At 43.6% G+C, this 72,089-nt stretch overlaps 1 protein-coding gene across 1 annotated transcript; it reads left to right on the top strand.

The window, feature by feature from the left end:
* The first annotated feature begins 32,158 nt into the window (after window positions 1-32,158).
* On the top strand, window positions 32,159-54,572 carry LOC115107105 (myotrophin). The gene is made up of 5 exons (XM_029630490.2): window positions 32,159-32,398; window positions 32,530-32,630; window positions 39,395-39,508; window positions 42,389-42,472; window positions 53,283-54,572. Exons 2-5 carry the CDS (start codon window positions 32,562-32,564, stop codon window positions 53,367-53,369), a joined length of 354 nt encoding a protein of 117 aa, XP_029486350.1. The 5' UTR covers window positions 32,159-32,398; window positions 32,530-32,561; the 3' UTR covers window positions 53,370-54,572.
* Window positions 54,573-72,089: the final 17,517 nt, after the last annotated feature.

Below are 72,089 nucleotides of genomic sequence, written 5' to 3'. Positions count from 1 at the left end.
TCAGTTGTTTATTGTGCACTATTGGCACTATTTTTGTATTCTTTAATTAGGAATGGGTTAGCTTCGGAGTCAAAACTAAGAGGCTTGTTGTGTGTGTGCGTAAGAGTGTGTGTGTGCGTGTGGCTGTGGAATATAGGATGAGTGTTTTAATTACGATGCAGAGGCCTGCGTGTCTTCCGTCTGATTTATGACGGCAACAGAGAGGAGACACTAGATTGTTTTCATCTTGTTTCCTCCGACCAGGGAGGAGGGAGAGTCGGTTGCTCTTTTGATTAATTTCTTCTTCTGAATTTCCTACATGTGGGGAGAGAAGACTGTGTAGGACATGCACCAGTGAGTCTGGAGAGAAGAGAGAGATGAAGAGAGAGAAAGCGAGAGAGATATGTATTTTATAATGGAGAGAAGAGAGAAAAAATAGGGAATGAGAGAGAGAGAGAGAGAGAAAGAGAGAGGACATTGAGTTTGGTGGAATCAGCTAAATTTAAAAAAATGTTGATTTCAACTCGTCCTTGGTCCATATTTATTTAGCGTCAGAGGGCTCGATAGATATACTGTTGTTATAGCTAATTTAATTGATTTGATTGTCAGCTGTGTTTTTTTTTTCAAGTGGAATAGACAGAAGAATTAACATGCACATTACAGTATAGACTATATTTATTTTTTACTAGTGTCTTTGCACTTAATATATGCAGGGAGAAGCAGAGATGTCTCTACTACTCTCTGCTGAGCCAAATACTGAGCTGAGATTACAGGACCAATGGCAGACAGGAATGATTACGGAGGTTAAATGACCTCATATTATCCCAAAGACTCTTTTTCTACTTCCCTTTCTGAGGAGAACCATCACCTCTACTTAGTTTATCCTTGGGGTAGAGCATTGTGTGGGCTAGCTGCCACTTGCCTGGTCTTAATCAGTGGGCCTCTGCCTGCAGTGGCTGTGAAAAATGGTTGTGCCTCTGCAGGTATTGTGATTGGAAAAAGGCAGCCATTTTGTGCTCCTGGGGAAGGAGGACCTGAGGTCATAGGTTGCTCCTCTCTCTATGAGGAAATTAATAAAACACTCCTCTGTATTTAAAGATGTGGAGAAAATAGTTTTTCCTTTTTTTATGAAACCAAGTTCAAGCAAGATTTACGAAGACTCAACGGTTAACAAATTATTTCTGACTGACTGTGGAGGAACACAATGTAATTCAAGTGGCAGTACCATGATATTGGAATGTCTCCCTATTTCTCTGCTAGATATTTCAGCAGTACCACAGCTGCCACACCAGCCATGAAATGAAGTGGTTGATTCAGAAAATAATTCTGGCCTTTTGGTTTATTTCTTTTTTCTTCAATGAATTTCCTCTGCCTCTGTAGACGGAGAGAGTGCCCTTTCACTCATCGGAGGAGTGCAGATGACCCTCATCCATTATTACCCCGGCGACGCGGCCAGCTGCTGAAGTCTGTAGCTCGTCTCAACTCCCCCCTAACTCTCCCTTTGTTTGTTGCTATTTTATTCATGTCCCCTTTGCTTATCCCTCCAGTGACAAAGCCATTTCTTTTATCCAAAGCAATTTGGGGTTTTATTGCAGTGTGTTTGTGGCACAGTGAGGTGCTGTCGGAGCACCGATAAATGTAGAGGACGCTGACAGCCGGTACTCCCACCCATCCTGCCAGCCACCCACCCACAGTCAGGGTAGTCCAGACACCATCTTACCCCTCCCTTATGGCCTTCCTGTGTTGTGTAATGTACACAGAGAATTTGAACTGTCAAATAAATACAACAAACACAATGCAAACATTCTAACAGGAAATGATGAGGAAAATAGAGTCCATTGCATTCATTGCAGGTGTCCTGCACCCGACACAGAGGAGTTCTTGCAGTGTAAGCATTTGAGTGTTATATTCTCTTCAGTGGCACAATTCATTCTTTTTCTCTCTAGCTTTTCCTCTTGTCTAAAATATAGGGCTCTTTTCCTCTCGTAAGGAGGAGATTGCAGCCATCAATATTGATTTCGCTCAGCTCAATTGCAGATGATTGCGTACATTTCCATTTCAGATGTGCATAGATAATGATCTCTGCCAGTTAATCGAACGTTATCACCCACCCCCAGAAAATGTTAATGGTTGGTTCCTGACAGAGGCTTTAAGTAGATCAGTAGACATATTACTGAAAACGCCTGGGTCTCCTTAAAAAGTTTCGAGCCTCTTAAAACATTGATGGGCTAATGTCTGTTGAGGGAAGAAAATTAAATATGAATTGAAATCTTTAATTTCACTGTTGATGTGTCACAGCCAGTGTTGGGGAGTTACAGTAATAATATTACTTTTGGCGGTAACGAGTAATATAATGGAGTACTGTTCAGATTTGAGTAATAATATTACTTTTGGCGGTAACGAGTAATATGACGGAGTAGTGTTCTAATTTGAGTAATAATATTACAGTTACTGATCAGATAGGTCTCCGTTACTTCTTTACTTTTATTATCATTTCCTTCCTATTACAGTTATAGATCCAAATAAATATTTGTGATGGTTATTATTCCCTCTGTGGACGCAATATTAAATCCCCCCGCCCCAGATTCTAATTGTTTTTGTCCTTAGTCCTTTCACCAAGTTCCTGTTTACATACACGCTATTACTACGAACAGTTTTAGTGAAAAATGTGTCTAAGTGTCTAAAACATTGAGTTTCTCAGAAGTACTTCCATTACTTTGATTTGGTAGAAGGACAACATTACAAGAATAGAACTGTAGAATGTAAACTGTGTCCAGGAAAGAAACATCTCTCCACTGCTAGAAACACAACTTCCAATCTCTTGAAGAACCTGCAAAGCAACACGCCAAGACAAAACTCAAAGTGAAAGACCCCGGAGGCCTGACCACTGCTGCTGTAGGCCTACCTCAACCAAACAACCAAGGCTTGATTTAATCTTTCAGGAGGACAGGCTGGGAGAGCTGAACAAACTTGTAGCTGGTAATTAGGCTACTTGTATAGGCCTACATACTGTAACGCGTAGCTGAATGTACTATATCCAGTAGTGTAACTAATTATTTTTCCCAGGGAGTGACAAGTAATTTGCTACTTTTGAATGAAGTAACAATTAATTGGAAATATATTACTTTTTTGAGTAGCAACCCCAACACTGGTCACAGCTACTGTAATGTTGATGACCAATACAGATCCCTCAAATACACTATTAGCCTTCTCAAAATCCCATTCTTGCTGAAACATGACATTTTACTAACATTAAATCAGCTTAAAATCCAATATTCTGATTACGCGGTGCACGCCATGTTTCTATCTACCTATTGCTCAATAATAAGTAGTGACCATTCGCTCACAGAGTTGCATCAGAATCTCTAACTTTAACTTTCAACTCAATCTTAACTTTCAACTCAATCTTAACTTTCAAGATATGTTGGTGCAACCGGCATACTATACATTCAAGCAGAACCAGTATGAGATCTCCTTATAGTAAGGATCTGTGGGTCCTCATCACCCTTCCTCATATGCACATTCTATGCACAGCTTTAACAGGGTCAGAAGACATTATTTCTGGGGTGAGTGGAGTTTGCCTGATGAAATGTTGACTCAGCCTTACTGGTAGAAATGTGTTATTTATGATCCGCAATATAATATAAAGTCATTTGAGACCAAATCAGAGCGATTATGGTTAAGGAAATCATAACCATAATCATTCTTCAGCAAAATCATTGTCAGTGTTGTTGTCCTTTATTTAGTGATCGTTGTCGTCTTTATCATCATCATTATCATGCTCGTCGTCATCATCATCATTATCATCATCATCATCATCGCTGTCATCACCAAGGCATAAGCATAATGTAAAATACAAGTCCCCTTTTCCCCAACCTAATACAATTGTGGTCACAGACATATAGGACGTCCTCACCTCGAAAACAACACCCAGATTACACATAAATACAACATGGATACCACTGTGGCCCATCTACAGCTCATAGACCCAAGTACATTGAGTCGGAAGTTTACATACACTTAGGTTGGAATCATTAAAACTCGTTTTTAAACCACTCCACAAATTTCTTGTTAACAAACTATAGTTTTCGCAAGTCGGTTAGGACATCTACTTTGTGCATAACACAAGTAATTTTTCAACAATTGTTTAGACAGATTATTTCACGTATAATTCACTGTATCACAATTCCAGTGGGTCAGAGGTTTACATACACTAGCTTGACTGTGTCTTCATACAGCTTGGAAAATTCCAGAAAATTATGTCATGGCTTTAGAAGCTTCTGATTGGCTAATTGGCATAATTTGAGTCAATTGGAGGTGTACCTGTGGATGTATTTCAAGCCTACTTTTAAACTAAGTGCCTCTCCTTGACATCATGGGAAAATCAAAAGAAATTAGCCAAGACCTCAGAAAAAAACTGTAGACCTCCACAAGTCTGGTTCATCCTTGGGAGCAATTTCCAAAAGCCTGAAGGTACCATGTTCATCTGTATATACAATAGTACGCAAGTATAAACACCTTGGGACCAAGCAGCCATCATGCCGCTCAGGAAGAAGACGCGTTCAGTCATCTAGAGATAAATGTACTTTAGTGCGAAAAGTTATGTTTGGAGGAAAAAGAGGGAGCCTTGCAAGCCAAAGAACACCATTCCATCCGTGAAGCACGGGGGTGGAAGCATCATTTTGTGGGGGTGCTTTGCTGCAGAAGGAACTGGTGCACTTCACAAAATAGATGGCATCATGAGGTAGGAAATTATGTGGATATATTGAAGCAACATCTCAAGACATCAATCAGGAAGTTAAAGCTTGGTCGCAAATGGGTCTTCCAAATGGACAATGACCCCAAGCAAACTTCCAAAGTTGTGGCAAAATGGCTTAAGGACAACAAAGTCAAGGTATTGGAGTGGCCATCACAAAGCTCTGACTTCAATCAAATAGAACATTTGTGGGCAGAACTGAAAAAGCATGTGCGAGCAAGGAGGCCTACAAACCTGACTCAATTATACCAGCTCTGTCAGGAGGAATGGGCCAAAATTCACCCAACTTATTGTGGGAAGCTTGTGGAAGGATACCCGAAACATTTGACCCAAGTTAAACAATTTAAAGGCAATGCTACCAAATACTAATTGAGTGTATGTAAAGTTCTGACCCACTGGGAATGTGATGAAAGAAATACACTGAAATAAATAATTCTCTCTACTATTTTTCTGACATTTCACATTCTTAAAATAAAGTGGTGAACCTAACTGACCTAAGACAGAGAATTTTTATTAAGATTAAATGTCAGGAATATGAAAAACTGAGTTTAAATGTATTTGGCTAAGGTGTATGTGAACTTCCAACTTCAACTGTATGCATTTATTCTTAGACGGAGAAAGACCCTTTAAACTACACAATCATGTACCACATCCCATAATGTAAAAACAAATGTTGTAAGCTTTACAGTAATGTACTGTTAAAACAAAGTTTGTTTGGAATGTATGGTAACATACTGTACTTTTTCTTTTTTCTACAGTATCTGCCTGTAAGTATTATTTTTTTTTACATTGCAGTAGTTCACTCTCATTCAGGTGAAAAATGTCTTAATATGCAAGGTAGGGTCTTATCTGTCTCCTTAGTGACCTGCACTCACCCTCCAACCTCAATATGCAGACCAGCCTCCTCCTTCCCACCCCTACCTGCTCAATATCACCTAACCCTCACAGGGAGAGCTAGTAGGTTGAACATTGTCAGTACACATAGGAGTTCAGGAGATCTCTGAATGCTCTTTGGGTTTTACAGGCTAAGCCCTGTCTTTATCATTTCTATGGTATTGTGATTGCATACAAACAGAGATTGCTACAGTAGCCAGTTATGAAGTATACTGTCCTTCCCTTCATGGTGGAGGTTGGCCTAGCCATTCTACTAATGATGCCAAACCAGTAGTGTGTGATGTGAGTTAATTTATATTCCCTATATCCACATGTCTACCCCTCAGAGAAAAGCCAGTCATTGTGTGCTAAGTCTGGACTGTGTAATCATGCAGTAAGCATGTACAATTGTGATCAACAGAACTATTGATCAAGTGTGTTGTGAGGTTGCAATTCCTTGGGACTGTGGTTTGACATTTGCAGGGAACTTGCCGTTGTTCAGCCTGAAGACTCGTGTCCTCTGCAGCAGGGCCTCGGGGCCTCAGGGCTTACTGCTTCCTGGAGAGAGGCGCTCGAGACCCCAACAGATCCACAAACTGGTAAACCGACACAGAGGGGCGCATGCAGTCATAGAGTATAGAGCGTACACACTGCACTGTCCTCTGGAATATAACGGTATATAAATCAACGTAACTGGAGGAGAGAGACAGTCAGATCCCTTTTACATGAAGGAAACCTCGTGGGGATATCACTGATGAACAAAACAGAGGATGACAATGCTTTGAAGATTGCAGTTCAGCAGTCATGGATTATTATTATTTGTATGCATGATGAAATGACCCGAGGTACTTTTTAAAAATGTTATATATATATATATATTTTTTTACCTTTATTTAACTAGGCAAGTCAGTTAAAAACAAATTCTTATTTTCAACGATGGCCTAGGAACAGTGGGTTAACTTCTTATTCAGGGGCAGAACGACAGATTTGTACCTTGTCAGCTCGGGGATTTGAATTTGCAACCTTTCGTTTACTAGTCCAATGCTCTAACCACTAGGCTACCCTGCCGCACTTTTGCAGATTATAAGAATTAAAGTTGGGATGGGATTTGCAGGATAATAACAAAGATTTGAATTTGTATTGCATGAAGAGAAAAAATACATGTCTGTCCGTATGAATTTAATCTGTTTGTATCTGCTTTTTCAAACCTATTTATTCTAGTGATGTTATTGTGCTGAGTATGATGCCTAGCATGTTGACATTGTTGTTTTATATCCTGACCTAGTGGTCTCTCCTGATAATCAACAGACCTCACCACACATGAAACAGAGAGATGCCCAGAGAGTGATGAGAGAGGTGGCACCCTGGTTCAATCCCTGGGAGACAAAGAAAGGGAAGTGACAGATGTGTTTCTGCCTGAGCAGCAGAGGACAAGGTTCATATCAATGGTGAAACTAGTTTTCAGGGTCCAACTCTTGTTTTTTTCTGCGATCTGGTTCGTTGTCCCCTGGGCGCCTGTGGCTGACAGTCTGTTCCAGACATGTTTTTGCATCGCTCTGCACCTGGACAGTGACATACCGCAGGCCAGAGGGGGGAGCTGCAACCCTGTGATCCAAATCTGTGAGCTCTAGGGGCCTGCGGCTCAAATTCTGCATTAGGTGTGACAGTGTGTCTTTCAGGGGCATAGTAAACACTAAACACTTCTTCTTCAGTTGTCTAAACCCAAATGTATGTTTCATGCTATTCAGAAGAATTATGTTAAACCCCAACTCCCTTGTGACAAATCACAAATGCCATTTATTTAGCAACATTTTATTTATGATGATTCCTAAACATTACTGTCTCAGGTTGATGGGAATCATTGACCTGAATGACCTCAGATCACATTCTACTGTAGTATTGATCTGATGATTAAAAAATAAAATAAGATAAGGTCATTGCTGATGGTGTATCACTGCATTGTATGGGGCACAAACCAAATTAATACAAGGTGGAGGGGGGAGGGTGTTCACCATTCTGGGTTTAATCAATCACCCCCGCAGGAATCAGGGGCGGGAGGAGGAGGATCAGGTGGAGGAGGGGTTGGGATGTGGGATGTTGGCTGGGGAAGGAAGGAATTCCCCTTCAGGGGCTGGTGTGGAACCGGACTGTTTTTCAACACTCTAGGCGCGGCTCATTCATTCATTAGGCAGCGAGACAGGGGTGTTACGGTGGTGGGTCTGCCACGCTGGCGCTGCCTCATTACTATCCCAAGGTTGGCAGGAGTGTACCACGTTGTGGAATATCTAACACCCCCCCACTATCCCCAACCCTGCCAGGGAGTGATGTGAGCTCAACATGTTGGAGTGTCTGATCATTATTGTAGTATCATCATAACTCAGCCAAGGACGTTGTGTGTGGAGGAGAACGGGATAAGTGACGTAGAGCTAGGGAGGGGTTTCAAATCCCCGCGAAGGGACATGGGAGGTATTTCTCTGATTGAGATACTAATAGCATTGGAAGATAGAAACCTCCTCTCTCTCTCTCTGTCTCGCTCTCTCTTTTAACTGCCTGTCATAACCTATGGCTTAAAGATTATTCTTCCCTCCAAGTGCATCTAAAATTTTTTTAAATCCAACATTTGATTTAGCTTTGTACCTATTAAGAGCTTATTTTTAAGGCTTTGTCCCAAATGGCACCCTAGACAGAATGGGGCTCTGCACTAAATGGGGAATAGGGAAGAAGGTGCCATTTAGGAGGCACCCAGTGCTGTTGAATGTAATCACCCCGTATTGATCAGAGAGGACAAAGGCCAGGTTATTACTGGTCTATGAGTGTGTCAAAGCTCCTACCCATTTGACTGTGATGCATTAGTTCCATTTACATGGCTGAAATGTCCCCAGCAGAAACACCTCGCCTTCACCTAATTACTGTCATTTCCCTTGTTTGAAGCCAGCCTCCATTTGGAGCCAGGCAATTATTCCACTTCCTTGTATCTTTCACTTTGGATTACAATAATTTCCCCTGCTTTGCACGGTTTCGAAGGATACCTGCAGCCACACCACAGAACGACCCACTGTCGTTGTGTTATTAACGGTTGCATGTGCACACCTTGAAGTGCCTCAAAAAATGGTCAAAGACTCCAGCCACCCTAGTCATAGACTATTCTCCCTGCTACCCCACGGCAAGCGGTACCAGAGTGCCAAGTCTAGGTCCAAGAGGCTCCTAAACAGCTTCTACCCCCAAGCCATAAGACTCCTGAACAGCTAATCAAATGGCTACCCAGACTATTTGCATTGCACCCCCCCCCCCCCCCCCCACGCTGCTGCTACTATCTGTTTATTATCTATGCATAGTCACTTTAATAACTATATCTACATGTACATATTACCTCAATTACCTCGACAGCGGTGCCCCCCGCACATTGACACATTGACTCTGTACCGGTACCCCCTGTATTATAGACCCGCTATTGTTATTTTCTGCTGCTCTTTAATTATTTGTTATTCTTATCTCTTACTTTTTTTACGGATTTTCTTAAAACTGCATTGTTGGTTAAGGGCTTGTAAGTAAGCATTTCACTGTAAGGTTGTATTCAATGCATGTGACAAATAAAATGTGATTTGATGTGATTTAATAATAAAATAGGACTATTTCTCCTTCACTTTAGAAACTGCAGTACAGGATTGCTTCAATCTCACTGTATCCGAAGCCACAATAGTTGTTTTATCTGTGCACAATTTATACGAACACAAATGACTTATAACATTCTTATCCCGAGTTGTTCTCTACTCTCCCCAATGGGAACTTCAGGGTTTGTTTTCTTTCCAGCTTTTCTTGGTGATGGGTACAGTATGCCTTCTCTGGCAGCCTGTAGAGACCAGACTGTGATGGGTGCAGATGTTGGAGATGAGGGGCGATGAGGGGAGATGAGGAGGAGGAGGAGGTGCAGCGTGGTGCTGGAGGATCATGTGTTGATAGCTGCCATGTCTATTTTCCTATCAGATGGGGAGAGCCGAGGCCCTATGCCTCCCTCGGGGGAATTCTGGGCTGTTTCCATCTCACACATTTCTTCTGGCTCTCACTCTCTTCCTCACACACACACACACACAACACACACAACACACACAAACACTGTATCATCCCAGATGCAAGAGCCAGATTTACTTATTTCATGATGGGCTTTTTATCCCGCATTATCAAGCGATTTCAAGGAAATTTTATCCCCCACCAACGCAGTTGTGATTTATCTGCTGGAGCCACAGTGATAAATGTTCTTGAGAGTAAAAACATTATTTGTGTAGTTGGATCATTCTTCGTCCCGCTCCCCATAACTCCTCTGTCTGTTCCTTGGTAGAGTTATGAGCGCTCATGGCAGGTAATGTATTTCATTATACGCTAGCCTAGTTTTAAATATAGAAAATGGGTGGGATGGGACCAGTCCAGCCTGAGGCCATTTTCTCGGCTGGTCCCTGAAGGTGCATCCAATATTGATTGCTATGGAGCGGAGTGTTATATCCCCACAGAGCAGGATGTGGAGGCAGCAGGAGAGACGCTGCTGCTTGTTTCCTGGACAGATTTAGACTGCCAAGCAACACTAGCGATGACAGACTACTGGCGGAGGTGCCATGGATCCACAGTGAGCTGCAGCTTCACAGCTTGAGCTGCTAAAGCACCCCACGCTGTCTGCAGAGCAGAGAGGCACAAGTCAAAACAGAGACTAGGCACACACTATCTTTCCCTCTCTTTCTCATCATGTCAACACGTGAGCATTGATTAAGGCTGAGAAGATGTATGCACCCTACCCCTATTTCCCTTGTTGACAAGGGGGAGGAGAGAGTAAAGGAAATGCTAGAATGTTCTGTGTTTACCACCTGTTATGCAAGTAGGTTGTGTTTCCATCTACTGTGGGATAGGAACACAACATCCATGATAGGACAGGATTGTCTCCAAGAAAGTACAGAATTCAGAACAGCAAATATCTGTCACTGAAATCCTGCTGCCTAAGGAATGAATTTCCATTCAGATTGTGACCAGAAAAACACGGGTATTTATTCCGGGCTCTAACTCGCTGGACGATGAAGAAGTTTTGCCCAGTGGTCTTCTTGCCTAGATTTACGTCAAAAGTATCCTTCTTTGCATTCTGGGTAGAAGGTCTGGCTTCATCTGACTTTAACTTTGAGCTCTGATGAATCTGCTGAACAGTTTTTCTCCCTATAAAGGGACGTCTGATTCTCAGAGCAGTGGTGGTTTGGCAGCCCAAGTATGATTCATCGTCATAATCTCCTTTGCACAGCGAGCGATTTTTGTAATCAACACATTTCAATTGAAAAAGATGTGAATCATTCTCTCTCATATGTGCCTAATCAAGAGGGGAAAGCAGCAAATGAAACAAGCTGGTTAGGACTGCTTGGCTCATTAGACAGCTCAGGGCGTGGTGTGAGAATATGGGTGTACATAATGGGAAAGTTAGGCCTCTACTTAGTATAGAATATCGTTTCTCAAGCAGTTATTTCTCCCAAGCCTTGATTTGTGGAAATTATGATTATTTGAATATGGTGTGTTATTGCTGGGCTAGAGACAGGAAGGGATGAAGTGGGACTGTCCCCTCCCGTTGAAATCTGTCCACAAACACAGCGATAAGCAGAACACCTGCCTTCCCGCCTTTGAGACGACTCCCATTGTTAGGGTGGAGACTAGACCATTTCATCATTATATACAGTATGTCTGGCGTCCACCAGGAATGGAATGGGATTGTTACATGACAAAAAACACTCAAAAACACTGCATGTGTCTAACCCTGGTAAATGTTTTTACCTGGAACTAATCATCAATGCTGACAGAGGAGCAACAATGTGCACAAAGGGTTTTTTCAGGTGAAGTGCTACACTACACAGATTCCGAAGCTGACCCAAGCGTAATGCATCAAAGTAAGGAACTGTTTGGTCAGCAAGAATAAAACGGCTCTAATTTTCTGCATTATTTTTCCACCCCTTGTCTCTCAGGGCTGTAAAGCTGGTGCTGAAGTCTCTGAGGTGTTGACGCGGGGCAATTTCAGTTATTCACCACGAGGAGCGAGGAGGACGGGAGGAATACCAACCTCATCTGATACTCACCTGGGGCATGAGTCTGACTGCATTCCACACAAGTAATTACAATTATGCTAATCAATTGCACCATTAGGCCCGGAACAAACACACACACCTTCTATATAAACACACACCACATATACAGACACGCCCACTTGCACTCACACATGGTTTGGTATGTCACTCTCTAAATCCGTTACAGTTAATAGTTATCTTTCCAAAATTGTAATCAGTAAAGTAACTTTTAGATTAACCAAACTCAGTAACGTAATCTGATTACTTTGTTACTTTTGGAGTACTTTCCCCTTAAGAGGCATTAGAAGAAGACAAAAAGGATCCATCAAACGCTTTTGGTGTGTCATCATAGTAGTCACTGACTTGTGGTCAGACTCGCTCAGGTGGAACACATTTAAAATTGCGCCTTTTTTCAATGTTTAATTGAATTGTATTCATAAAGCAGAAAAGTGTCTTTTTTTTTTTCTTCTAGCAAACATAATTTCTATATTGTAATATTGTAATAAATATTGTAAGTAATCCAAGAAGTAATCATCTTGTTTTTCTAACGTATCTGTAATCTGATTACAATATTTTTGCTGGTAACGTAACTCAGGATTTCCCAAACTCAGTCCTGGGTCCCCTGTGCACATTTAATTTTTGCCCTAGCACTACACAGCTGATTCAAATAAACAACTGTTGTTGGACCGAGTTGGACCAAGTTTGGGAAACCCTGAGTTACGTTAAAAAAATCGGATGACATGTAATCAGTTATTCCCCAAATCACACACACACACACCATCAATCTTATCATCATCATATGCAACTGATGAAATGAACAAGTGGTTAAAAATACTAGGCTATACATCTAGCACACAAGGACATACGCGGGCAAATCATGGCCACTCTAAAGGAGAAAGCTGAAAGTAGCTGCAATCTTCTCTCTTGTTTCTGATTTGGTTTCCTAGATTGGCTTGGGAAGGAGATTGAAACATGCAACTGGGTGGGAGGATGGGGGAGGTAATAGGTTTTGGACCAGGGCCTTATGAGACACAGGACAGGTGATGAATTGAGAACTCTCAAGGGGATTTGAGTGTGCACAGGAGGCAGTGGAGGACCATGTCAGTAAGGCACCTCTGGATAGGGCAAAATAGCACAGGACTCAACATTAACCAGAACTATACAACATTTCATTTAGCATCTATGCCTAGTGATTTATGAGTGTAGTTACAGTACAAGTGGAGAAACAGATTGACAGCAGCCCTTGATGAAGTTTAAATCAATGTATTATATACTTTGATGCAGCAACATTTCCATAAGCAATCACTGTCCCTGCTGCATAGTGATGCTTGTTGCAGGCCAGGACTGGTATGGCTCACAGCCTACAGCCTATAGTTTATAGCCTACAGCTTAATTTACAACCTACAGCCAATACAACCTACACCCTATGCAGCCTAAAGACAGCAATGGCCAGCCCTACATATTCCCTCCTGCCTCCCGGAGCAACAGAGCGAGTGCTAATGAGGCCATCTTCCATTCATTTAATTTAGCATGGCCCATCCACGGGGCTCTACCTCCTTCTGTCATGCGGCTCCCAGCTGCTGGGTGATTAACCTGGGAGGAACTCTAAAGGATTATATGGTGAATACCACTGCCTGCATGGTCCATTACTGTGGAGGGCTGCCCAGGCACCCGCCCACCATTAGCCTCACTCAGCCAGCCTCTACGGCGGAACAACATTCAGCTGTGGCTCTCCTGTCTCACTCACACACACACACACACACACACACACACACACACACACACACACACACACACACACACACACACACACACACACACACAATGTGCTTTTGCAGACCACATCACACACCACATACGCACAGACACACTCACATCTGGACTTCAGTAATGAACTTCTGTGGTGGATCTGGGCGTTCCTTTATCTCCATTCTAATTGGACGGGGGGAATGTGTGTGAAAAAGTGCTATCACTCACCTCTGATTAATTTATTTCTCATATCACTCTGACGGTATCTCATGATGATCATTCTTATTGCTGACGTGCTTTCAGCTCTAGTTGAACTATGCATTGATACATCACTGAGTCAGCATAGAGAGCAGTTCCTTTTCCTTAAAAGACAGTCCACTGGTTGAATCAACTTGAATCAATCAATTTTTTCCATGTCATTTCAACCCAAAATTAAATGTGATGTGGTTGAATCAATGTGGAAAACTGATCATCAATGTAAGAGAATATCATTTTTTTTCACCCAACCTAAATCCAATGGCAGGGTGAAATTTTTGGTTGATTTCACTTTGAATTCATGTTAGTTGACAACTCAACCAAATGTAAATCAAAAAGGCGATAGACAGCTGCCTCTGATTGGGAACCATACCAGGCCAACATAGAAAATACAACATAGATTGCCCACCCTAGTCTCACCCTGACCTAACCAAATAGAGAATAAAAAGGCTCTCTAATGTCAGGGTGTCACAATACGATTACACTAAACGCTAAACCAGTGATAAGAGTGATTATTGAACATATTTGATGAGTCCCACGTGTCTGTGAAACATATGGGAGCATTCATGTGCTCCCAATGTGAAACCAGTGAACAAACAACCGGAAACTAAAAAGTGAGCATTGTATACAGTCACACACACACATGAGTATATATCATTCATTTATAAGTCCAAAAATGGATGGAGCAACGAAGGATTCTAGCTTTAAAAATGCACAAAAGGACATAAGTGGGCAAATCATGGCCACACTAAAAGCAAACTATCAATCGCAATCTTCTCTCTCTTGTTCCTGAATCGGTTTCCTAGATTGGCTTGGGAAGGAGATTGGAGTCATGAAACTGTTGATTAGAGGGGGGAGGGAACAGGGTTTGGACCAGGGCCTTATGAATAGGGCCAGGAGTTTCTGGCCACAACTGTAGACACTGTGCTTTTACCGGTATGTACAGCGTTGTCCACTAGTATTGGCATAAGCTGTCTCCAATCAATCATTGTCTGGTTGTGCATGCGTGTTTGACAGGGGAATTTCCTAAGCCAGGGGAGGCGTAGCTCTGCAAATCTTAATATCACAAAACATATGATTTGTTAGGGAATACTATTTGTAGATCAGTGATCCTACACCTCACTTTGATCCTCTCCATCTGACTCGGAAGTTACTGTCGAGTTCCTCCCAGATGAATCACCCAGCAGCTGGAAGCCGCATAGGAGATGGAGGTGGAACCATGTGGGAAGGTTGACATTTATTGTCATTGTCCTGGAAACAGAACTGATCGATTTCCCCTTAGATAGACCAGCTGCAAAGTCAAAATTGGAAATATTGTAAAAATGTATATATATACATTTTCTGTCTTTATTTAAGGTTATGGTTAGGCTTAGTTATGGTTAGCAGTGTGGTTAAAGTTAAGGAAAGGGTTACGTTTAAATCGGATTTTATGACTTTGTGGCTGTGCCAGCTACAGTAGTTATTAATAGGCTCTTACTGTAGCCTTTTTTTCTCTAGAGATAGGACAAAGTGTTTTTTGTTATGTTGATCATGTGCTCATCATGACAGAATGTTAACATCAGGTGAAATACAATTTCCCCCACACTACTCAAAAGGCACCTGATTGGTGGACAAGGGTCACATTGGAAACCCACAATTAAACAAAATGCTAGGTAATAACGGTGAATATTGACCACATTTGATGAATCTTACATGTCTGTGAAACATGTGGGAGCATTCATGTGCTCCCAATGTGAAACCAGTGAACAAACAACCTGAATTTAAAAACATCAGAAATGGAAAAGTGAATAGTGTAGACAGTCTGCCTGAGGTGATCTGTATCCCTTAGAAATCAGAAGTGATCTAATGTGTTGCTTAACCCCTCTCCTTCACTTTGTGTTCCTGAGCCCCTGAAAAGCAAAGTTCAGAAGGCTGTGAATCGCTCTCTGTTCAGTCCCTTGCAACCTTGAGAAATCACCTGAAATCAACAACAATTCACAGGAGTGTGCTGTTTGCTCTCGCAAGAATCAGAGACAGACTATTCAAGATCTAGTATTGTGATTTTTTTTGCTGGATATCAAAGAAGACAGTGAGCCTCCTGAGCTAGAGGACAGCAGTTACTCCATAGCTCTGTGTATGCTCACCTCTGTCTTCTGTAGTCTCAGGCAAGGCAACTAAACAGGGTAGCTAATGTCAACCTACACTCTCAGAAAAAAGGCTGCTATCTAGAACCTTAATGGATTCTTCGACTGTCCCAATAGGAGACCCCTTTGAGGAACCCATTTTGGTTGCGGGTAGAACCCTTTTGGGTTCCAGGTAGAACCCTTTCTACAGAAGGTACAGAAACTCAGCAAAAAAAGAAACAGGACCCTGTCTTTCAAAGATAATTTGTAAAAAAAATCCAAGTAACTTCACAGATCTTCATTGTAAAGGTTTTAAACGCTGTTTCCCATGCTTTTTCAATGAACCATAACCAATTAATAAACATGCACCTGTAGAACAGTCTTTAAGACACTAACAGCTTTCAGACGGTAGGCAATTAAGTTCACAGTTATGAAAACTTAGGACACTAAAGAGGCCCTTCTACTGATTCTGAAAAACACCAAAAGAAAGATGCCCAGGGTCCCTGCTCATCTGCGTGACCGTACCTAAGGCATGCTGCAAGGAGGCATGAGGACTTGCAGATGTGGCCAGGGCAATAAATTGCGATGTCCGTACTGTGAGACACCTAAGACAGCGCTACAGGGAGACAGGACGGACAGCTGATCGCCCTCGCAGAGGCAGACCAAGTGTAACAACACCTGCACAGAATCGGTACATCCGAACATCACACCTGCGGGACAGGTACAGGATGGCAACAACAACTGCCCGAGTTACACCAGGAACGCACAATCCCTCCATCAGTGCTCAGACTGTCCGCAATAGGCTGAGAGAGGCTGGACTGAGGGCTGGTAGGCCTTTTGTAAGGCAGGTCCTCACCAGACATCACCGGCAACAGCATCGCCTATGGGCACAAACCCATCGTCGCTGGACCAGACAGGACTGCCAAAAAGTGCTCTTTACTGATGAGTTGCAGTTTCGTCTCACCAGGGGTGATGGTCGCACTGCAGTACTTAATGCAGCTGGTGGCCACACCAGATACTGACTGCTACTTTTGATTTTGACCCCCCCCTTTATTCAGGGACACATTATTCAATTTCTTTTAGTCACATGCCTGTGGAACTTGTTCAGTTTATGTCTCAGTTGTTGAATCTTGTTATGTTCATACAAATATTTACACATGTTAAGTTTGCTGAATATAAACGCAGTGGGGCGGCAGGGTAGCCTAGTGGTTAGAGCGTTGGACTAGCAACCGGAAGGTTGCGAGTTCAAACCCCCGAGCTGACAAGGTACAAATCTGTCGTTCTGCCCCTGAACAGGCAGTTAACCCACTGTTCTCAGGCCGTCATTGAAAATAAGAATGTGTTCTTAACTGACTTGCCTGGTTAAATAAAGGTCAAATTAAAAATTAAAATTAAAGTTGACAGTAAGAGGACGTTTAATATTTCGCTGAGTTTATATAGAACCCAAAAGGATTCTCACTTCCGGGTTGGAGCGAGCGGTTGCATCCGCACTTCGGTCCGCAGGTAGTATAACTTTTCATTACATTTCATTATAATACAACGGTTTGATTTGTCTAATCTTAGCAATTTCTTCTTAGCTAGCTACATAGCCATCTTTGTATCAAAGATAATTGCGTAATTATCGTATTTTCGTCGTCCTAACGTAGTCTACACTGCTATCTGCCCAGCAGCTAGCCAGCTAGCCAGCTAGCAAACGTCCACCGTCTACCGAATAGCAGCACTGTAAAAACTATTACACTCAACTGAACGACTTGATTAGTGTAGTGTTAGCTAGCTACATAGTTGTCTTTGCTGTCTTCGTATCCAAGATAATTGTGTAGTTTAGAGTGTGTAGTCTTAGAGTGATTATCTTAATTTACCGAGGTTAGCTAGCCAGCTATTTGTCGTCCTTAACGTAGGAGACACTGCTAACTAGCCAACAGCTAGCCAACGTCTACCGAATAGAACTTCCTCACTCAACAACCCGGTCGCATTCCGCTTCGCTCCACGGGTAGTATCACATTTTAATTTCATTTCATTACAGTACAACGGTTTGATTTGTTTGATCGTAGCTAGCTACATAGCTAGCTACATAGCCGTCTTTGTATCAAAGATAATTGTGTAGTCTAGAGCGATTTTCTAGGTTAGCTAGCCAGCTATTGTCGTTCTTTTAACGCAACGTAACGTAATCAACACTGCTAGCTAGCCAGCTAGCCCCCGAATAGCAGCACTGTAGAAACTATCACACTCAACGGAACGACTTGATTAGTGTAGTGTCAACAACGCAGCCACTGCCAGCTAGCCTACAAAGTCAACAACGCAGCCACTGCCAGCTAGCCTACTTCAGCAGTACTGTATCATTTTAATCATTTTAGTCAATAAGATTCTTGCTATGTAAGCTTAACTTTCTGAACATTCGAGACGTGTAGTCCACTTGTCATTCCAATCTCCTTTGCATTAGCGTAGCCTCTTCTGTAGCCTGTCAACTATGTGTCTGTCTATCCCTGTTCTCTCCTCTCTGCACAGACCATACAAACGCTCCACACCGCGTGGCCGCGCTGACCCACCTAATCTGGTGGTCCCAGCGCGCACGACCCACGTGGAGTTCCAGGTCTCCGGTAGCCTCTGGAACTGCCGATCTGCGGCCAACAAGGCGGAGTTCATCTCAGCCTATGCATCCCTCCAGTCCCTCGACTTCTTGGCACTGACGGAAACATGGATCACCACAGATAACACTGCTACTCCTACTGCTCTCTCTTCGTCCGCCCACGTGTTCTCGCACACCCCGAGAGCTTCTGGTCAGCGGGGTGGTAGCACCGGGATCCTCATCTCTCCCAAGTGGTCATTCTCTCTTTCTCCCCTTACCCATCTGTCTATCGCCTCCTTTGAATTCCATGCTGTCACAGTTACCAGCCCTTTCAAGCTTAACATCCTTATCATTTATCGCCCTCCAGGTTCCCTCGGAGAGTTCATCAATGAACTTGATGCCTTGATAAGCTCCTTTCCTGAGGACGGCTCACCTCTCACAGTTCTGGGCGACTTTAACCTCCCCACGTCTACCTTTGACTCATTCCTCTCTGCCTCCTTCTTTCCACTCCTCTCCTCTTTTGACCTCACCCTCTCACCTTCCCCCCCTACTCACAAGGCAGGAAATACGCTCGACCTCATCTTTACTAGATGCTGTTCTTCCACTAACCTCATTGCAACTCCCCTCCAAGTCTCCGACCACTACCTTGTATCCTTTTCCCTCTCGCTCTCATCCAACACTTCCCACACTGCCCCTACTCGGATGGTATCGCGCCGTCCCAACCTTCGCTCTCTCTCCCCCTCTACTCTCTCCTCTTCCATCCTATCATCTCTTCCCTCTGCTCAAACCATCTCCTGATTCTGCCTCCTCAACCCTCCTCTCCTCCCTTTCTGCATCCTTTGACTCTCTATGTCCCCTATCCTCCAGGCCGGCTCGGTCCTCCCCTCCCGCTCCGTGGCTCGACGACTCATTGCGAGCTCACAGAACAGGGCTCCGGGCAGCCGAGCGGAAATGGAGGAAAACTCGCCTCCCTGCGGACCTGGCATCCTTTCACTCCCTCCTCTCTACATTTTCCTCTTCTGTCTCTGCTGCTAAAGCCACTTTCTACCACTCTAAATTCCAAGCATCTGCCTCTAACCCTAGGAAGCTCTTTGCCACCTTCTCCTCCCTCCTGAATCCTCCTCCCCCTCCCCCCCCTCCTCCCTCTCAGCAGATGACTTCGTCAACCATTTTGAAAAGAAGGTCGACGACATCCGATCCTCGTTTGCTAAGTCAAACGACACCACTGGTTCTGCTCACACTGCCCTACCCTGTGCTCTGACCTCTTTCTCCCCTCTCTCTCCAGATGAAATCTCGTGTCTTCTGACGGCCGGCCGCCCAACAACCTGCCCGCTTGACCCTATCCCCTCCTCTCTTCTCCAGACCATTTCCGGAGACCTTCTCCCTTACCTCACCTCGCTCATCAACTCATCCCTGACCGCTGGCTACGTCCCTTCCGTCTTCAAGAGAGCGAGAGTTGCACCCCTTCTGAAAAAACCTACACTCGATCCCTCCGATGTCAACAACTACAGACCAGTATCCCTTCTTTCTTTTCTCTCCAAAACTCTTGAACGTGCCGTCCTTGGCCAGCTCTCCCGCTATCTCTCTCAGAATGACCTTCTTGATCCAAATCAGTTTCAAGACTAGTCATTCAACTGAGACTGCTCTTCTCTGTATCACGGAGGCGCTCCGCACTGCTAAAGCTAACTCTCTCTCCTCTGCTCTCATCCTTCTAGACCTATCGGCTGCCTTCGATACTGTGAACCATCAGATCCTCCTCTCCACCCTCTCCGAGTTGGGCATCTCCGGCGCGGCCCACGCTTGGATTGCGTCCTACCTGACAGGTCGCTCCTACCAGGTGGCGTGGCGAGAATCCGTCTCCACACCACGTGCTCTCACCACTGGTGCCCCCCAGGGCTCTGTTCTAGGCCCTCTCCTATTCTCGCTATACACCAAGTCACTTGGCTCTGTCATAACCTCACATGGTCTCTCCTATCATTGCTATGCAGACGACACACAATTAATCTTCTCCTTTCCCCCTTCTGATGACCAGGTGGCGAATCGCATCTCTGCATGTCTGGTAGACATATCAGTGTGGATGACGGATCACCACCTCAAGCTGAAACTCGGCAAGACGGAGCTGCTCTTCCTCCCGGGGAAGGACTGCCCGTTCCATGATCTCGCCATCACAGTTGACAACTCCATTGTGTCCTCCTCCCAGAGCGCTAAGAACCTTGGCGTGATCCTGGACAACACCCTGTCGTTCTCAACTAACATCAAGGCGGTGGCCCGTTCCTGTAGGTTCATGCTCTACAACATCCGCAGAGTACGACCCTGCCTCACACAGGAAGCGGCGCAGGTCCTAATCCAGGCACTTGTCATCTCCCGTCTGGATTACTGCAACTCGCTGTTGGCTGGGCTCCCTGCCTGTGCCATTAAACCCCTACAACTCATCCAGAACGCCGCAGCCCGTCTGGTGTTCAACCTTCCCAAGTTCTCTCACGTCACCCCGCTCCTCCGCTCTCTCCACTGGCTTCCAGTTGAAGCTCGCATCCGCTACAAGACCATGGTGCTTGCCTACGGAGCTGTGAGGGGAACGGCACCTCAGTACCTCCAGGCTCTGATCAGGCCCTACACCCAAACAAGGGCACTGCGTTCATCCACCTCTGGCCTGCTCGCCTCCCTACCACTGAGGAAGTACAGTTCCCGCTCAGCCCAGTCAAAACTGTTCGCTTCTCTGGCCCCCCAATGGTGGAACAAACTCCCTCACGACGCCAGGACAGCGGAGTCAATCACCACCTTCCGGAGACACCTGAAACCCCACCTCTTTAAGGAATACCTAGGATAGGATAAAGTCATCCTTCTCACCCCCCTTAAAAGATTTAGATGCACTATTGTAAAGTGGCTGTTCCACTGGATGTCATAAGGTGAACGCACCAATTTGTAAGTCGCTCTGGATAAGAGCGGCTGCTAAATGACTTAAATGTAAATGTAAATGTAAATGATTCTACATGGAACCCAAAAGGGTTATCCTACGGGGACAACTAAAGAACACTCTTTTTCTAAGTGTAGCAATACTCACAATGATGAATTGCTGTCTAATTGGGCGGCTGGAGATTGCATAGATTTTCTGACCAGACTTATCACAAGTGAAGTCTATGTCTCACAAGCTGTGAAAGATAAGGAACCATATTAATAGGGGAGCTTCGTGGTGAACAACCTGAACAGGGAAATGCATGCTAAATGTTTTTAGATCGCCCAACCTTGATTAAGTATGAAGAGAAAAGTTGTAAAAGTTGACTGTTCTATCTTCCGGTAATGTTCCCTCGATCCCTCTTTGAGAGGGAAATCTAAACATGCAGAAACATTTTGCGAAAGTGTTCGGAAGTTTTTATTCACCTAATCCCATTCATTTTCCCCTTCTGTCTCTAACTCTAAACTTGGAGGCAGAAATTGGATGATTTCCATTGGCACTCGAGTGAGACGCTTTTTCACAAGGCACTGCTAATCTCCCAGACCTCCCTCTGTTTAACTCATCCTGTGACATATTGACAGAGGGATTTCTCCATTCATTACTGTGTTAGAACAAATCATCTAACTTGAGTCATTCTGTAAATGGAATATACGTAAATTGAATAATTCTTCATCTATTAGACATTATCAAGTATTACCATATTTTCACTTATATGGATATTGGCTAATGTATTCAACACGATTTCCCTCAGTCCATGACCGGTACATTGACGTAGTTATCAACCTTACATTGAGTAGTTTCTGTTGGTTTAGCCTACAGTACATACAAATGTGTGGTACATTAGTACAAGCTCTATTGCACCTCTATGTGTTCTGTCCCCTCCCCCCTCCACACCCTCTACAGTGCTAGATGAAGAAGCTGATGATGCTTACAGGTCAATAGAAGGTGGTGATTGGCTGCTCTGTGTGATGGGTGTGACTTTGTTCCCTGAATCACCGAGGCCAGGAGAGAATGGAGAGACTACATCCCAAGGGAGGACTGCTAGGTGGTGAGGGAGCGGCGTTGATAATAGGGGGAGATATGCTGGAAGGAAAGAATGAAAGAAGATAAAGAGAGTGAGCAGGAGAGAGAAAGCGAGCGAGAGAGAGAGAGAGAGCGAGAGCCGCCCGTGAAAACTGGGGCCCGCGGCGCACATCGCTCCATAGTCCAGCAGAGAATGGAAGCAGGCTGACTGATTTGTGCCTAATACAGTTGTCACATCCTATAAACAGCCACATCGACAACGTGCAGCACAAACCCTCAGTCAGGGCCGTTTAGGGGTGACCAGGGGCAGCCAATGGCATGACAGGGCTAGCTGAGGGATGGATGATGGGACGAAGTACTGCTTGATGGGAGCGGGGGCGGATGATAAAAGGTTATAGGGGTTAACTCTGGACAGAGGACATGCACTGTACAGAATATTTGCTATGTAGTTGTACATTATATTTACTATGTAGTTGCAGCTGTTCAGTATTTTTACTATGTAGTTGAGCAGTATATTTACTATGTAGTTGTTCAGTATTTTTGCTATGTAGTTGTACATTATATTTACTATGTAGTTGCCGCTGTTCAGTATTTTTACTATGTAGTTGAGCAGTATATTTACTATGTAGTTGTTCAGTATTTTTGCTATGTAGTTGTACAGTATTTTTACTATGTAGTTGAGCAGTATATTTACTATGTAGTTGTAGCTGTACAGTATCTTTACTATGTAGTTGTTCAGTATATTTACTATGTAGCTGTACAGTATTTTTACTATGTAGTTGTACATTATATTTACTATGTAGTTGTACAGTATATTTACTATGTAGTTGTTCAGTATATTTACTATGTAGCTGTACAGTATTTTTACTATATAGTTGTACAGTATATTTACTATGTAGTTGTACAGTATATTTACTCTGTAGTTGTAGCTGTTCATTATTTTTACTATGTAGTTGTACAGTATATTTACTATATAATTGTACAGTGTATTTACTATGTAGTTGTTCAGTATATTTACTATGTAGTTGTACAGTATATTTACTATGTAGTTGTACAATATATTTACTATGTAGTTGTACAGTATATTTACTATGTAGTTGTACAGTATATTTACTATGTAGTTGTACAGTATATTTACTATGTAGTTGTTCAGTATATTTACTATGTAGTTGTACAGTATATATACTATGTAGTTGTACAGTATATTTACTATGTAGTTGTTCAGTATATTTCCTATGTAGTTGTACAGTATTTTTACTATGAAGTTGTACAATAGTTGTAAATATGTTATGAGATAGTGTTGTTGACTTTATTCCAAACGTTGTAGATGTATGCTAGTACAGCCAGAACACACTGCTCCTCTGGGGGCACAGCACCCCTCGTCTAGTGAAGTGAACTTGGGTGAATCTTAACATTTACATTTCAGTAATTTAGCAGATGCTCTTATTCAGAGCAATTAGGGTTAAGTGCTTTGCTCAAGGGCAAATCAACAGATTTTTCAACTAGTTGGGTCTGGGATTCGAACCAGCGACCTTTTGGTTACTGGCCTAATGCTCTTAACCACTAAGCTACCTGTCGCCCCTAAAATCTAAACAAACCATTGGAATCCACTTCTCTACATCTTTGAATGAGAGTAACTGTTGCTGTGTGCTACATAATTCCAACGGTTGGAATGCAGTTTGAATTACACCGTGGCGGCTTTGTAGACAGGGTCTCGTCCAGGGGCCTTCTTATTTTCTCCCCACCCACACAGCCACGCTCCCATGTGGAGTGGCAGTACAGGGGTATCCAGGGCCTGACCTCGAGAGGCAGGCAGAAGCTGGAGTCAGAAAGCAGCCGTCCACCCGCAGTTCCATATTTCCACTGCCTTTAATAGATGCGGAGATTCAGACATGGTCAATGGTCAGTACAGAACATGTTCCCGCCACACCGTTGATGATGATCTCTGGTCTCTGAGTGGTTTCACCGTTTTACAATGGCCTGCTTTTTATGAACCTGTCAGTCAGTCAGCTTTATATACGTAAAGAGAACATGCGTTTAGAACTTCCCAGTGTTGCTCCTGGCAAACTATTTTCATAGTGAAGCCTTTATCACCTTGTTATTCATTTCATAAAGTTAACGAGATCGCACAGTACATTAAAATGATACGCCATTAAGTTGATTCAAATGTATTATTGGTTATTCCTCAGGTGCTTGGGGAAATGTAGCGTGGATTACATGTCATGTGAAGCCGATGTGGAGAGGAAGACGGACATAGATTTATATACATCTGGTTTTAATGGTTTAGAATTGCAACTAATATGCAGCAAGCAGCATTAAACTGATATGCATTAAAGGCTCTTTCTACCACAGGAGGTTGGTGGCACCTTAATTGGGGAGAACGGGCTTGTGGTTATGGCTTGAGTGGAATAAGTGGAAAGGTATCAAACACATGGTTTCCTGGTGTTAAATACCATTCCATTTGCTTCGTTCCGGCCATGATTATGAGCTGTCCTCCCCTCAGCAGCCTCCTGTGCTTTCTACAAATTGCTAAACTGTCTCCTAAAGCTAGAATCCATAGTTGCTAAATATATTATAAATTAATGATACATACCCATTGATTGTTGAAGAATATAACTTATAAATGCCTCATGAGCTTAGTTCAACTGTTGTACCCCATCAGATCCCAGATCCCAAAATATAAATATACTTCAATGTTTATAACACTGTAAATGTAAAAAAAAAACACCATATAACTTCAACTTTTTGATATCATGGATGCGCAGTCCTTAGTATCCATAGCTCTGTCTAGGAATTTGAGATTTATTACATTGCTCCAAGCCCATCCCACTGTTTTTTTTAGAAAATCAAAACAGAGGCGGGGAGTCACTTTGTTATTGTTTCAATCAAGGATTCTAGCTTTAATATGTAACGAGACTGATGATTGTCACGTTCTGACCTTTATTCCCTTTGTTTTGTATTTATTTAGTATGGTCAGGGCGTGAGTTGGGTGGGCAGTCTATGTTTGTTTTTCTAGGTTTTGGGTATTTCTATGTTTCGGCCTAGTATGGTTCTCAATCAGAGGCAGGTGTCATTAGTTGTCTCTGATTGAGAATCATACTTAGGTAGCCTGGGTTTCACTGTGTGTTTGTGGGTGATTGTTCCTGTCTCTGTGTTTGCACCAGATAGGACTGTTTAGGTTTTCGCACATTTATTGTTTTGCTAGTTATTTCATGTCTAGTTCCTTGATTAAAAAACATGAATAACCACCACGCTGCATTTTGGTCCGCTTCTCCTTCACCACAGGAAAACCCTTACAATGATAGTACTGTTGAACCATGCTGTCATACTGTACGGGTGCTGTTGTGCACTCCAGAAACAATGTTTTGGTTGTGCTGAGGGGAAGGGAAAGCATATAAGCCCCAAACTTCATCTTCTCTCAATATACACAGTATCTTCCTCTTCCACTTTATTACTTTTCCAATCTGCATTTTGATTCATTCTACAAACACGCCAAAGAGAAAACAGAACTATATTATGCAACTGTCTTATCAAAACTTTCCAAAATGCGAAGCCGCAAGACCAGATGCTGCCTCTCTTCATCATAATTTATTTCACTCCTCAACATCAGAAACTGATTAGAGTTCGCATGGAATATCTTTGGGTATAAATGGTTTGCAAGGTTTCAGCATGCTAGTCTATGTCAATCGTGGTCAGCTGATTACTTTTGAGGGTGACAATGTAAATGTTCTCTGTGGAATTCTGTGCAAAGCCAATATGGAAGCAGTTGAAGGCTCAAGCGAACACTGATACAGAAGCACGGTGGTTACATAAACAATTATCAAGCGTTTATATAAAATCACTTAAATCCCTTCATATAATATATTTTACAAGTCCAATCTCTGTCAATTAACATTTTCATTAAATCAATGTTCCAAATAAGTAAGGCTGTATAATTAAGCAATAAGGCACAACTCATCGCGGAGACACAGATCTAAGCCATGGTATATTGGCCATATCCCACAAACTCCCGAGGTGCCTTCTATTATAAACTGGTTACCAACGTTACTAGAGCAGTGAAAATAAATGTTTTGTAATAGCCGTGGTATACGGTCTGATATACCACGATGGCGGCCAATAGGCATTCAGGGCTCGAACCACCCAGTTTATAATCATGTATATAATGTATATAATCATGAAGCACAATGTTATTGTAGTATTTGTCAATTTGTAGTCTGTCTATGTCTCTGTCTATGCTATGCAGTGATGTCATTGTGTTGGGATCTCCCTGGCTACTGTATGAACCCGGCACGGTCTGTCTCACTAATCATCAGCCAGTTAGCATTGACAAGACTGATAGAGATGGATTACTGCAACATGGTCAGCACATGGATTACCTGTCAGTACTCTGACTAGCTGACCGAGCTAGAGAGTTGGAGATGCTCTTATAGGTATCAGAGCTTGACAGAAAGCTGGAGATGAGTTTGCTATGCGGGGCAGAGAGAAGAAGACAGAGGAAATAAAAGAAGCAGGCCAGACAGAAGAGAGAGGAAATAAATGAAGAGTAGTAAGAGCGGAGGAGAAGGAGGAGGAGGAGGAGGGAGGAAGATAAGGAGAGCATGTAGGGTGAACTAGACCTCATCCATACCATTTACCATGTGGCACACTTTAATATTTTTCACCTTCATGTTTAATTCAAACGTTCTGAAATGAGAATGAATGGCCTTGCCTGGGAGGAGAGAAAGCTGCTTAGTTGTCAAAGTTTTTGGACACGGTCTCGGAAAATGCGATCTTTAATTAATGAGATTCTTCTCCAACTTTTCTTTATCTTTGCGGTGCGATAGAAAACTACTGCCTGGTCACTAGCAAGACAACTAAAGAGGACATGTGCAATCGTGGCCAAAAGATTTGAGAAGGACACAAATATTAATTTCCACAAAGTTTGCTGCTTCAGTGTCTTTAGATATTTTTTTCAGATGTTACTATGGAATACTGAAGTGTAATTACAAGCATTTCATAAGTGTCAGGCTTTTATTGACTATTACATGAAGTTGATGCAAAGAGTCAATATTTGCAGTGTTGACCCTTCTTTTTCAAGACCTCTGCAATCCGCCCTGGCATGCTGTCAATTAACTTCTGAGCCACATCCCGACTAATGTCAGCCCATTCTTGCATAATCAAAGCTTGGAGTTTGTCAGAATTTGTGGGGTTTTGTTTGTCCACCTGCCTCTTGAGGATTGACCACAAGTTCTCAATGGGATTAAGGTCTGGGGAGTTTATTGGCCAAGGACCCAAAAAATTAATGTTTTGTTCCCCGAGACTTTTAGTTATCACTTTTGCCTTATGGCAAGGTGCTCCATCTTGCTGGAAAAGGCATTGTTCATCACCAAACTGTTCCTGGATGGTTGAGAGAAGTTGCTCTCGGAGGATGTGTTGGTACCATTCTTTATTCATGGCTGTTTTCTCGGAAAGGGGATTCATCAGAGAAAATGACTTTACCCCAGTCCTCAGCAGTCCCTGTACCTTTTGCAGAATATCAGTCTGTCCCTGATGTTTTCCTGGAGAGAAGTGGCTTCTTTGCTGCCTTTCTTGACACCAGGCCATCCTCCAAAAGTCTTCACCTCACTGTGCGTGCAGGTGCACTCACACCTGCCTGCTGCGATTCCTGAGCAAGCTCTGTACTGGTGGTGCCCCGATCCCACAGCTGAATCGACTTTAGTAGACGGTCCTGGCGTTTGCTGGACTTTCTTGGGCACCCTGAAACCTTCTTCACAACAATTGAACCGCTCTCTTTGAAGTTCTTGATGATCCGATAAATGGTTGATTTAGGTGCAATATTACTGCCAGAAATATTCTTGCCTGTGAAGCCTTTTTTGTGCAAAGCAATGATGACGACACGTGTTTCCTTGCAGGTAACCATGGTGGACAGAGGAAGAACAATGATTCCAAGCACCACCCTCCTTTTGAAGCTTCCAGTCTGTTATTCGAACTCAATCACCATGACTGGAGTGATCTCCAGCCTTGTCCTCATCAACACTCACACCTGTGTTAACAAGAGAATCACTGACATGCTTCCAGCTGGTCCTTATGTGGCAGGGCTGAAATGCAGTGGAAATGTTTTTGGGGGATTCAGTTCATTTGCATGGTAAAGAGGGACTTTGCAATTAATTGCAATTCATCTGATCACTCTTCATAACATTCTGGAGTAAATGCAAATTGCCATCATACGAACTGAGGCAGCAGACTTTGTGAAAATTAATATTTGTGTCATTCTCAACTTTTGGCCACGACTGTACTAGAAAATAAGTTCAATATCAGTTTCACAGATCATTTAAGATAGAACTGAAAATAGGGTATTATTCATTGTTTTGAGAGAGAAAATATATATTTAAATTTTTGCCTCGCTTTCTATTGGAAACGGGTTCATATTTTTGCTGCCTTGGGATTGTTTTACCAAAGTGAAAAATGGAGGTGCCATATCAGTATATCAAATCTGTAGGAAGAAATTGTGTTACACTCCATTCCTCAAGATCAGTGCAGCATCTAGAGATGTGACAGAAAAGTGTATGTCCTAACTTTACTCTCCCTTTAGAGTTCCGCCAATCCATCTACGTTTACTTCTTAGTCCAGCAATCTTCAGGCTTTATTGTCTATAATAAGGTGGGATGTCCTGTAAATCATCTGCTTTAAAGTGTGATGTGATGTGATTATAATCAGCAGGCTTACTAGCCAATGATAATTACGTTAGCACATTGAAATGTTCCCTTCAATCCTCATTAGGTATTGCAGTGGGGACATTTCAAAGGAACACAACAGCACCCAAGAACATTGATTTGAGTTTTAACCAGCCATCAACATTCTGTATATCGGCCTGCTGCTCTTATATACTGCACTGTATGAACTTTAGATCACCCCATGGTGACTCATTTGAGACATGTATGAGACATTAGCATGCCAAGCAGGGGAATGTAGGGAGTAATGGCCTATGTCCTCATCCCCATGTGGCGAATAGATACTCCAACCCATACTCTGGAGAGTTTATTACAAACACATAAAGCAGTTTTAATGGCCACCCTGAGCCTCTCCTCAGACAAGCAGTGTGTGTATGGTACATCTACCAGGCTTAGAAGAGTGGGGGGACGGGGGAAGATGCTGGGCTGCAGGCAGGGCGTTGGAAGAGAGAAGAGGAGAGTTAGAGAATTTCATTACCTTTATTTTTATCCCCAGTGTAGAGCCCTATTGAATTTTCTCCAAATGGCAACTTTTATAGTCACTTTTTGTCTGCTGGCCGGGTTTGTTTTTGCTCCAGAGTGCTTATTTGATGTAATAATAGTGCTACAAACAGCCATTCATCACAGAGAGAGCGCGAGAGAGGGAGAAATAAAGCCATTTGATAACGTGGGTTGAGAAGGGGGGGGGGGGGGGTAGTAGAGGGTGGAATATAGATGTGCAGGTCTTCCTGTTAGGGAGGCTAGAGACTATGACATGAGGAAGATCTAGATTGCATACTTCCCGTTTCTTCTCTCTCCTCATCTCCTTCTGAAAACCCATTGGAGGAGATGGTCAGAGGGGAGGGACCTCTGCCTTTCTCATCCAATGGGTTTAGAGATGGAGATGAGGAGAGAGGATCTGGGGAGCATGCAATTGAGATCTTCCCATAGCCTTGAACATCTCTTATCTTGGCCTTGCCCCTTCACACTGATTGACATTAACCTTTGATAAGATGTTCAATCTACTATCATCAGTGGCTATTTTGACCCATCGGGAGCTTGGTTTAGTCCTGATGTGTTTTTATTAACCTGTGGGTTCAGCAGACCTGGTATCTATTAGTTCCATTGAATAGTATGAGGGAGGTAATGGAAATTGCCATGGAGTGAAGAGCAGATGCCAGGAGATGGGGGGTTACTTCCTCTCTACCACCCAGAGCCAGTCACACTCCTCTGGGCTGACTGAGTGATGAAAGGAGCTGTTACACCACATGCCTTACAGACCCCAAACTAACGAACTTAATTGTCTGGGCTGAGCCTTTCCAGTAAAATAAAGCTCTGTATAAGATCAGTTTTGCTTGAACTACAGACATTTGAGTAGTGTGAAAAGGGTGACTGACAGCTGATTTGAGATCTGGGAGACAGAAGGATGACACGAGGGAGAAAGAATGGCGCTAAGAACAAACTGTACAAACCAACATTTGTGAAATATAAGTGGAGTACTTTCTCCTATGAGTCAACTACAGGAGAGATAGTTACATGTTCCTCTCCTGTCTTCCACCCAGAGGGAGTGGACACTGTGTTACGTGCGTCGTTGCTCCTGAGTGGCGCAGCGGTTTAAGGCACTGCATCTCAAGTGCTAGAGGCATGCATCACAGATACTGGGGATCTTCAACTTCAGTTGATCCATCTCCACACTCAAATCCTTAATCACTGACTCCCCCCACCACTACAGACCCTGTTTCGAATCCAGGCTGTATCACAAGTGGCCGTGATTGAGAGTCCCGTAGGACTGAGCACAATTGGCCCAGCATCGTCCGGGTTAGGGTTTGGCCAGGGTAGGCCTTCATTGTAAATAAGGACTTGTTCTTAACTGACTTAATAAATAAAAGGACAGATCTATGTCTAGCTATGCTCTCCAGAGCAGAGCGCCACTGAAGTCAGGGGGGGCCGGCAGGTAACCTAGTGGTTAGAGCATTGGGCCAGTAACCGAAAGATTGCTTGTTCAAATCCCGGAGCTGACAAGGTAAATATCTGTCCTTCTGCCCCTGAACATGGCAGTTAATCAACTGTTCCTAGGCCTTCATTGTAAATAAGAATGTGTTCTTAACTGACTTGCCAAGTTAAATAAAGGGGGGGAGTCAGTGATTATGGATTTGAGTGTGGAGATGGATCAACTGAAGTTGAAGATCCTCAGTATCTGTGATGCATGCCATTTGGTGAGATGCAGATCCAGTGTTTAGCGTGAGACTGAGGAGACCCTGTCTATCCTTGATATTGAGTGTTTGCCTGATAAAGTCATGCTTGGATATGTTAGTTATCCCGTGAGAGTTTTTGTGGGTGTCAAGGTTATGGTCATGTTGCAGCAGTGTGTGGGAGGGACATTCTGAGGTGTGGGAAGTGTGCAGGAGGACATGGGACAAAGGAAAGTGTAGTTTCAGAGGGAAAAGTAGGGTGTTTCAATGTTGAGTCTATGTTGCTGGGGATCATGTGCGAGTGAAACAGGTTGAGGTTCCAAGGGTTTGAGCAGTGCAGAAAGTGACATATGCTGAGGCAGTGAGGAAAGTAGAGGATGAGGGGCAAAGGGTAAGGGATTATGAGAGAATACCAGTAAGTAGTAGGGCAGGAATGAGTGTCCTGAAACAGTTTGTGTTTTAGCAAGGTTGGTTTCTTGGCGTTCATAGCTATGGTAATTAACTGTACAGCACAGATGAAAAGGAACGGAAGACGCAGAAGATAAAGTAGTAGCAACAGCAGAAAAGTGATTGGGAGTGAAAGATTTTACTGTAGAATAGGTACAGGAGATATCGAAAGAAGGAGTCCTGTCCTCCCAAGCTAGTGGCCAGGAGTAGGAACTGTTCGAGAACAGTAGTGGGATAGGGGGGTGTTTTGATTTTATAGGTGCAGGGTTAGTGGGTGTTGCAAATGGTATTTCTCCAGTTCACATTTCCATATATGTTTTGATGTTGTTGTTGTCACAAATGTGGAATTCACATTCCGAACTGTGAGAAAGGCTGCAATACTGAAAAAACCGTCTCGTCTGGCGGAAATTCACACGAAGAAGATCTGCGTTCTCGGGTCGTCACTAGTTACCACAGCCACAAATTCATAAACCCCGCCCATTTCTACAATTCTTGAACCTAACCTTAACTGCACTTATAACATTATGCCTAACCCTAAACTTGTTTTTTTTAGAGTTAATTGTTTAGATCTAGACAATTTTGACTAGATTTTGGCAAGCCGACTGAAGAAAGGTTAACTTCCGGATGTGCGGCATCGGAAACGCTTCACGAGAGAAAGGCGGACCCCTCCTCTACTGTCCTTTCTTTGAAACTTTATTTTTTAACAATTGCCTGCACTCTAGAAGTACCAGGTGTTCAATTTGTAAAATTATTTAATTCATGTAACACTGCAAATGTTATAGACGTCTTTCCCTTTACTACTGAGAGATCTGTCAAGCATTGCTTGCCTACAGAGAAGTTTGACAGCTGCCTTTTTCAACAGGGAAGCCGCAGTGAACTGTTGAACACAAGAAAATGGGGGATAAAGAATTGATGTGGGCCTTGAAAAATGGAGACCTGGACGAGGTTAAGACCTTAATGAAGGTACGATATACTGTAGATGACCTACTCGCAAATCAGGCTAGTAAGTGTGCTATCTAGCGAACAATAGCTAGCTATGTTTTGTCTGTATAGCTAGCAAACGTCGTTAGCTAGCTATGGCGTTGCAAGGTTAGCTAGGTAGCTAGCTTTCATAGCTAGCTTAGCATGCATACATTAGCTAACTATCCGTTCACTCAACTATCATAAACTCATTGTAGTTAGCTAGCTAGAAGGTTTGCTTTTACAAACGTTTGTAACAATTGCTAGCTATATTGGGTAGATTGGATAGGTAGCGCTAGCCAAGTAATTTACCATACTAGATAGATAAATGGCTAGCTAGCTACGTTGCATCCCCATTGTAACAACTTGTCATCTGATTCAATCGGTGTGTCTGTTTACTATTGCCTAATGAATGACAATTTCTGCAGACAAGCGCATATATATATATATACACACACAGACTGCTTGCTAAAACCAAGCATATATATATATATGGTCAAGTACCTAGCTAACATAAACTACGTATTTAGCTAGATAGTTGGCTCCTGCTTGAGAATCAGTTATGCTTGGTTTTAGCAAGCAGTCTGTAACTAGCTATAGCCAGATCCACTTGTCCGTGTTGTGACAGCTAGTGTGAAGTAGTGTGAAGTGGGCGGGTGTCAAAGAGCTTTGTTGCAAGGCAGATCTATCTAGAATGCTGGCTTGCTAACTTCATGGTGTTGAAAACATTAAGTAGGCCTAATCGTACTACGTGTCTGCTTTGAATGAGGATGTTCAGGGAAACTGTTAGAATTATTATTATCATTCAGCCTCCATACTGAGGCTCACTAATTTTCAGGCCACACCTATACAATTTTTAGAGCACTGACACATTAGCTATTGGTCTGTAAACTGGTCATCTTTAGCCACTAACTTATTTTGGTCCAATTCTAGACATGAAATAGGCTCTGAAACTTCAATTAATCATATTTGAATTACACTTCAATGGTGGCAGTCGTTTTGTAGGCGTCTCCTTGAAATAGATTGGCTGTGTGCCTAGGGTTGTTGTTCTGTTGGAAGGTGAACCTTCACCCCAGTCTGAGGTCCTGAGCACTCTGGAGCGGTTTTCACCAAGGATCTCTCTGTACTTTGCTCCGTTCATCTTTGCCTCGATCTTGACCAGTCTCCCATTCCCTGCCGCTGAAAAACATCACCACAACATGATGCTGCCGCCACCATGGTTCACCGTCGGGATGGTGCCAGGCTTCCTCCAGGCGCGACGCTGGGCATTCAGACCAAAGGGTACAATGTTGGTTTCATCAGACCAGAGAATCTTCTTTCTGAGGGTCCTTTAGGGCTGCCATGGGCCTTGTAAAAACATTTTTTTTTACTGAGGTTTGGCTTTTGTCTGACCACTACCATAAAGCCCTGATTGGTGAAGTGCTGCAGAGATGGTTGACCTTCTGGAAGGTTCTCCCATTTCCACAGAGGAACTCTGGAGCTCTGAGTGACCATCGGGTTCTTGGTCACCTCCCTGACCAAGGCCCTTCTCCCCCGATTGTTCAGTTTGGTTGGGCAGTCAGCTCTAGGAAGAGTCTAGGTGGTTCCAAACTTCTTCCATTTTCAAGAATGATGGAAGCCACTGTCTGAATACATGTAAATAAGGTATTCATATTTTTTATTTTAATACAGTTTCAAAAATTTCTAGCCCTATTTTTGCTTTGTCATTATGGGGTATTGAGTAATTTAATTCATTTTAGAATAAGGCTGGAATGTAACAAAATGTGGAAAAGGGGCGAGGGTTTGACTACTTTTTTCAAATGCACAGTACTTAAGGTGTCTAATCATTGGATCTTTCTGTAAAGTACCTGAAAGTAATACTGAAACATGGCTTGTGGTTTCAGGTTTAGCCAGTATGGTGTAGGTTGAAAACCTTTAAAATAACTGTGGTTCAACTTGTTGAAAGCCTAACCACACTGATGAATCGGTAGGCCTGTAGAGCTCTTTTTATGCAGTTGGTTTAGACTGTATGCTAGGAGCTAGACAATCAGACCTCTATTCTTTATAGCTAATCAACTGATACATACACTTAGGTTGGAGTCATTAAAACTAATTTTTCAGCCACTCCACAAATTTCTTGTTAACAAACTACTTTTGGCAAGTCGATTTGTACATCTACTTTGTGCAACAATTGTTTACCGACCGATTAATTGTATCACAATTCCAGTGGGTCAGAGGTTTACATGCACTAAGTTGACTGTGCCTTTTTAAACAGCTTGGACATTTTCAGAAAATTATGTCATGGCTTTAGAAGATTCTGATAGGTACTCCTCCAATTGACGTCAAATAGCCTGTGGATGTATTTCAAGCCCTACCTTCAAACTCAGTGCCTCTTTGCTTGACATCATGGGAAAATCAAAAGAAATCAGCCAAGACCTCAGGAGAAAAAAAATTGTAGACCTCCACAAGTCTGGTTCATCCTTGGGATCAATTTCCAAGCCCCTGAAGGTACCACGTTCATCTGTACAAACAATGGTATGCAAGTATAAACACCATGGGACCACGCAGCTGTCATACTGCTCAGGAAGGAGATGTTTTCTGTCTCCTAGAGATGAACGTACTTTGGTGCAAATCAATCCCAGAACAACAGCAAAGGAACTTGTGAAGTTACTGGAGGAAACCGGTACAAAAGTATCTATATCTGCTGTAAAACGAGTCCTATATTGACATAACCTGAAAGGCCGCTCAGCAAGGAAGAAGCCACTGCTCCAAAAACGCCATTAAAAAAGCCAGACTACGGTTTGCAACTGCACATGGGGACAAAGATTGTGTTGTGGGGGTGCTTTGCTGCAGGAGGGACTGGTGCACTTCACAAAACAGATGGCAGGAAAATGATGTGGCTATATTGAAGCAACATCTCAAGTAATCAGTCAGGATGTTAAAGCTTGGTTGCAAATGGGTCTTCCAAATGGACAATGACCTCAAGTATACTTCCAAAGTTGTGGCAAAATGGCTTAAGGACAACAAAGTCAAGGTATTGGAGTGGCCGTCACAAAGCCCTGACTTCAATCCTATAGAAAAGTTGTGTGCAGAACTGAAAAAGCATGTGCGAGCAAGGAGGCCTACAAAACCTGACTCAGTTACACAAGGTCTATCAGGAGGAATGGGCCAACATTCACCCAACTTATTGTGGGAAGCTTGTGGAAGGCTACCCAATACGTTTGGCACAAGTTAAACAATTTGAAGGCAATGCTACCAAATACAAGTTGAGTATATGTAAACTTCTGAACCACTGGGAATGTGATGAAAGAAATAAAAGCTGAAATAATTCTCTCCTATTATTCTGACATTTCACAGTGGTGATCCGAACTAACCTAAGACAGATAATTCTTACTTATTAAATGTCAGGAATGGTGGGAAAACAATTTAAATGTATTTGGCTAAGGTGTATGGAAACTTCCGACATCAACTGTAGGTCTAACTTCTGTGAAATAGCCTAGCCCTGAACATTTCTGGTCAGTATTTAGGTTCTGCTTTCCTTTTCAGCTTTTGGTAATTGAGTGTAATCAATGTCAGAGGTATGGCTATTTCACAAGTCTTTACTGATTTTGGCAAGCAAGAACATTAATAAAGCACTCATATTGATCGCAAAGGCTGCGTTTACACAGGCAACCCAATTCTGATCTTTTGCCACTAATTAGTGCTAAGGCCAATCATATCAGATGTTTTGCCAGTAATTGACCAAAAGATCAGAATTGGGCTGCCTGTGTATATCCAGCCCAATCATCTCAGATTACAATTAAGTTGCAGTAGGATGCAAATGTTTCAGATATGGGCCATTCAATTGCAGGGATGGGTTTTTCTGCCCGTTGCCAAAGATTTTTCAAAAGCAGGCAGCTCCTAGACACTTAATACTGTACATATTAGACTGTGATCCACTGTGGTTTCCCTTATCCCTCAACCCTAATGAAACCATTTAAATTAGGCCCCGTGTCACCCAGCTCCTGGAGGTAATATTTGAAAACTATTAGAACGGGGATGAGATTCCATCATGCCTAATGGATTCACTTGGATTGGTTGTAAAATGGAGTGGAATCCATTTCCCACTCTTTTCCTTGACCTTCAGGCGAATTGTGATACAGGGGAGCATGCCAGAGGCAGACCAGTGGGGCTCTGTGGGTGATTGGTGCATATAGCCAGTCATACAGCTAGTAGCGAGAGCAGTTTGCCTACACATATCACTGTTGGGGAAAGCAGTTATGTTTGTCATATGTATTCATAAACTCAGCAAAAAAAGAAACGTCCCTTTTTCAGGACCTTGTATTTCAAAGATAATCTGTAAAAAAAAAATGTAAAATATCTTCATTGTAAAGGGTTTGAACACTGTTTCCCATGCTTGTTCAATGAACCATAAACAATTAATAAACATGCACCTGTGGAACGGTCTTTAGGACACTAACAGCTTAGACTGTAGGCAATTAAGGTCACAGTTATGAAAACTTAGGAGACTAAAGAGGCCTTTCCACTGACTCTGGAAAAACACAATGAAAGATGCCCAGGGTCCCTGCTCATCTGTGTGAACGTGCCTTAGGCATGCTGCAAGGAGGCATGAGGACTACAGATGTGGCCAGGGCAATAAATTGCAATGTCCGTACTGAGAGACTCCTAAGACAGCGCTACAGGGAGACAGGACAGACAGCTGATCGTCCTCTCCAGTGGCAGACCACGTGTAACAACACCTGCACAGGATCGGTACATCTGAACATCACACCTGCGGGACAGGTACAGGATGGCAACAACCACTGCCCGAGTTACACCAGGTACGCACAATCCCTCCATCAGTGCTCAGACTGTCCACAATAGGCTGAGAGAGGCTGGACTGAGGGCTTGTAGGCCTTTTGTAAGGCAGGTCCTTACCAGACATCACCGGCAACAACGTTGCCTATGGGCACAAACCCACCGTCGCTGAACCAGACAGGACTGGCAAAAAGTGCTCTTCACTGATGAGTCACGGTTTTGTCTCACAAGGGGTCATGGTTAGATTCGCGTTTATCGTCGACGGGATGAGCATTACACCGAGGCCTGTACTCTGGAGCGAGATCGATGTGGAGGGTCCGTCATGGTCTGGGGCGGTGTGTCACAGCATCATTGGAGATTGCAGGCAATCTCAATGCTGTGCATTACAGGGAAGACATCCTTCTCCCTAATGTGCTACCCTTCCCGCAGGCTCATCCTGACATGACCCTCCAGCATGACAATGCCATACTGCTCGTTCTGTGCTTGATTTCCTGCAAGACAGGAATGTCAGTGTTCTGCTAAGGCCAGCGACGAGCCCAGATCTCAATCCCATTGAGCACATCCTGGGACCTGTTGGATCGGAGGGTGAGTGCTAGGGCTGGCAAATCTGGTGCAGTCCATGAGGAGATGCACTGCAGTACTTAATACAGCTGATGGCCACACCAGATACTGACTTGATTTTGACCCCCCTTTGTTCAGGGACACATTATTCCATTTCTGTTAGTCACATGTCCGTGGAACTTGTTCAGTTTGTCTGTTTAATCTTATGTTCATACACGTATTTGCTTAAAATAAACGCAGTCGACAGTGAGAGGACGTTTCTTTTTTTGCTGAGTTTATTTGAACTGCAGGAAGGGCAAATAGCATCTGCAGCTGCTGTCTCAGTTTATCCAATAGGAACCTTTATAACCAGGCTACATTAGCCTAACTCATGAGAGAGTAGAGCGGAACGTGTAAACTCTGATTACAACACATGGATTGACCATAGGCTACATTTACCTGAGCTATGGAGACCTATCAAGCTTCAGAAATCCAATGAATTGCAGCAACGGCATCCATTGGATCACTGTGCTGTCTAGCCTAAGCTTTTGAGAGCAGGTGAGTGGTGCGAGCATTACCCAAAGCCTGTCTGTAACCTCCTCTGAGCCAGATTGATTATCACGCCCGGCCGGCACAGCTAAAGACTAGCCCAGACCCTGACTCATCTCCTGATAGGCTTGTTGCCTTAGGGCAGTTACGCGGTAATGGAATTATGCGGAGACTCAAACAAAAACCATTGATTTCAAAGTTTGACAAACCATACAACTCTATGCACAAGGACTTGCCTACTCTTAACAATTTCCACTGAACATTTACAAAAACACATTTTTACAGAAACTATGCATAAACAAAGTTTGGTAACTTAGGGACATTACTGTAATTCTGTTACCAGACTTCATCAAGTTTTTTTGTTAGTGTAAATTTAATTTAATTTACTGTGGAAATTGTTTGAAGTAGTCATTGTGCATAGAGCTGTATGATTTTGTTAAACTTTGAATCAATGGTTTTAGTTTGGCATACATTTTAAAGTGAAAAATCTGAGTCTGCTGGAGGCCAACACCGAGACGAAGGATAGCCATGCACTCTCAACCCCAACCCCAGCTCTCAACCCCAGCTCCAGTGTCTCTCCATCACACTCTTGCTTCCTGTAAAAAGATATATCCCTGTCACGCAAGCTCAGAGTAGGTACTGTTTCCTGTTCATGGGTACACCGTAGGTCCTAGCTAACATATAGGTGACTTATAGAACTGCTGTCTGGGAATCCATTTCTGTCCTTTTGCTAGCCAGGTACTATAGTAAGTCAAAGGGATTTCCATTGTATTAAACACTTACTGTACGGACATGCACACAGTTATGTTTCTTGTTTTGCAAGCGGGTGACCAAGTCTTGATACAGGAGGGGAAGTTGTGTCGGTGATGATGGTGTCTTAACCGTGTTTAGTTTTTTTGTAGGATGAGGATGTGAACAGGACCCTGGAGGGTGGCAGGAAGCCCCTGCACTATGCTGCTGACTGTGGCCAGGCTGAGATGCTGGAGTTCCTCCTCTCCAAGGGAGCAGATGTCAATGTAAGAGCTGCTAGTGGGAATACTGCTATCAATATAGGCCTACTGCTGTTATAGAGTTATTAGAATACTGCTGTCGATATAGGCCTACTGCTGTTATACACTTATTAGTATACTGCTGTCAATATAGGCCTACTGCTGTTATACACTTATTAGTATACTGCTGTCAATATAGGCCTACTGCTGTTATACACTTATTAGAATACTGCTATCAATATAGGCCTACTGCTGTTATACACTTATTAGTATACTGCTGTCAATATAGGCCTACTGCTGTCATACACTTATTAGAATACTGCTGTCGATATAGGCCTACTGCTGTTATACACTTATTAGAATACTGCTATCAATATAGGCCTACTGCTGTTATACACTTATTAGTATACTGCTGTCAATATAGGTCCTACTGCTGTTATACACTTATTAGAATACTGCTGTCAATATAGGTCCTACTGCTGTAATACACTTATTAGTATACTGCTGTCAATATAGGTCCTACCGCTGTTATACACTTATTAGAATACTGCTGTCGATATAGGCCTACTGCTGTTATACACTTATTAGAATACTGCTGTCGATATAGGTCCTACCGCTGTTATACACTTATTAGAATACTGCTGTCGATATAGGTCCTACCGCTGTTATACACTTATTAGAATACTGCTGTCGATATAGGTCCTACCGCTGTTATACACTTATTAGAATACTGCTGTCGATATAGGTCCTACTGCTGTTATACACTTATTAGAATACCGCTGTCGATATAGGTCCTACCGCTGTTATACACTTATTAGAATACTGCTGTCGATATAGGTCCTACCGCTGTTATACACTTATTAGAATACTGCTGTCGATATAGGTCCTACCGCTGTTATACACTTATTAGAATACTGCTGTCGATATAGGTCCTACCGCTGTTATACACTTATTAGAATACTGCTGTCGATATAGGTCCTACCGCTGTTATACACTTATTAGAATACTGCTGTCGCTATAGGTCCTACCGCTGTTATACACTTATTAGAATACTGCTGTCGATATAGGTCCTACCGCTGTTATACACTTATTAGAATACTGCTGTCGATATAGGTCCTACCGCTGTTATACACTTATTAGAATACTGCTGTCGATATAGGTCCTACCGCTGTTATACACTTATTAGAATACTGCTGTCGATATAGGTCCTACCGCTGTTATACACTTATTAGAATACTGCTGTCGATATAGGTCCTACCGCTGTTATACACTTATTAGAATACTGCTGTCGATATAGGTCCTACCGCTGTTATACACTTATTAGAATACTGCTGTCGATATAGGTCCTACCGCTGTTATACACTTATTAGAATACTGCTGTCGATATAGGTCCTACCGCTGTTATACACTTATTAGAATACTGCTGTCGATATAGGTCCTACTGCTGTAATCTAATATCAGTCCCTTTTTATTTTATTAGTACTGATATGGAAGAAGGCTGTGGTGGTGGGCCTCTCTGTCACCGATCTGCTTACGTTAGAGATCAGTTATTACTGATGACCAAGGAGGAAGGAATGATGCGTTTTCCCATTCTGTGTTTGCATTAATTTGCTTATTGAATGGTACCAGAGAACAAGTCCCTTGTTCTGTATCCACTCCTACAATGCTTCCACTATAGTCAACCACATACTGTAGTAACGACAGAGACTGCAGGTAGCCTAGTGGTTAGAGCGTTGGGCCAGTAACTGAAAGGTTGCTAGATCGAATCCCCGAGCTGACAAGGTAAAAATCTGTCCCTGAACAAGGCAGTTAACCCACTGTTCCTAGGCCGTCATTGAAAATAAGAATTTGTTCTTAACCGACTTGCCTAGTTAAATAAATAAAAAACGACGCAGACTGACATGACTTAACTACTGTAGACTCTGCTAGTGTTGTTCAGACCTGTAGAGAGTGGTTAAGATCTATGTTTGGACCAATGGGATTCCTCCTGAAGCCATCTCTCCCATCAATTCCCTCAGAGCAGCAAAGACTAACTGACCACATAGTCTGTCAGAATGCTCCCCTGAGCCTCAACCCATTACCACACTGCAGTGGAGGGAATCGGTCTGCTTTTACAATGGGATTGAGTAGAGTGATGGTTGTGGCATTTACAAGTTAGGGAAGGGGACCTTATTGTATTGTACAGTTCTGCGCTAGTATCTTTCTAGGTAGCCTTGGTGTGCAACTGTTCTTAATATCATTAGAAATACTTAACCTTATTCGAAGCTGTACTTTGGTCTCAATCCCCTCAGGCCCTCAATAATGCAACAAAATGAACGTGCTTATTGGTGTCACTGACCCAAGATGTTAGTTTCACACAGACACGTGTTGACCGTTCAGGCGATACTTGCTAGAACTGGAAGTTCTTACCTTAATGTACCTGTGTGAATTTGAAGGGCTTGTTAACTAGGCCCAACTCTCACTGCACACAGTCTGTAGAGCCATGTCCTCTCCCAACCTCCCTTATCTGCCTCATGGTCTGATCAACACGCTTGTCGTTCCCTCCAACATCCATCAGTCTGGCTGTTACACTATTTTGCTTCCTCTAGTCTTTTATCACAAACCCCCCCCCCGCACACACACACACACGCAGAATGTGTAACTCCGTCTCCCCCAGTCCCTTCAGATAAGGGGCCCCAGCCAGGGCTCCTGAAACAGGGGAGATAAATAGTGGCAGAGTGGGTTTCCTTTATTATTCATTGATGTGATAAGGAGAGAAATAAAAGCGCTCCCTCTGAGTTATTTCCTCTGATAACGAGAGTGCCCTTGTGTTGGAGGCAGGGACGACTGGTCTGCTGATGTATGGCGCCTGTCCACGCACAAACCCGCCCACTCTCTTTTTCTCCCACTCTCTTTGGTCTCCCACAGGCCCCAGACAAACATGGTATCACTCCGCTGCTCTCTGCCACGTACGAGGGTCACCTCACCTGTGTCAAGATCCTGCTAGAAAAGGTAACGCCGCACACACATGCACAGAGCTGTCTTTACCCTCGTCAGAGCCATTTCTGTGTTGGAAGTTGTGTGTGATGTGTAACTGCTGCTGAGAGGAACTCCTGTATGACAAAGGACTACAATGAAGGCTGAATGTTCAGTGACTGTCTGGTCCTGCCTGCCCAAACCTTCTGTTCTGTGTGGATGGAGCTGGAATGTTCCCAGACCTCATCACACAGCACTGCTGCTGTTTGTTCCTATCCCACTAGCTAGCTCCACACACCTCTCGCTCAGCTCTGGAACACTGAGATGATGATGATGATGATGATCCAGTGGCTGAATGTGACACGTCTGTAGTTAGGAGGAGTGGTGGTGCGGTGCCAACACTTCTCCTGGACACCAAGGAGCTGCTTTTACAGTCCTGTAATGCAGCCATTTTGGATTCATACAATCAGATGATGTGTTCTTTGAGCGGTGATCTTTGTCGAATTATTAAAAACATCTTAGCATAGTACCCAGTAACTACTATCACAGTGCAGTCGTAGAGCAGTGATTTTCAGACCCTGTTTGTTTGATGCAGAACTGTGTGCATACAGGACATGATTTGGGCACTGCCTTGTGGAGGAGTCAGTCACTCACTGTGTGGTGTTAGTTTTCATTCAGCTCACGTTTTCCCAGCTGCTATCATGGCATGCCGGCTCAGTGAGGTACCTGTGGTGCAGCCACATAGAAATTACAGATGTCTCTGTTCTCTAATAGTAAGCCCTGTGGAGGCTTATATCACTTTCCCCTATTTCTCTCCCCCTCTCTCTCCCCCTCTCTCTCCCCCTCTCTCTCGCTCCCCCTCTCGCTCCCCCTCTCGCTCCCCCTCTCGCTCCCTCTCGCTCTCTCTCGCTCTCTCTCGCTCTCGCTCTCTCTCGCTCTCTCTGCCTCCCTCTGAAAACGTGCAAAACTGCTGTGAAATGGATGCAACCCCCCCCACTCGTAGCTTGCACAGCACAAAGGGTAGACGCACAATATGGACATTTCGTTACCTCGTGAATGTGCCTTTTTTTATGTCAGTACAATTACAAATTGCTTTCATAAAACGTGTGTATATATACACACACATCAAATTTATTTATATAGCCCTTACATCAGCTGATATCTCAAAGTGCTGTACAGAAACCCAGCCTAAAACCCCAAACAGCAAGCAATGCAGGTGTAGAAGCACGGTGGCTAGGAAAAACTCCCTAGAAAGGCCAGAACCTAGGAAGAAACTTAGAGAGGATCCAGGCTATGAGAGATGGCCAGTCCTCTTCGGGCTGTGACGGGTGGAGATTATAAACCTAGAGAGGATCCAGGCTATGTGGGGTGGCCAGTCCTCTTCGGGCTGTGACGGGTGGAGATTATAACCGAACATGGCCAAGATGTTCAAATGTTCATAAATGACCAGCACGGTCAAATAATATTAATCACAGTGAACAGGTCAGGGTTCCATAGCTGCAGACAGAACAGTTGAAACTGGAGCAGCAGCACGGCCAGGTGGGCTGGGGACAACAAGGTGTCATTAGGTCCTCCAAGAGAAAGAGAGCGTACTTAAATTCACACAGGACACCGGATAAGACAGGAGAAATACTCCAGATATAACAGACTGACCCTAGCCCCCCGACACACAAACTACTGCAGCATAAATACTGGAGGCTGAGACAGGAGGGGTCAGGAGTCACTGTGGCCCCATCCGATGATACCCCCGGACAGGGCCAAACGGGCAGGATATAACCCCACCCACTTTGCCAAAGCACAGCCCCCACACTAGAGGGTTATCTTTAACCACCAACTTACCATCCTGAGACAAGGCCAAGTGTAGCCCACAAAGATCTCCGCCACGGCACAACCCAAGGGGGTGGCACCAACCCAGACAGGAAGACCACCTCAGTGACTCAACGCACTCCAGTTTTTAATTTTAATTTTATTTAACTAGGCAAGTCGGTTAAGAACAAATTCTTATTTTCAATTACTGCCTAGGAACAGTGGGTTAACTGCCTGTTCAGGGGCAGAACGACAGATTTGTACCTTGTCAGCTCGGGGATTTGAACTTGCAACCTTCCGGTTACTAGTCCAACGCTCTAACCACTAGGCTACCCTGCCGCCCAGTGACGCACCCCTCCTAGGGACGGCATGGAAGAACACCAGTAAGCCAGTGACTCAGCCCCTGTAATAGGGTTAGAGGCAGAGAATCCCAGATACATACATACATGTATGCGTGTGTGTGTGTGTATATACATTTACACACACACACGTATGCCTCAGCATTTGTACGTGGATGGATTGAGTTTGTGTTTTTGACTGTGACAGTGGAAACCAACAGGCTAATATTTCCAGTGGGTAAGCATCTGTCTTCTCCCAGCCAGGCTGAGGCAGGGTACACGAAAGCACCGTGCTACGCTTCTCCGGGAGTTGCGTAGGCGGTCCTCACTCACCGATTGAGCCAGCGCCACAGCGGTTAAGGGACTTACCCGTGACGGGACCACCAAAACACGCTACCACTTGCCTGTGTCCAACCTCCAAGTGGCGCCTCTCTTTGCATCCTACGGTCATGACCCTCCACGTAAATCGCCCGGCACCAACATTACTAGGAGTGGACACCTCTTATGGAGAGGACACAGTTACGATGCATGAAGTGACGGAGAGAGAGATATATAGATATATATATATATATATAGATTGAACCAGATCACCTCGTAGGGAGGGGATAGTCTGAGCGCCATGAATCAGCAATTGAAACTCCTTCAGGCAAATATGAGAATGTGGCATTTGTCATCAGGCGACGGCAGGCCCGGGTCGCCACCAGCCAAGGGCTCATCATCAGGGGTTAGGCCCGAAGCGGAGTGCAAGGAGAGATGAGTCGCCGCTTCACACCACAGCAGCCTGATGGCTCCTTTCAGCCAGAAGCAGCAGGACTGGAGCTCTGAAGCACTTTCTCAGCAACAGCAGGCCAGTGCTTGAATGTCTAGTCATTGATTCAAATCCGCTCGTTTATTCAGCTTTAAGAAACATTCAGAGGAATCTGATACTGCATCGGTAGTCCACTACTACCAGGATGTATGATTCATGATAACTCAAGTTTTCACACTGGACAAAATGCTTGATAGTCTTGGAAGTGTGCCCCTGAGCTGACCTCTGACTGCCCCCAGGTGGATTCCTGCATTATCGAAGGCCTGTTAACCCTGTGTCTGACCCTAACCAGCCGGCAGGCTGGGGAAGGAGAGTTGCTAACTTGACTACAGGCCAGAGAGACGGTTACCGAACAACATGAAGCTTATTAATTATGAATCAACACTGAGAAGACCTCCCTAAACAACATCCACTCGTTTTAAAATAGATTTTTATTAACCCATCGACCCCCCCCCCCCCTCACCCCCCCTTCGTCGGACAAATCTAATATTTTTTTATACCGCTTTATTGCTAAGTATACATACATTGTACATACACTGTACTTGTATATAAAGCAGTCAAAAATACATTACAGTCCCAAGCCTCACTCTTAACAGTGGACTGTTGACTTTGGCCCTTGGGTCAGGAGTATGATATTATTCAGACTAGCCTTTTCTAGTCTCCTAGCTGCATTAGACCTGGGGTGTATTCAGTGACATGCAACTTTTCAGATGGAATAAGGAACCGTGTCAGCTCTACTCATTCTCTGGCAATCATCTGTTCTACGTCATACCTTTTCTATCTACAGAAGAATGTTCTGTAACGTTACATCCTCCTGATCAGGCCCCAGTCTACACTGCTAGGCAAGCCAGGGAAAGTGATTGTCTATGGGCACCGCAGAGTGAAGAATGTGTCGTGATGGATTTATCACTTGGATAAAGGGTGGGCTGGGTAACAGGAAATGAGTTGGGGAGGAAATGGTAGTCTGCACAATCCTACTGTCTAAATGTAGCCTTCTGCACACCACTATGGGCATGTTGCTAGCTATAAGGGGGAGGACTGGGGGGAGTGAGACGTGCTCGTACTGTGTCGTGGATGCTATTAAGCTTCTCTCAGGACTATGTTTAGTCCCAAAAGCTAACTAGCCAAGATACTTTTTCATGTGCTCGGCAATAGATGCCAGAAGTGGATCGTTGTGGACGACTGTGTGTGTGTGTGTTTTATATTTATTAGTACTACCGTTTTCAGTCTTCTAGTGGTTCCCGTGTAGCTCAGTTGGTAGAGCATGGCGCTTGTGGGTTCAATTCCCACGGGGGACCTCTGAAAATGTATGCACTCACTACTGGAAGTAGCTCTGGATAAGAGCGCCTGTTAAATGTAAATGTTACAGTACAGCATCCCCCTCACTGTTGTCTTACAGTACAGCATCCCCCTCACTGTTGTCTTACAGTACAGCATCCCCCTCACTGTTGTCTTACAGTACAGCATCCCCCTCACTGTTGTCTTACAGTACAGCATCCCCCTCACTGTTGTCTTACAGTACAGCATCCCCCTCCTTGTCCTGTTTCAGCCATCAGCACCCTGCTTGTGTTTTGGTCAAACAGCCGTCCTATCTTTTCCCACTTCTTTGAGCACAGTGCAGCCAACAAGTCTGTTTCTCCATCCCCATACAGATCTCTCCTTTCTTTCCTCTTCTCCCTCGTTCAAGGCCATGTAAAATATGCCCTGTGAATGGCCGCTTGACTGGAGTGGGCGGGTCGATGGACTCCTGTAAGCATCACATTTTATAACCATTCCTGGGGGGACGAGGTCTGAGGGCCTGAATATGCATGGGCAGTCTGTCATTTCCACTTAATGGCATAATGAAGACTTAATGGACACCTCGGCCGAGTGGCAGACTTACCTAAACCCCTATTACTACTTACTGCACGTCACACACACCGTGGTGTTTGGCTCTCTATTTGACTGGGTCACTCTTATTCATTAGGGCTAGCATACATCTCGCTTAGTTCAGGCTGTATCACGTCCGGCTGTGATTGGGAGTCCCATAGTGCGGCACACAATTGACCCAGCGTCGTCCGGGGTAGGCCGTCACTTGTAAATTAAGAATTTGTTGTTAACTGACTTGCCTAGTTAAAGGTTAAATAAATAACTTGTTCCAGCCTCAATCTCTTCCTGGGTGGATGTTTGGACCGTCAGTGTTTACTGTCAGTATTCCCATTTTAGACTAGCTCATTATTCTAAGTGGAGACCGGTGGATGTCCATGGTAGATAAGATGACAACTGTAGACTTGAGGGATGGGGAGGAGGAGGCTCTCCCCCCTCTTAGTAGAGCCCAGAGAGAGGGAGAAGCCGTGTCGGTGTAAGGCAATACGAGTTGGTCTTCACTGGACAATACAGCTCGCTAGCTCCAGTTAAATAATGAGTCAGGGAATGCTCATTAGATGGTGCTGGAAGGCTCCTGTATGTAGGTAGCAGCCTTCTCCCAGGTTGTTGACTAGGAGTCTTGTTGAGGTGAGCGTCAGGGGGTGAAGTGGTGCTGTTGTGTAAATGAGGCCTGTGGAGTACTGCTACGTCTGGGTCCCCCTAGGTAGGCTAGTTGAGAACAAGTTCTCATTTGCAACTGCGACCTGGCCAAGATAAAGCATAGCAGTGTGAACAGACAACACAGAGTTACACATGGAGTAAACAATTAACAAGTCAATAACACAGTAGAAAAAATGGGCAGTCTATATACAATGTGTGCAAAAGGCATGAGGAGGTAGGCGAATAATACAATTTTGCAGATTAACACTGGAGTGATAAATGATCAGATGGTCATGTACAGGTAGAGATATTGGTGTGCAAAAGAGCAGAAAAGTAAATAAATAAAAACAGTATAAAAACAGTATGGGAATGAGGTAGGTGAAAATGGGTGGGCTATTTACCAATAGACTATGTACAGCTGCAGCGATCGGTTAGCTGCTCAGATAGCTGATGTTTGAAGTTGGTGAGGAAGATAAAAGTCTCCAACTTCAGTTATTTATTTTTTTATTTTTTTGGCAGTTCGTTCCAGTCACAGGCAGCAGAGAACTGGAACGAAAGGCGGCCAAATGAGGTGTTGGCTTTAGGATGTCAGTGAGATACACCTGCTGGAGCGTGTGCTACGGATGGGTGTTGCCATCGTGACCAGTGAACTGAGATAAGGCAGAGCTTTACCTAGCATGGACTTGTAGATGACCTGGAGCCAGTGGGTCTGGCGACGAATATGTAGCAAGGGCCAGCCGACTAGAGCATACAAGTCGCAGTGGTGGGTGGTATAAGGTGCTTTGGTGACAAAACGGATGGCACTGTGATAGACTGCATCCAGTTTGCTGAGAAGAGTGTTGGAAGCCATTTTGTAGATGACATCGCCGAAGTCGAGGATCGGTAGGATAGTCAGTTTTACTAGGGTAAGCTTGGCGGCGTGAGTGAAGGAGGCTTTGTTGCGGAATAGAAAGCTGACTCTTGATTTGATTGGAGATGTTTGATATGAGTCTGGAAGGAGAGTTTGCAGTCTAGCCAGACACCTAGGTACTTATAGATGTCCACATATTCAAGGTCGGAACCATCCAGGGTGGTGATGCTAGTCGGGCATGCGGGTGCAGGCAGCGATCGGTTGAAAAGCATGCATTTGGTTTTACTAGCGTTTAAGAGCAGTTGGAGGCCACGGAAGGAGTGCTGTATGGCATTGAAGCTCGTTTGGAGGTTAGATGGCACAGTGTCCAATGACGGGCCGAAAGTATATAGAATGGTGTCGTCTGCGTAGAGGTGAATCAGTGAATCGCCCGCAGCAAGAGCAACATCATTGATATATACAGAGAAAAGAGTCGGCCCGAGAATTGAACCCTGTGGCACCCCCGTAGACTGCCAGAGGACCGGACAGCATGCCCTCCGATTTGACACACTGAACTATGTCTGCAAAGTAATTGGTGAACCAGGCAAGGCAGTCATCCGAAAAACCGAGGCTACTGAGTCTGCCGATAAGAATATGGTGATTGACAGAGTCGAATGCCTTGGCAAGGTCGATGAAGACGGCTGCACAGTACTGTCTTTTATCGATGGCGGTTATGATATCGTTTAGTACCTTGAGTGTGGCTGAGGTGCACCCGTGACCGGCTCGGAAACCAGATTGCACAGCGGAGAAGGAACGGTGGGATTCGAGATGGTCAGTGACCTGTTTGTTGACTTGGCTTTCGAAGACCTTAGATAGGCAGGGCAGGAATTTTCACCAATACCGATCATTGGAGGAACAAAAAAAGCCAATACCGATTAATCGGCCTTTTTTATTTTTTGTAATAGTGACAATTACAACAATACTGAATGAACACTTATTTTACCTTTAATATAATACATCAATAAAATCAATTTAGCCTCAAATAAATAATGAAACTTATTCAATTTGGTTTAAATAATGCAAAAACAAAGTGTTAGAGAAGAAAGTAAAAGTGCAATATGTGCCATGTAAGAAAGCTAACGTTTAAATTCCTTGCTCAGAACATGAGAGCATATGAAAGCTGGTGGTTCCTTTTTAACATGAGTCTTCAATATTCCCAGGTAAGAAGTTTTAGGTTGTAGTTATAGGAATTATAGGACTATTTCCCTCTACGATTTGTATTTCATATACCTTTGACTATTGGATGTTCTTATAGGCACTTTAGTATTGCCAGTGTAACAGTATAGCTTCCGTCCCTCTCCTCGCTCCTACCTGGGCTCGAACCAGGAACACATCGACAACAGCCACCCTCAAAGCAGCGTTACCCATGCAGAGCAAGGGGAACAACTACTCCAAGTCTCAGAGCGAGTGACATTTCAAAGGCTGTTAGCGCGCACCCCGCTAACTAGCTAGCCATTTCACATCGGTTACACCAGCCTAATCTTGGGAGTTGATAGGCTTGAAGTCATAAACGGCGTAATGTTTGAAGCATTGCGAAGAGCTGCTGGCAAAACGCACGAAAGTGCTGTTTGAATGAATGCTTACGAGCCTGCTGGTGCCTACCACTGCTCAAATCATAGACTTAATTATAACATAACAGACAGAAATACGAGTCTTAGTTTCCGTATTCGACCGTATTAATGACCTATCATCTCACACAATTTTTTCTATTTTTTTCAGTGAAATACGGAACTGTTACATTGCACAGCCTTCAATGTTATGTCATAATTACGTAAAATTAGGCGGCCCAAACTGTTGCATATACACTGACTATGCGTGCAATGAACGCAAGAGAAGTGACACAATTTCACCTGGTTAATATTGCCTGCTAACCTTGATTTCTTTTAGCAAAGTATGCAGGTTTAAAAATATATACTTCTGTGAATTGATTTTAAGAAAGGCATGTTTATGGTTAGGTACAGTCGTGCAAAGATTGTGCTTTTTTCACAAATGCGCTTTTGTTAAATCATCCCCCGTTTGGCGAAATTGGCCGTCTTTGTTAGGAAGAAATAGTCTTCAGAGTTCCAACGAGCCAGGTTAGCAGGCAATATTAACTAAATATGCAGGTTTAAAAATATATACGTCTGTGTATTGATTTTAAGGCATTGATGTTTATGGTTAAGTACAGTTGTGCAACAATTGTGCTTTTTTTCCGCAAATGTGCTGTTGTTAAACCACCCCAGTTTGGCGAAGTTGGCTGTCTTTGCTAGGAAGAAATAGTCTTCACACACTTCGCAACGAGCCAGGTGGCCCAAACTGCTGCATATACCCTGACTCTGTTGCAAGAGAAGTGACACAATTTTCCTAGTTAAAAGAAATGTATGATTGGTTGTTTTTTATAAGATAAGTTTAATGCTAGCTAGCAACTTACTTTGGCTTCTTACTGCATTCGCGTAACAGGCGGGCTCCTCGTGAGGCAGGTGGTTAGTGTTGGACTAGTTTAACCGTAAGGTTGCAAGATTGAATCCCCGAGCTGACAAGGTAAAAATCTGTCTTTCTGCCCCTGAACAAGGCAGTTAACCCACCGTTCCTAGGCCGTCATTTAAAGTAAGAATGTGTTTTTAACTGACTTGCCTAGTTAAATAAAGGTGTAAAAAATGTCCAAAAATACAGATTTCCGATTGTTATGAAAACTTGAATTCGGCTTAAATTAATCGGCCATTCCGATTTAATCGGTCGACCTCTAGTTGAAACCCATACAATCTCACTAAGCCAGGTCGTCATTGAAAATAACTTTTTTTCTTCACAAAGTTGCATCAGAACAATGTAAACTGTGTTGCTAGATGCAAATAAACTCTTAAATGTAGCCTCCCCCAATTTAGAGATTCCTATCGAAGAGGGTATCCATCAGTCCTGTTTAATCTCTGCAGCCCGTTGCCTCACTGTTGGGATGGTGTTCCTTCGGCTTGCAAGCCTCCCATTTTTCCTCCAAACATAACGATGGTCATTATGGCCAAACAGTTAGTTATATTTTTGTTTCATCAGACCAGAGGACATTTTTTCCCAAAAGTACAATCTTTGTCCCCATGTGCAGTTGCAAACCGTAGTCTGGCTTTATGTTTTTTTTTTTGAGCAGTGGTTTCTTCCTTGCTGAGCGGCCTTTCAGGTTATATCGCTATCGGACTCGTTTTACTCTGGATATATATACTTTTGTACCTGTGTCCTCCAACATCTTCAAGGTCCTTTGCTGTTGTTCTGGGATTGATTTGAACTTTTCGCACCAAAGTACGTTCATCTCTAGGAGACAGAACGCCTCTCCTTCCTGAGTGGTATGACTGCTGTGTCGTCCCATGGTATTTATACTTGCGTACTATTGTTTGTACAGATGAACGTGGTACCTTCAGGCATTTTGAATTTGCTCCCAAGGATGAACCAGACTTGTGGAGGTCTTCAGGTCTTGGCATGGTTTTTTGTTGATTTTTTTTCCCCATGATGTCAAGCAAAGAGGCACTGAGTTTGAAGGTAGTCCCTGAAATATGTCTACAGGTATACCTCCAATTGACTCAAATGATGTCAATTAGCCTATCAGAAGCTTCTAAAGCCATGACATCATTTTCTGGAATTTCCCAACCTGTTTAAAGGCATAGTCAACTTAGTGTATGTAAACTTCTGACCCACTGGAATTGTGATCGTGAAATAATCTGTCTAAACACACATACTTTTTCCAACAATTGTTTATCTCACTAAGTAGATGTCCTAACAGACTTGCCAAAACTAAATTGTTAACAAGAAATTTGTGGAGTGGTTGAAAATTAGTTTTATTGACTCCAACCTATGTGTATGTAAACTTCCGACTTTAACCGTGTATGTGTGTGTATATCTATACATCTCCAACACACTTTCTGCCTGGCACTCAAAGTGGGTCAGGCTTTTCCACTCAATGGCGTGTTCTCGGCCCGGGCTCCGTAAGCCCCCGCTAAGAGGCTAAAGTTTGCCATTAAAGTCGTTGGTCTGGTAATGCTCGACCACTCGTCAGTTTTATCCCCCTTTGTCCGTTATTTACAGCCCTTGCTGCATTCCCTTCACCCTCATTCACCTTCACTGTCTTGTTCTGAAATGTGTGTGAAACATTGGGTTAGAGTGAATCTGCCAGAGCAGGGCACTCCACAGCTTTGCTCATCTTGAACCTATAATGTTTGGGATGCTAGGTGATTAGTTAATCAGTGATTCTGCACAGTGCTTTTCCGGTCCTTTTGAATGCACTTGGGGAGGGTGAGAGACACGACATTGTCAGAGTGGGTTGAGGGGGACAGGCAGGTTGGCCCACACTCTCACAGAGCATTACTGATGGGCTGAACCTGTGGCCTTCGGTAGAGGGCTAGATTGGGGGGTGTAGGGTGAACACTGACTCTAACCTTGGCCTGTAGTTAATTTTGAGAGAGTGGGTTCACACTGAGGTTGAGGCCTTGATGCTCCACTCAGGTCATAATGTCTCCCTGTCATGTATCTCTCTTCCCCCAGGGAGCCGACAAGGAGCGGAAAGGACCGGATGGCCAGAGCGCCTTCGAAGCCGCCGAGACCGACGCCATCAAGGCTCTCCTCAAGTGAGACGGGAGCCTAGAAGGGACGGGCGGATGCAGCAGTGGTCCCCCAGACAGACCAGATGGACACACCCCTCCCCCGACCTCTGTCTTTAGCACTGCTTTGTCTGTTTGTGTTTTTTGGATTTCCCTTTTTGTTTTATTTTTTTTTAAGTTGTAGGGATTTTCTCTTGCCTCTTCAGTAGCCATTGACTGGATGGACTTGTCAATCATGTCTCCCTTAGGGACCAAACACTGAGGGGAAAAGCACCCAGACTTGGACCTTCCCTGAACACACAAGGATGCAATGTAAAAAATTAATAGAGCTTAGCGCTTAAATATGATCGCTCTCAAGTCCTGTGTGCACTCCTTTCACAAAGATGTTGGCAGACAAAATGGAGACATTCAATAGTGTTCAATTTTGTGGCCTGTTTTCAATATTGTAAGACCACTTGGTTATATTCATCTTCTAAACATCAGTTGTGCTAGATGGAGAACGGTTGTAAAGATATTCTATTAGCCCAGTAAGATGGCCGCCTCTTTCCCCTGGCTGTGTACTGTAGCTCTTCTCTGTAGACCTGACTGGCTAACTGTCCAGCGCTTCAACTAGGGGGGTTTGTACTGTATGAGAGGGTAGGTCCTGTTTAGGCTGCTAATAATATTGGTTACCCACTCTCTACGTAACCCTCTACTGATAATATATCACACTAAACATTAATGACCAAGGTTACTCTAACGTATAATAATAGCGTAAATACCCCCTTGACCAATCACCATGTTGGCATTACAAAATGTATGTAAAAATTGTTTTTGAATCTGTTACTTATTAAAACATTGCTGTGTAGTGATGGCATTATGTCAACATTGACCATTATGCAATTTAGAATTGCATAATATTTTTCCCTTTGAGTGAGTTTTGAACATGTTCTGGTCTGCAATCCTTTGTTGCCGCTGTCTGTTTTCTATTATATGAATGGGTGGGTTTAGGGTTCAAACTGTGGATCGGGGAAATTATCGTCCTCTCGCTCTCTGGGTTTGATTAACCTGCCGGCTCTGCTGCATTTCATAACTTCCTCTGCTTCTACTGCTACGCTCTCAAAAATGGCTGCCTTCCTCTTTTGGTTGCTTTCAAATAATTACAATGCAATGAAAACAAAATACAAAACGCTTTCTCTCTGGCAACGTTGTGAGGAAAAGGCTGTAAAAACTGAAATAAAAAATCTTAAAATTATTCTCTTCGTGTGGTAATGACTGAAAAGTTGACAATACCAGCAGTCTTTCAAATAGAAAAACACTCATTGACTCTGCTCTTAGAACGGACACTTCTGAGCGGTGAACACACTTAACTGTAATCTATATTAGTTCCTTTGTATACACGTCTCGGCGCACACTTACTTGCAAGACTGCGATCCATACTAGATGCCCTCCATCTTAATGACTTGAGTATTGCTTGTCTTTGTCAAACTGTCAGCAGCAAAGCCCTCCTCCAGCTGTGTCTGAGCCTGGAGCACAGTGTGTTGTCCTGAATGAATAACAAGCAGCAGCTATTGATTCCTCATTATACTGTCTGGGCTCTCGGAGTGGTGAGATTGTCTCTGGCATGGAAAAAATGACTTGCTCATATTGTTCTCTGAATGCTGCCTCTTTTAGAGTGCCCTCGGTCCCAGGTAAACTAGCTAGCTCTCCCTGTGCATAATACCCTCTGCTTAGTTGATGACTAACACCTAGCCAGTTGCCTCCCATTGGGTAAAGGGCCAATGGAACACTGTATCCAAGGTCTGTTGCTCTCTCCGGGCTATAGGATGAGGTTTAATTTCTTTGACATCTTGGCATTTGATTTTCCCTTCGTTGGTGTCTTTTTGTTCATATCCTTCGGCTTCTCAATATAAATCAGGCCGTGTTCATGAGCTTGACCTGCACGAAGTCTCCCTTTTCAACTCACATAGGCCTGTGTCTTTCAGGAGGTGAATGAGGAATCTTAATGGTATGGGGGAGTATGGCCATTGAATTGCTTCCCTGACGCTTGTCGACATGGGTCACCTACCAGGCACATTGCTCTGTACAGAGGAGGGCTGAGAGCATGACATCAGTCTGAAACATACAACAATGTGCTGTGAAGGCAGGGCCCAGGTCTTTTTCATATTTCACTAAATGACGCATGGCTTAATGAAGAGCCAGTTTTGTATCGTCTGAGATCATAATCTGCTTTCTCATCCCTACACATTGCATGTTATGTTCTGATCGCTGACTATCAATGGAATACCGTGGACCCGCTCGAGGAACCCATCCTGGCCCATTGGCCATCACTTGACACACACCCCATCTAAAACAATGGTCTTATCGAAAGGAGCTGCACATTGGAACAGTGCTAATGTACATGTTTGTGAAGTATATTGAGTATGGCTGACCATTGATATCCAATGGTGCTTCTGTTATAGAAGTGGGCGGGCTGGCTGATATTCAATGGTGCTTCTGTTATAGAAGTGGGCGGGCTGGCTGATATCCAATGGTGCTTCTTTTATAGAAGTGGGCGGGCTGGCTGATATCCAATGGTGCTTCTGTTATAGAAGTGGGCGGGCTGGCTGATATTCAATGGTGCTTCTGTTATAGAAGTGGGCGGGCTGGCTGATATCCAATGGTGCTTCTTTTATAGAAGTGTACGGGCTGGCTGGTATCCAATGGTGCTTCTGTTATAGAAGTGGGCGGGCTGGCTGATATCCAATGGTGCTTCTTTTATAGAAGTGTACGGGCTGGCTGGTATCCAATGGTGCTTCTGTTATAGAAGTGGGCGGGCTGGCTGATATCCAATGGTGCTTCTGTTATAGAGGCTTTTCCTTCTCTAAAAGGCATTACTGGAGATGATCAACTGCACTGTTCTGCACCACACTAAGAGCAGTGAACCCTGGGGGCGCACACTAAAAGTACCCAACCATTTCAAATGGTGAGGCAACACTTGGCTGCAACATGTTTCCTGCTGTGCCACTCTCAAGCTTGACTAGAGTCTATGATGGAACCCTGCTACACAAAACATAAACGAAAGCATTCAGTAGCAGGTGAAAGAAAGACATTTCACCCAGCTTAACCTGCGGCTGATAGACAACAGTCACCATAATGTGTCTTTTTTAGTCTAAATACAGCTGGAGAGCTGGAGAGAAGAGAGCAGGGGAGAGAGAGAACAGAGCGAAACTGGATGAGTGTAGTGGCAGGCCTGTGAAGTGTTGGCGTTAGGTGTTCTGTTAATCAGACAGCCTCTCTTTCCCCTGCCCATGTCTAAAGCCTTCCCCTGCCCGTCTCCCCGAGAATAAAGGAGAAATCAATTACTCCAGAGCCGTGAAACATCGAGATAACTTGCAGTCTGAGTTTTTGTTCAGTCCTTGTCTCTTCTCTGACTGGGCGCCTACATGATTCAAATGGTTAGAAATCCATTTGGAAATAAAATGGAGGTCTGTCCGTCCATTCTTGATTGGCAAGGAAATTCTGCTTGGGAATATAAAGCACTTCATTTCCTTCTGTCTTTGCAATGCAGAGGCAGCAAGTACTCTTCATATGTGGCGAGGAAAAACCTATGATTTAGGCTGATGATAAATAAGAATTGATTCATTGCCTCCGTATTGTCATTTAGCCTATAAATTGCCTCTCCACAGGCCTGCGGACGTGCTCTCAGGCAGTTCCGGCACTTTCAACTGAGCTTTATCTGCCTAGACCAGGGAGGGAGACCCTGTTTTATAATCAAACCATAATAATTTGCTTGAAAATGGAAGCCGTCCCCAGTAGTCTAGATACTGTGGGTAGTCTAGGGGAGAATCTCAATTCCATACTGCTCATGTCCTCCCTCCTCGCATCCTTCTAAAAACCCATTGGAGGAGAAGGTCAGAGGGGTGTGACCTCTGGCTTTCTCATCCAATCCAATGTGTTTTGAGAAGGAGGTGAGGAGAGAGGAGTGAAGACGCGAGGAGTATGGAATGAGATTCTCCCTAGGAGGTCATCTATTTGTTGTGCTGCTTAACGGAAGACTATTCTATATGTGATAGTTAGACTGGGTCAAATAGACATCAAAACCGATGTTTGAACCAGGTCAAATAGACATCAAAACCGATGTTTGAACTAGCGCTTCCTATCAGGGAGTTGGTCTAATGTTTCATATATTAATGAAGTGAAAAGAAAAGGCTATTTTACATACATGTCAGACATGATAAAGATCAATGGGTTTCTTTCTGTTCCCTTGAACTCTACTCCCACCTTCTGTATGGAAAAGAGAACTGCACCAACTGTAGTTGTTTTTTCTTCCATAAATGATTATGCAACCACATACGTGCATTTAGACTCAAATAGATATCATACTTGTGAAATACCAATTCACAAAGAACACTGTTTTGTTCATGATTTTGTTTCACCAAAGTGAATGGTATAAATCTGATAATGTAGGGAATAGTAGTAGCAGATTGATTACTAAGTGTCCTGTCTCACAGACATATTTGCCAGATGCAGTAATTAGTGTGTGCACGCATGGACACACACATTCACACACACATCATCCTCTCTACTCCATTTTTTTTCTATTTCTACAGAGATTCCATCTAGAGTGGAGCTCGTGATTAACCAGCTCAAAATGCTGCCAAATGAAGTAACAAATCCCAGTCATTATAATAGTAATGATTTGTCTTTCTATCTATGATTGTCTCTGGACGATCCTCATCCTCTCTCCCGTTTTTTCACCAACATGCATGGTCTACACTACATAGTGCAGGGAATAGTAGAAGCAAATTGATTGCTAAGTGTCCTGTATTACAGACATAATTGCCAGATGCAGTAATTAGTGTGTGAGCGCATGGACACACACATTCACACACATTCACACACACACTATCCTCTCTCTTTCCTGTTGCTACTGCAAATCCATGCAGTATAATAGTGATAATAATGTGTCTTTCTATCAGTTATTGCCTCTGGACATGATGTTTGAGCAGGGAGGTGGGGGGTAGAGGGGACTGGACTGGAGAGTTGTCTACAGGTAAAGGCAGGTCAGTTTAGGTATGGCATTTTTATCATGAAGGGAAGTAGTGGTAGTTGCTTCCTATAAATCTCTTATGGGCTATTTACTTATCAATACCACTTTATTTGTACTCGCAGCTAATGCGCACAGAGCCCCAGCCTCAGTCCCAAACCGACCAGGGTCCAGACTCCAAGCTTTCTCAGCTGGATAATCATTTGTAGAGAAATCAATGGCGGCTGGAATGCCATTAGGAACATTTTAATTTGGAATAAAAGGAGATTTATGATTGCTGTTATGACGGAGCACCCCGGGTGCAGCGAGGTTACCAGCTATGGAGGTGTGGGCTGCTGAAACAACATCAGGGCAGGCTGGGTAATATGTTGGAGGGGCTAAGGCTGCCTCAGTGACTTTGGTGAAACTCCGCCTCCTCTCTCTCCCCAATCTCTCCTCCTGCACAGCTAGAGTGAGAAAGTGATTTACTGAACACTAGCATCAGTCTTCTTCAACAGACTATTTAAAAGGGGGCGTGTACTGTATGTGCACTTAGCTGATAACAACTACTGTGAGTACAACAGCTGGTGGCATTTAAACAATAGATAGGCCTGGAGGGAGAATCATGAGACAGAATGTTCCAGGCCAAATAAAAGAACATGTTTGTCACATCCTTCGTAAACAACAGGTAGCCAAACTACCAGTGAAAAGCTTACTTACTGGCCCTTCCCAACAATGCAGAATACAATACAAAATGAAACAAAATATTAATAATAATATTAATTATTGAAAAAAAAAGATATATTAACACAAGGTATAAATACTCAATGAGCAATGATAGCTTGGCTATATACATGGGGTACCAGTACTGAGTCAATGTACGAGGAAACTGAGGTAGATATGTACATTTAGGAAGGGGTAGAATGACTCGGCAACAGGATCGATAATAAACATTATCAGAGTATGTGGTGAGTGTGGAAGTGTGTGTGTGGCAAATGTGTGTCTGTGTACGTGATATGTGTTGGAGTGTCAGTGTAAGTACAGTGCATTCGGGAAGTATTCAGATCCCTTGACATTTTCCCAAAAAATGTATGTTACAGCCTTAGACAGCTGTCCCTGATTGAGAACCATAGCTGGCCAAAACATAGAAATAAAGAAACATAGAAAACAAAAATAGAATGCCCACCCCACATCACACCCTGACCGAACCAAATACAGAAGTAAAACGGCTCTCTAAGGTCAGGGCATGACAATATGTATGTATGTATATATATATATATATATATATATATATATATATATACAGTGGGGCAAAAAAGTATTTAGTCAGCCACCAATTGTGCAAGTTCTCCCAATTAAAAAGATGAGAGAGGCCTGTAATTTTCATCATAAGTACAATCGCCCAACCTTAACACACACACACACTCTCTCTCTGTGTGGTTACAGTAGGCTGTCAATGGTTGTCAGTGGTTTTAGGAACAGCAGTAACATCAGGCAGGATTTAGGCTACCAAATGCCTAGCCAGTTGTAGCTCAATCTTGGGTGCAATGATCACGTTCCCGCACTGACTGACAATGTGGAGGCTCATTGATTTAACGTTACGTTAGCCTACATGATACACCAGTAAAGTCATAAAATAATTAGCCACGACTTACCGTTCTTTATGCAGCTTCAAATGTCGAACAAAGTTGGAAATTGTTGCGCCTCCGTCTGTAATTTTCTTCCTGACTGTTTTGCAAGTTGCAATCTGTTTTCTTTTGGGATACAGCGTCGTCTTTATATCCGAAAATAATAATTTGGGGTATCATCTTTCCAAGGGCTCCATTTGAATTCACCCGCCGACGTTCCTCTGCACTGCCATGCACAACTTTTTCTCAGCTGGCACAATTTGATTGGCTGCTGTCCAATTCAAACTGTAATCTGTTAAATGAAGAGTTGATGCGCTGCACACTTTTTTATATTTGGGCTTGGGGAGGGTATCAAGTCAGGTCGAGTCATAAGGCTCAAGTCTAAGTCAAGTCACGAGTCATTGGTGTTAAAGTCAAAGTCGAGTTGCAATTCATCATATTTGTGACTCGAGTCTGACTCGAGTCCAAGTCATGTGACTCAAGTCCACACCTCTGCATACTACCCTCTGTAGCGCCTTGCAGTCGGATGCCAACCAGTTTCCATACCAAGCTGTCTTTCAGGTAGTCAAGATGCTCTCAATGGTGCAGCTATAGGATGTTTTGAGGATCTGAGAGCCCATGCCAAATCTTTTCAGCCTCTTGAGCGAGAAGAGGCTCTTGTCGTGCCCTCTTCACTACTGTCTTGGTGTGTTTGGACCATGTTATGTCTTAACGATGTGAACCCCGAGGAACTTGAAGCTCTCAAACCGCTCCACTACAGCCCCGTCGATGTGAATGGGTGCAATTGGCTCTCCATTTCTTGTAATCTATGATAGCTCTTTGTCTTGCCCACATTGAGGGAGATGTTGTCCTGGCACCACACTGCCAGGTGTTTGACCTCCTCCCTATAGGCTGCCAGGTATTAGTAGTGGGAAGTGTTTGTTCACCTTCGGCCTCACTACGTTTGTCGTTAAACCTGACATCTACCCCTTACCGCAATCTTCCCTCCCACCGCCTTGGCTGTGTGACCCCTATTAGCCAAACTTGTCCAGAGAGATGCTCTTTGTGTCTGTGTTACATCTCCCACCACAGAGCATGTGCACTCTGGACGAGACCTCCTGTTGCTGTGCAGGACAGTCTGTGTTCCCATCCAGCCTTTGTGTTCACCTGAGTTGAATCCACAATGAGCTGTCTCCTATTCAACACATATCCTCCTAATGCTCTTTTAGCATGACCTATCTACAGGTAAACACCAAACCAATGGACCCCTGAACTACCCCTGTTGCCTGGCTACCCATCCACATCTCTGTGGCCAAACTGACATTTCTTCTCCAGGATGACAGCGAACGATAGAGCAGCGAAATTAAATTCAGTTGTCAGGCAGCTGCCCCTCCTCGCTGGTCTGTGGAATTGATTCAGCATGTTCTTCAGCAGATTCCATTCCACTAGTGGTTTGATGATGCACAAACTGTGCCCACGTTTAGATATGAGTTCGAACTTTTAGCCCTGATCAAATAGAGGGTTTGACTCGAGAACTGTTTCATATTGTAGAGTCAACGACCACTAAGTGTAGATTTAACTTTTGGGGGTGGACATATTTCTTCACAAGGGGGAGTGCTTTAAAGTGTGGTGGTCTTGATTTTTAAACAGGGTTTATTCACTAGGAACTAAACGGAAGCAAACTGAAAGATACAGGGAGGGACCTACTGTACCTGACTTTGTCAAATAGAAACAATTACTGTTGTTGTAAAATGTTTTTCCATTTGGAGTAAACGGTTCCTGTTGCAAAACAGGGGGTGTATTCATTACGGAAACTGTTTAAGGTTTAAGAACTAAACGCAAGCAAAATAAGAGTTTATTTTGGACAAATTCAGGTAGGTCCCTCCCCATTTCACTCCGTTTGCTTCCATTTACAAAGAAACGTTTTGCAACCGAATGCGTAATGAATACACCCCTACTGATTATGTTATTGATCCATCAACACATCACAATCACTAATATGGTGAGTAGGACAGAACCCCTTTTTCAAGTCTTTTGCAAAAATCTTTTTACCTGTTTACTCAAATTAGCCATATTTCAATTTCTGAGTACTTTCAGTGCAGATAGACCAGAGCAAATCCTTTTCAGAAGTGTCAAGAATGATTCCATTAAGATCAAGCTATCTCTTCTCAATCTATCAAATACACGAGGAGGATCTTTGCCGTCAAAACTCATTCACACCATGACAGTATGATGCTGTGAAATCTTGAAACATCTTCTATTGTCTCGTCTATTGATTTATTTATGTTCTTTAGGCAGTATGTGTTCCTTCCTGCCAGAGAGATAGATAGATAGGACTGAGTAATAGAATCGCTGGCACTCGGGGCTGACAGAGTCCATTATGACAGCAATGATGTCTTCACTCCTGCTGTCACCATTTGAGTAATGGCATCTCCTGCAGAATGCATCAAAACTCTATCTGCCATTCTACTCAGTATCAAGGTCTTCCATACTTTCAGAGTCAGGAATCTGAGTACAATTATAATGACTCCTTTGCGCCAGTCGCTGCTTGTTATTATTCACAAACTCCTTCAGCTGCTGACTTTAATCAATAGACAAAAAAAGAAACGTCCCTTTTTCAGGACCCTGTCTTTCAAAGATAATTCCTAAAAATACAAATCACTTCCCACATCTGCGTGAACGTGCCTTAGGCATGCTAAAAGGAGGCATGAGGACTGCAGATGTGGCCAGGGCAAGAAATTGCAATGTCCGTACTGTGAGACGCCCAAAAAGGTGATACAGGGAGACAGGACAGACAGCTGATCATCCTCGCAGTGGCAGACCACGTGTAACAACACCTGCACAGGATCGGTACATCTGAACATCACACCTGCGGGACAGGTACAGGATGGCAACAACAACTGACCGAGTTACACCATGAATGCACAATCCCTCCATCAGTGCTCAGACTGTCCGCAATAGGCTGAGAGAGGCTGGACTGAGGGCTTGTAGCCCTGTTGTAAGGCAGATCCTCACCAGACATCACCGGCAACAGAGTCGCCTATGGGCACAAACGCTCCATCGCTGGACCAGACAGAACTGGCAAAAAGTGCTCTTCACGGACGAGTCACGGTTTTGTCTCACCAGGGGTGATGGTCCGATTCGCGTTTATCGTCGAAGGAATGAGCATTGCACCGAGGCCTGTACTCTGGAGCGGGATTGATTTGGAGGTGGAGGGTCTATCATGGTCTGAGGTGGTGTGTCACAGCATCATCGGACTGAGCTTGTTGTCATTGCAGGCAATCTCAACACTGTGAGTTACAGGGAAGACATCCTTCTCTCTCATATGGTACCCTTCCTGCAGGCTCATCCTGACATGACCCTCCAGCATGGCAATGCCACCAGCCATACTGCTTGTTCTGTGCGTGATTTCCTGCAAGACAGGAATGTCAGTGTTCTGCCAAGGCCATTGAGGAGCCCGGATCTCAATCCCATTGAGCACGTCTGGGACCTGTTGGATTGGAGGGTGAGGGCTAGGGCCTTGGTGGAAGTTGCGGGTGCCTTGGTGGAAGAGTGGGGTACCATCTCACAGCAAGAACTGGCAAATCTGGTGCAGTCTATGAGGAGGTGCACTGCAGTACTTAATGTAGCTGGTGGCCACACCAGATACTGACGGTTACTTTTGATTTTGACCCCTCCTTTGTTCAGAGACACATTGTTCCATTTCTGTTAATCACATGTCTGTGGAACTTGTTCAGTTTATGTCTCAGTTGTTGAATCTTGTTATGTTCACACAAATATTTAATCATGTTTAGTTTGCTGAAAATAAACCCAGTTGACAGTGAGAGGACGTTTCTTTTTTTTGCTGAGTTTACAAATACGGCTCTTTATTTTTTCATGTCTTTGCTCTGCACGTTTTTAAATGATAAGGACGATAATAGAACAGAGCAGACATTATGGAGGGAGAGCTCTTTGGGGATGTGCTGCCTCAGTCGTCACTCTGTGATGTTGTGGTCCTTTGCCATGGTGCATAGTGTGTGCAGGGCTGGTAAGAAGTGGCCTATTAAAAGCCTGTAAAGTAAGCACATTTGATTTCCTTGAGACGTCTACTTCACTCACGCCCTCATAACAGGGTCAATACAGGCCCTGACAATGGTGGTTCATTGAAAAACATAGAAACAGAGACCCATGGATAATGTGTTGAATCACGCAAGATGCCGATATAATAGAGTTAGCCAACTGGCCGTCTCTCCTGTCTCCACTGCACCGCCCCTCCCAGACCCTAGCCCATGCTACTCCTCAGGGCGACACTTGATGTGTGCTCATTGATTATGTGGTTTTTAATGAACATTATGCAGAGCAGGAGATGTACAGTAGTACTGTTGAAAAGGGCTGTATGTCAGTGCATCAATCTCTCCATTACCCGGTCTGTGTTGGACAGTGTGGCCATGTATCCTGTTAAGAAAGTGTGACGATTTGAATGGTTAGAGTCTACGGTACCATGCTGTACCAGGTGTAAAACATGTTGCTTCCTATTAGATTGGCCAACCACAGGGAGAGCATATACTTTGTAAACTGTTTAGTGTTTCCCCATGGACTTTATTCTAATGGAGAGTGTGGTTTATATCTGTGACTTGTTGTCGTGTTTCTGCAAAGGCAATAAATCAAGCTCTTTTAGCGACTGTCTCCAGATCAGCGCTTGCTGCATCAGATACTCTGGGGGCATGTCAATAGTGTGAAGTGGCTTGTCTCCTCCCTTTCATCTGCACTGATATTAAAGAGGCTAAAGCCAATTCCCCGTAGGTATATTTACCACATTGTTTCCTCCATATCCTGTTTCTCTCAGACCCAATTCCGATGCTCCTTAGTTGAGATTCTGTGAACTGGAGACTGGTGCGCTGTGTGATTCCCTGCTCAGTTGTGGAGATTCATAGATATCTTTAGACTGGGGGGTGTTAGCTTAGGTGACACAGGTTCAATTATGAAACCGGCCCAAATGGTGTCTCAGTCTTCTTGGGCGTCTTCCTGGGCGTCCCTCCCCTGCGCTAGCTGGTGGCTAATGTCTCTGACCGCCATAGAGCTGCTGGTTCAAAGCCATCAGCAGGAGCTTTACTGGGCGAATGGTTAAGCTTGTTTGCATGTCTTAGATTTCATTTGCAATGAGATGGAATTAGTTGGAATCACATTGTGGATGTATCTGGGGTCAGGGTGCACCGTAGACCAACCACAGGTCAAAAATGTACTGTGTCATCCAACTGAGTGTTGGAATTGGGAGTTGATATTGATATTCGCTCCACTGGTCGTTATGCAGTAGTAACAGGAGAGCAAATACCTGCTCCCATTCAATTTCTGTTAATTTGCCTATTAACTTGAATCGTTTATCAGAGCATCAGGGGTAATTTAACTGTAATCTTTGAAGAGAATAGATTATGTGCACTCTATTAACCCTTTCACTGCTTCCCAGCTAGGCTGCTGTGTGAATATCAATAGTGTTTTAGTGTCCTCTCCCTTCTGCCTCAGCCCTTTTCTCCATGAGGAGAATTTGAGCAGAGTCAACCTGGACCCAGGGATAGACAATTAGTATGATATGTTATGTCTTGTATGGTATGTATTCATTTGTGGATGTCCATCATCCATTTCATATGATATGTTACGAATTACAATTCGTATTTGTTATAATCTGCAATGTGTACAATATGTTACAAATTTGAAAACGTATGATATATTACGAATTCCAATTTGTTGTGGCTAACATTAGCTAGGTGGCCAGGTGGCTAATGCTAATGTTATCTAGCTGCCTAATGTTAGCTAGGTTAGGGTTAGGGTTAAGGTTTACGGTTAGGGTTAAGAGTTAGGTTAAGGGTTCAGGTCAGGGTTAGGGTTAGGGGAAGGGTTAACTAACATGCTAAGTAGTTGCAAGTTGCTAATTAGCTAAAATGCTAAAGTTGTCCGTGATGAGAATCAAACAGACAACCTTTGGGTTGCTAGAGGTTCACGTTATACGAACCACCCTACTTTAGCTTTGCCTTAAGGAAACCTCTGTTTTATGTATCCATACCAAACGTAACATATCATACTAACACGAGTGTCTAGGATTTACATTTACTGTGTTACGTCTAGTGTATGAGACCAAGCTGGCAGAGCAGGATTGTCTAAAGCATGGGTGTCAAACTCTGGCTCGTGGGCCAAATTTGGCCCGCGGGGTAATTATATTTGGCCCGCGAGACAATACCAAATTACTACTAGAGCTGGCCCGCCGGTATTATACAGCGCATTCACCACTAATACTACGAATCCCATAATGCTCTGCTGTTTTCGCGCGCCAATCAGGACAGGACCCAGAAACGCTCTCTCCTCTGTGACAGTAGTCATAGCAACATAGACGCTACAACTGTCAGCGAGCTAACCCTTCCCAAAAATGGCGAAAAGAAAGGCAGAAAACAGGAGCTTTCTGGACAAGTGGGAGGCAGAATATCTGTTTACATATGTAAAAGACAAACCTGTTTGTCTTGTTTGTGGAGTCAACGTGGCTGTAAGTAAGGAGTACAACATTAGACGACACTATGAAACGAAACACCATGACAAATACAAGGACCTGGACATGACTCAAAGGAGCCAGAAAGTAGAGGAGATGAAAAGAAGTTTGGTTTCACAACAGAATATGTTTAAAAAAGCCACATCACAAAGCGAGGCTGCTGTAAAGGCTAGTTATATAGTGGCAGCAGAGATCGCAAAATCAGCCCGGCCCTTTAATGAGGGAGAGTTCATGAAAAAGTGCATGATGAAGGTTTGTGACCTCGTATGCCCAGAGAAAAAACAAGCATTTTCAAACGTGAGCCTGAGCAGGAACACAGTGGCTGATCGCACATGTGATCTTGCCACCAATCTGTATGACCAACTGATGGAAAAGGGAAAAGATTTTGTTGCGTTCTCCCTCGCTGTGGATGAGAGCTGCGACGCATCTGATACTGCTCAGCTGTCAGTCTTCATCCGTGGAGTGGACTCAAATCTGTGTGTTACGGAGGAGCTATTAGGATTCAAATCAATGCATGGCACAACCACAGGAAAGGAAATCTTTGAGGAGGTTTCCAAATGTGTAACTGAAATAAAGCTGCCGTGGGATAAACTCGTTGGATTAACGACAGATGGTGCGCCAGCGATGTGCGGTAAAAAAGAGTGGACTGGTGGGCATGGTTCGGGAGAAGATGCGGGAAGAGAACTGTGCAGGTGAGCTAACTGTTTACCACTGCATCATACATCAGGAAGCACTGTGTGCCAAAGCCCTAAAGATGGAACATGTTATGACCACAGTAACACAGGTAGTTAACTTTATAAGAGCCAAAGGTCTAAATCACCGCCAGTTTAAATCTTTTCTGGAGGAGTGTGGTTCGGAATACGCAGACGTGCCGTATCACACAGAGGTGAGATGGCTAAGCAGAGGAAAAGTACTGAACAGATGTTTCGAGCTGCGTGAGGAAATATGTCAATTCCTGGAAACCAAAGGGAAGGATACAGCAGAGCTCCGGGAGCAAAAGTTCCTGTGTGAGCTGGCCTTTCTCTGTGACATCTCGAGCCATCTCGATGCGCTTGAACCTGCAGATTCAGGGGCGGGGGCGCATCATCACAGACATGTACGCTGCAGTGAGGGCCTTCAAAACTAAACTGTGCCTGTGGGAGAATCAGATGCTGCAAGGAAACCCTTGCCATTTTCCCTGCTGCCAATCCATAAAAGCGCAGATCTCTACCGCCGTGTTCCCATGCGCACAGTTTGCTGAAAAACTCAGTGTTCTCGCCGCTGAGTTTAGCCAGCGATTTGCCGACTTCGATGCCCAGAAATGCAAGTTTGAACTGCTTAGTAATCCCTTCGCAGTTGATGTGGAAAATGCACCAACCAACATCCAAATGGAGCTGATTGAACTCCAGTGCAACGACACGCTGAAGTCAAAGTATGATGCTGTGGGCGCCGCACAGTTTCCACGGTTCATCCCTGACACAATGCCTCAGCTCCGCACCCAAGCTGCTCAGATGCTCTCCATGTTCGGCAGCACTTATCTATGCGAGCAACTTTTCTCCTCGATGAAGATGACCAAAACAACTCACAGGAGACGTCTGACTGATGAACATCTTCGCTCGATACTGAGGATTTCTTCAGCTCAGAGCTTGAGCCCAGACATTGATGAACCAAGAAGAGATGCCAGGTATCTGGCTTGGGCACATCAGATTAGACCAGTGTGCAATAATTAACGTTTTCTTTATGCACTTTTTCTTGCTACTCAAATCATGGGCTTGAATGGTTGATTGATTTATTATCATTTTATTTGTAAAATTATTAGCCAGTGGAAACAGTTTATTTTGGTATTTAAATCAGAAGGCAGCAAATAGAAAAGAGGCATACAATTTTTATTTAAATTTTATTTATTTAATAAATGAATGCCATTGATGTGTTTTTTCATTTGAAATTCGATTTTGTATGTCTCCACTATTAAATTATATATTGTATGGTAATAAGCGATGCTTGTTCCATATTCAATGTTAAAGCAAAACTTGTTTGGGTCCATATTAAAAGGTTAATTTGTTCAATGTTGGCCCGTGACTTTGTTCAGGTTTTACATTTTGGCCCACTGGGTATTTGAGTTTGACACCCCTGGTCTAACGTGTATCACTGAGTGCACAATACATTAGGAACACTTGCTATTTCCATGACGTAGATTGACCAGGTGAATCCAGGTGAAAGCTAGGATCCCTTATTGATGTCACCTGTTAAATCCACTTCAATCAGTGTAGATGAAGGGGAGGACACAGGTTAAAGAAGGATTTTTAAGCCTTGAGACAATTGAGACATGGATTGAGTGTGTCAAGAACTGTAACGCTACTGGGTTTTTCACACTCAACAGTTTCCTGTGTGTTTCAAAAATGGTCCACCATCCAACTTGACACAACTGTGGGAATCATTGGAGTCAACATGGGCCAGCATCTCTGTGGAACGCTTTCTACACCTTGTAGAGTCCATCTCCCGACAAATTGAGGCTATTCTGAGGGCAAAAGGGGGTGCAACTCAAAATTAGGAAGGTGTTCCTCATGTTTTGTACACTCAGTATATATCAAAATGTTGCTCATGTCTCAAACAGTCATTGGTCGAAGCATCCGACACCAATCGAGTGGAGTTTCCAAACAAACACAAAGTTCATAATAGTAATGTCCTGCAGTTCTCCTTCTGGGAGAGAGATACAGCGAGACATCAAGAAAATATATGCCAAAGAGCTGAAGTCAAAACAACAGGTATATTCCATTCATATCTGCAAGACATTGCAGCCTGGATTAGAAGAGAGGGAAGCTGGTGGTGGTGGATGGTGGATATGTGATTTTTGGCCTTTCAAAGGGAAATAGTGTAACTAAATTGACTGTGTTTCAGTGTATTGCTGGCCGTTTGGGTAAGCTGTTCAGCTGGTCATATCTCTTTTTGTTTTATGCTTCTTTCATTGTCCAATTTCTGTTCCATTGCGGGCAGATTGTTTCACCATGTGTAATGCTAATAACGTAAGAGTGTTGCCTATGTCTTATTAAAGATGAGCTACATTCCATGGGGAATAAATAGTGAATCGTCTAGATTAGAAGATGTGTGCATTTGGAGTGAATTGTAGACCTTTAGACACTATACATTTTTCTTGTGATTTCCTTTGAAATGTTCAGCACCAGTTAATTGCACTGCACAAGCAGCAACCAGCCCTATAAGTAATGTATGTGTGCGAGCAGATTCGAGTGTGCATGCATGCAATTAAGCATGAGCGTATGCAATGGCTGTGTGTCTTCTCCCAAAATGAATTCCATCTCCCGCTGTAGAGCCTTGTCATCCAGGGCCATTAACCAGAGACGGACAGGACGAGGCTTAACACCTATGTAACATCTCTGTTGATCTTTGATTGGATGGTTGGGGGTGTGGGGTGACGGGAAGTTCCAGACTTAAAAAGACACCAAAAAGACAAGTCGTTCTCGAGCTAGTTTGAACAAGTTAGGTGATTGGCAGGAAGTTGTTTTTGTGCTTGGCTCTTTAGGATCGGATGTTTTAGTGGATTATTTTTAAGTCATTTTCCTGACCTGCGAGTCGGGCAGTACAGTAGCTGATTATCTCCATTCATTTAAAGGAGTCTTGAGTCTTTTCTCTCCCCACTTGTCTCCATGTTGTTAAATGAATGAAGCTGTATATTCTGGTTAAACACTTGATTGAGGCTTCAATCTCTTGCCTAAGTGTCGATTCTAATTCTCCACTGAAACCCTCTTCAACAGAAGGTCTGAGGCGATATTTCCCTCTCTCTATACTCACTGGCACGTACTCTTTCAGCTTGTTGTTTTTCAAGCCCAGCTTCACAGGAATTCTTAATAGTTCTCAGCCATCTGTCTATTACAGTACCTCAGTAAAGACAGAATGGACAGCAGATTCTTTACTTCTCTTCTATGGTAAATCCATGTTTCCAGCACCAACCCACAGTCTGAGGATATATATACTGTACTATGTGTATTGAAGAACTTTAGTGGTGGACAAGTACTGTAAATACATCAAGCAGCTAGTTTTAAGATGATGGTGTGATTATCCATGTTTCTCCTAATGACTCAATTTCCTCAACAAATATGAGGTACTGTATATGATTATGATGGGGGTAGCCGTACAGACCAAAGCTTGGTCAGCCTTTCGTCTTATCCTGAAGACTGATATTGGGTTTACGAGGCCTTTAGATAACATATTATAGATGATATTATTATAGTATTATAGAAAATAGAGGAGCTTGTGGGAGGAGCTATGGAAGGATGGGCTCGATGTAATGGCTAGAATGGAATTAATTGAACGGTATCAAACACTTCAAACATATGGAAACCACGTTTGACTCTATCATAATGAGATAGAGCTATCATAATGAGCCTGTCCTCCCATAGCTCCTCCCACCAGCCTCCTTTGATATAGCTAGAGGCATATGTTCCTCTTCAGCCATCAACAGAATGGGGACATTTAGTTTCCTTATCTCTCCTCTCATGGGAACACAAACAAACCGAATCGACTTTTCCACATGGCTTCAGACGGATGGGATAGTGGGATGTCCGTCGAGAGGCAGATGATTGCAATGTTTGACTTTTAATTTCAAGGAGTGTGAGGGAGAGCTATATTCATCCTAGTCGTTTCATTGGCCAAATAATCCTTCATTGGAGGTTAACCACCTCTCTATCACTGCTCAATCTGTTAGATAAAGACGGGATGGCCTACAAAATAGGGAGGAGGGAGGATGGACAGAAATAGAATGACAATTAGATGGAGATTTGGAGATTGTGCATCCCAAGAGTCCCTCAAAGCAGGGTGGGCGACGTTCACAGGTTTGGAAATTATTCATTTGGAGAATTACCTCGATTTTGCTCCCTGCCCCCTCTATCCGTGTCTCTTTCTTTGGGTGAGAGGAAAGGTATTAATTTTAATTTTTAAATAAGTCATTATTTGGCCTCCTCTTTGGCCATTTGTATTTCTATTTATTATACTTTTAAGTGTGTTATTTTGGGGGGAGACAGATCGTCCTGCTTTCAATTTAAGAAAAAAAATATCTCGAGGTAATAAGAAGTTTCCTATAAAGAATCAAGGTTGGGTCCTTAAAAGATTCACTGACAGGTAGGAGTGTTGGAAGTCTAATTGACATCTGTTTCTATCCTGACCGGAGGACCCTCTCCTCCCCCATCCGTACAGGTCTTCCAGGTTTTGATCTACAAATGTGTGATGTTGGGTTTTGGAGTGTTATTAATTTCCCTCAGTTTACAGACCTGTGTGGTTTTCCATCTTGGGGCTATCCTTTACCTGAAAAAGAAAAACATGAACATGTAATGCAAAGTACAGTAGAAAATCCAAATGTTATGATGAAACCAAGGCTTTTACCCTTCTACTAGGTGCAGTGTTGTGTTCAGGGATGTAGTAGCAGAACAAGTCAACTCTCCACACCTGTCAAGATGACGGGTGGGAGGAGACTAGTGTTTATCCTCAACTGCATCCCTGGTGATATTTTTACTCTATAGTCTTACTGTAACAGTCTTGCTACCCTTTAGCTTGTACTGTGTTCATCAGCCGTAGGTTCTCCCAACATACCATATCATCATATTAAAGGTAGCCATACTGACTGAGGAGGAGGCAGGACGCATAGGTTGTGGC

The sequence above is a fragment of the Oncorhynchus nerka genome, linkage group LG23, assembly GCF_034236695.1.
Source record: "Oncorhynchus nerka isolate Pitt River linkage group LG23, Oner_Uvic_2.0, whole genome shotgun sequence".
Lineage (NCBI taxonomy): Eukaryota > Metazoa > Chordata > Actinopteri > Salmoniformes > Salmonidae > Oncorhynchus > Oncorhynchus nerka.
This window is presented reverse-complemented; position numbering and strand designations above follow the sequence as displayed.

Coding starts and splice junctions, on each gene's coding strand:
- LOC115107105 (XM_029630490.2), top strand. CDS start 32,562: ATGGGGGATAAAGAATTGATGTGGGCCTTGAAAAATGGAGACCTGGAC. Junction 39,509..42,388: donor CCAAGGGAGCAGATGTCAAT/GTAAGAGCTGCT, acceptor GGTCTCCCACAG/GCCCCAGACAAACATGGTAT. Junction 42,473..53,282: donor TCAAGATCCTGCTAGAAAAG/GTAACGCCGCAC, acceptor CTCTTCCCCCAG/GGAGCCGACAAGGAGCGGAA.